Source organism: Nelumbo nucifera, chromosome 4 (genome assembly GCF_055504915.1).
Source record: "Nelumbo nucifera cultivar China Antique chromosome 4, China Antique-T2T, whole genome shotgun sequence".
Taxonomy (NCBI): Eukaryota; Viridiplantae; Streptophyta; class Magnoliopsida; order Proteales; family Nelumbonaceae; genus Nelumbo; species Nelumbo nucifera.
The window spans coordinates 17624833-17690804 of record NC_142652.1 but is presented as its reverse complement, the minus strand read 5'-3'; the positions used below and the strand labels follow the sequence as shown (position 1 = coordinate 17690804).

The 65972-nt window shown below is 37.9% G+C and overlaps 3 protein-coding genes and 1 long non-coding RNA gene across 17 annotated transcripts; 2 read left to right on the top strand and 2 right to left on the bottom strand.

Moving 5' to 3' along the window:
* The first annotated feature begins 10656 nt into the window (after nucleotides 1–10656).
* LOC104598100 (expansin-A1) lies at nucleotides 10657–13098 on the top strand. Its single transcript, XM_010260008.3, has 4 exons — nucleotides 10657–10789; nucleotides 10962–11098; nucleotides 11236–11548; nucleotides 12239–13098. Coding segments are annotated over exons 1-4 (759 nt in total). The 5' UTR covers nucleotides 10657–10787; the 3' UTR covers nucleotides 12546–13098.
* Nucleotides 13099–33985: 20887 nt separating this feature from the next.
* On the top strand, nucleotides 33986–35241 carry LHCA4 (light-harvesting chlorophyll-protein complex I subunit A4). Its single transcript, XM_010260010.3, has 3 exons — nucleotides 33986–34262; nucleotides 34374–34789; nucleotides 34933–35241. The coding sequence occupies exons 1-3, from the start codon at nucleotides 34060–34062 to the stop codon at nucleotides 35067–35069; spliced, it is 756 nt and encodes a 251-aa protein (XP_010258312.1). The 5' UTR covers nucleotides 33986–34059; the 3' UTR covers nucleotides 35070–35241.
* A 126-nt stretch (nucleotides 35242–35367) lies between these two features.
* LOC104598102 (agamous-like MADS-box protein AGL65) lies at nucleotides 35368–49515 on the bottom strand. 3 transcript variants are annotated; one of them, XM_010260013.3, is made up of 12 exons: nucleotides 49300–49515; nucleotides 48367–48704; nucleotides 47299–47358; nucleotides 47176–47194; nucleotides 46980–47044; nucleotides 46852–46867; nucleotides 46675–46736; nucleotides 39261–39357; nucleotides 38667–38711; nucleotides 38430–38557; nucleotides 36413–36773; nucleotides 35368–35855 (listed from the first exon to the last, which is right to left on the bottom strand). In XM_010260013.3, exons 2-12 carry the CDS (start codon nucleotides 48549–48551, stop codon nucleotides 35832–35834), a joined length of 1062 nt encoding a protein of 353 aa, XP_010258315.1. In that variant the 5' UTR covers nucleotides 48552–48704; nucleotides 49300–49515; the 3' UTR covers nucleotides 35368–35831. The 3 variants fall into 3 exon arrangements, with proteins under 3 accessions (XP_010258315.1, XP_010258314.1, XP_088760339.1); XM_010260012.3 differs by having other exon boundaries at nucleotides 35368–35851; XM_088904213.1 differs by lacking the exon at nucleotides 38667–38711 and having other exon boundaries at nucleotides 35368–35851.
* Nucleotides 49516–59271: 9756 nt separating this feature from the next.
* Nucleotides 59272–65497, bottom strand: LOC104598103 (uncharacterized). 12 transcript variants are annotated; one of them, XR_016068507.1, is made up of 6 exons: nucleotides 64908–65497; nucleotides 64706–64758; nucleotides 64499–64533; nucleotides 64219–64290; nucleotides 62491–64043; nucleotides 59272–59800 (listed from the first exon to the last, which is right to left on the bottom strand). It is a non-coding gene; the product is annotated as an uncharacterized LOC104598103 (long non-coding RNA). The 12 variants fall into 12 exon arrangements; XR_016068506.1 differs by having other exon boundaries at nucleotides 64491–64533; nucleotides 64908–65496; XR_016068512.1 differs by lacking the exons at nucleotides 64219–64290; nucleotides 64499–64533 and adding an exon at nucleotides 60967–61010 and having other exon boundaries at nucleotides 59272–59622; nucleotides 59701–59800; nucleotides 64908–65496.
* Nucleotides 65498–65972: the final 475 nt, after the last annotated feature.

The window sequence follows — 65972 nt, the reverse complement described above, 5'->3', positions numbered from 1 at the left end:
ACTCCCAACTCCCAACTCCCAACTCCCCAAGTCCCACCGACACCGACATGCTTCGATGAAAACTCTTTGAATAGCAATGGCTGAAAATGTGAGCAGGTTAGGTTAGGTTAAAGGTTAGTGCGCCAATCAAGCAATGCCCAACTTGGCTCAACTATTAACAAGTCTAAATTAGATTTGGTCGTCTTGTGAGTGGCTCAACGTTGTTGACCTCATTCATACATAAATGGTTGTAAGCTTAATTTTTGTGTATTTTTTTTTCTTCTTTCAAAAGTTCCTCCAAACCCCAAACCCAAGGTTGCAGTAAATGGAAGATGGAACCGATTCATACTTCCATCCGTATAGCATATATGGCTATTCCTAAGTCTAGACGAAGAGTGCAGGTGGGATTTCATCACTTTAATTACCATCTGAGACAGGACTCAGGATCTTCTACCATGTTTTTTGTTTTTGGAAGTAGCACAAAATTGAGTGTTTATACATGTAACATTTGTAGGATATATTATATATATATATATATTCTCTAACTCATCAATCTCTCCTTAATTCATGTGATCTTTTGGACTAGGCCCTTACAGTAGCAAACTGTTGCTGCAAAACGACATGATTTGGATCCTTCAGAGTAAATTACGTGCGCTTGTACTTTGTACCCGCTGACCACTTGCTCAATTGGGCCATGATGGATGGTGAAAACTGAGAACCGAGAAGAAAAAGATCCCACTCTGCACTCTGCCCTGCCCATGGGCCAGGGGCTATCCCTTCTCAAGCCCCTTGTCGTATTTGCAATAGACATGAGATGAAGTCTAATCCTACTCGCACTCGGTATATCCCTTGAAGTAACATCATCAGATTAGGGAGTGGGCTTATATACTCTAACCCAACACTCAACGCCGTACGTGGCTGGCAGCAGCATGGCAATTAGCACTGTCAATGACATCGAATCGCAATCCGTAATCATGTCTCACAGCTATAACCAACACTACTAGTTTGATAACAGATCCCAAGCAAATCCATTAATCCATGAAGGAGAAGCAAATTTGATCACCGTTTTTCAACATCAGGACTGAATCTGATCAATTTCCCATTTCTGTGTTATCTATCACTCACGGGATAAGCAGATGAGGATTTGCCTATCAGGTCATTTAGTTTCAGACCTTTAATTCTGTGGGTAATGGTGGTCTGATGACTCAAGCAAACACTACCAGAGGCAGAGATAAAATCGGGTGGTTGCTTTTAAATTTGAATATACTTTTATTATGAGGCTTAGCATGCATTATTGAGTGGTCATTCATTCATTCATTCAAGCTAGCTATTAGGGGTTTCTCCATATATATACAAGTGTTTGAAAATGAAATCTAAAATATGTTGGTTGGTCTACATTTTTAGGCAGGCAGACAGGCACTGTGGTGGAACTTTTTTGGGGTTTAGCTTCTCAGACAGCCATGTGACTACCACAAGGTTTGGGTCCCATCCCATCTATACCTCAGCTCCTTTGTAGTTTCTTGCTTGTAGTAGTAATTAACTAATTAATAATCCCCATGCAAGCAATGCTGCAATGTTTTTAGTCATAAAAAATCAAAGTAATCCCTCCTCCAAATATGACTATGAGCACCCCTTAATTGTCCTTGATCAAGAATTACAATTACTCAGAAGTCAGATCTACTATCTCACTAGTTCGTCATTAAAACCAAAGGCGTGAGTTGGATTGCTAGCTACGAATGTGGAATGTTGGTATGTCACTCTTGTGTAATCTCTGTACTGCTCTGCTATTAACAATGATACGTATAAATTATTTCATGTTTGGTGGAACGTCAATGTGCGTGCATGGTGTATGCATCGCTGGATGCAATTACCGATGAACCTATATCTACACGTGGCCATCTGTTCTGGACGAAGAGATCATGCGCCTTACCAGTAATTCTCCTAAGCTAGCTATAGCTTCATCTTGATTGGTCTTGGTTGCTTGTACGTTCAAACTTGAAACTCCATACTGCAAACTTCCAAACACCACCTTATTCTCGATTAATTGATTTAATAAATTCTATATCACAGGCTCTGTTTCCTCTCCATGTGGTTGCTTAACTATCTCTTGTCCCTTATGGTGGTTGTCATCTTTTATGAAACCACCCGTTGTCACAACCACCACCACCACCAAAGTGACAGAAAGCTAGGGAGTGATGGAATAGACCATAGGACCATTTATAGTCCTTGAACCGGAATCCTTCTTATATTGATCAATTGTACATACGTTTCACTGATCCCGATCGAGGACTAGAGATTCCAATTTGTCGTCTGAGTCAACTACTTACACTCTTACAGACCTGATTTGCCATTGCAGACGAGTTGGTCCAGATCTTCTGTTCTGCCAACAAAACATTGTTCCAAGTTCCAACCCACTACCAACTTGATCTAACACCACACATCTATCTCATCATGATCATAAAAGTGGAATCCGCCTTGTATGAGATGTACGGCGTGCCTAAGATCACGTTGGTAAAGGGTTGGAACGTGTTTTGTTTATTAATTTGGGACTCATTGCAGACTGCAGAGAGCAGTGGGAAAAACGAAACACCTTTTTAAGTTTTAACGCCTTTGGTTTGGTGAATAGCTAGGTAGATAAGGAAATAATGGGGTTGTCCTTGTCCAGTCCAGCCGATAGGCGATAGATAGATATTCATATTCCATAGCGAAGCAGGTGTACTAGAGTGATGTAGGTAGTTCCTGAAACCAGAGGCACATCACATGGGGCTTGGCCCAGGGAGTCTGGCTTTGCTGGACGAGGCTGCTACGGATCATAGTAATGTATTTGTCATTTTGTTGGCTTGTCCAAGTTACAGATCAATCCCTCCAACATATGTCATCAACAATCAACATTAAGGATCACTGACTCTCAGGGTGCTTTAGTTCTCTTTATACAAGTGAAATACGTAACCCCTTCGGCTCTAGCTAGGATCATCATCATAGGACTCAGAGATCTAGTTTTTCCTTGTTTTAACTTATCCAAATAAATAAGCTGCTTTTAGCCTGAGTTTGTTTTCATGTACAATGAACAAAAACCAATTTTTTCGCCATAAATGGGTTCAAAGTTTACAGATATGGGTTGATTTTTACAGCGTACATAACAGATGACAAGATTTTCCATCACCCAATTAAATGCAATGAAATTAGTGGATTATGATCGTGCTGTATGCATAAATATGATGAGTCGTCTTATTCAAACATGGGAGAACGAGAGTCCAGGTCTACTCGATACATGAGATGCATGTGTAATGGAAATAGGACATTAATTCACTTCTGGTTTGGTGTATTAGCAACTGTTAAAATCTTGTTTCCGGTGTATTCGGATTTTTAATATGACTAGTAAACATGTAGATGTATTTGCATGCGGTAATATCTCTAAGATAAAATTATTTATAGTTCATGGATAATTTTCTAATAGTTATAATTCATGGGTAATTTTATAAGTTGACAGTTTTTAAAATAAGAGTAAAGGATATATATATATATCTTCTTTATGCCCCACATCTAATAAAAATTTCGAAGAAAAAAACCATAGTATAGATTTATTATCTAGTCAATTAAATAATACATAGATCGAAATTGACTTTTGCTATGCCACGTGTTGTGTACATGAGAGAAGAGGCATTAAAAAAATATAAAAACAATCAATTACAAGTTGATGAGCTTAAGGAAGGCATGGGTCAAAAATGATTTAAGTATTCATAATTTAATTATGTATATACTATTATATTAAAGAGAAAGGAGGAAATAGGGTTCATATAGCCCCGACTCCATATAATTGGAATAAGGCTTGAATAAATGAAAAAGATAAGATATACATGTCAGCAGGTTACCAATTGCACAGCATGTTCTGTACACATGGAGCATGCACTGACAAGTGGTAAATTAAACGCAGCAAAGGCATCTGATTATAAAAGTGCAAATCATGGTTTGATGATGTATAAATTAATTAAAATGTTGTGCTTCAATTCAGCTCCACCGTAGACTATTCATTTGTATGGCACTTTATAGGCGAAAAGGATAAAAAGTAGCCAATCCCAATAGTCGCTGACACGATGGATGGTCTGAATTGATCACATTGTCTCTCCATGGCAGTTAATGTAGTAAAGTGGTCTAATCAATTTAATTACAAAACTCTTTTCCCATATTTGATCTTACGTAGAAAGCATTCCCGTACGTATAAAGCTCTAAGGCATGTTAAGTTATTATCACTAACGGACAAAAAGAGATAAAAGAGGCCCATATCTCCACTGCTCTATATAGGTTTATTGTCTGCTTTGGAGCCACTAGTGAAAAAAAGGGTATCTGCTTTATATAATATTGCACACATATACAAACAAGTATAAAAGGACATATTACATTAATATTCACCTATCATGGGCATTTATTATTATCTTGCTAATAAAAAGCCTAAGTAGATGCGACAAGCATATACTCCTCGCCACATAAAATGTACCATATCTCAGGCTATCAGTTTAGAAAGAACAAAATTATAAATATATGTACAATATTAAAATAATGCAAATATAAGATTTTGCATAATTTTAATCAATAACTTTTGGGAGAGGATCTCATTTGATTTTACTATCACCTTACTACCACTCTCTTCCATAATTTTTAATCAATGATAAAATGTGTCCGACACTTTTTATTGATACATGTGTCCATATATAGACATCGCATAATCACAAATGATCCATCACATATGCACGTGCCGCTCACATACAGGATGGCAAGCATGTGCAATTGTAAGTATGTATAATGGTACGCATATGTCAATGCTGTGTGCAATGTCAACATCATGCCATCCTTTTTGTTTGAGGGGTTAGATCCATTAAATCATGATACATTGCCATCATCCATTAAAGAACACAATATCAAATGCTTAATTATAGTAAGGTAATTCCTTAACTGATAAGTTTGAATTGAGGTTTTTTGCTTTATGCTTAGCCATGTGGGTGGGATAATGGATATGTTCTGGAGCACACTGCTTTACTGTAATGCAGGTCTGGAATTGCTTATTATATGGGAACTTGGAGTGCAACTCCACCCATAGCTTCTTTACAAATCTTTCCATGTATCGACTAAAAGTGTAGATGTATCAGACAATGGAGAATGATGGGGGGTCTCTCCTAGAGATAAAAGAAGCAGCAAATCAATGAACCGGGACTATTTTTAGTTACATCTACACTTGTCTATGATTCCATCTTGGGTCACAATCAAGCCCCTACTACTCCAATTTCACGACTTGTTATCATCCTACTACCAATTCAAGTATGAGTGTTTGACAAATTTCAATTCAGTTTTTTGTCGTCTATCAATGCTGAAGTAAGGCCATCAACTAAATAGAATCTATAATGCTCTTGATTATTGTGGTTGGCTATCACATCCTTGAGATTATTAATCTAGTTAAACAAAATGGGGATTCCAAACAGGGTTTCCTATTGAAATTATTGGTATTTTTAATCAAGGGTCATTACTCATTACCCAATGTTGGTCTTAAGCAATCATCAAGGGTCTTGGGAGTATTGGACTAGAAAACTAATATCTCTGCATTAAAGCAATTTGATCTATATATTACATTTAGACTAGGGTAGATCTAAAATGGGTCTGCACTCACCACGTTGTAATGGGGTTTTTATTACGAAAATGTATGGTCTCATTTGAACAATCATTCCCACTCCTCACCTATCTTTATTCTTTCCCCGTTGTAGAATCCTCCAAAGCCTACCCAAGTCTGATGAGTGGTTAAGGTGCTGCTGAGCTGAATGGTCCGTCCACCTCCACCCCAAAAGAAGCGCGTTTGGTATTGTTGTTTGATTCTTTACAAACGATTCAACATCGACCTTCGTCCCATAAGGTAGCTAGCTAGCTCTTTAGGGTAGGCAACTTTGGGCAGTCAGTCACTCAGACCCATCCTTTCAAAAAAGAAAAAACACTTCTCTCTTTTCTAGGCAAAGGCTTCTATTGATCACGGGCTTCGTTAAAATCCAAGCTTTTGGTAACGACACTACTTTTTCTCCTTTAAAGCAGTACTCCAGAGTCTCCAGAGTCCAGATTTTATTCTCCATGTCAAAACTCAGTTGTGAGAGCCAGGTATCATCATTTCATACCAATCTGGAACTTCTCTTCACATGGACTGGGTTATCCACGTGAGTCCAATCAGGAATCATTTCTCTTGTTGCTTGGAGTTGGAGCCCTCCTCTCTATGATTGATTACATGATTAAACTCTCTAATCCTACCACTTGTTATAAAACCCCAAACTAAGAGAGAGAGAGCAGGATTGTTTTGTACCCTAAACAATAAGTAGGATAAAATAAAGAAGCACAAACCCTTTGTCTTTATCGCTATAATGAGTTATTATACTCTTGTAGTTCTCTTTTCTATTATGCCCTTCAATCATGAACTTCAAAAGTAGCAAATCTAATAACTTGCACAAGGAAAAAAGGAAAAAAGAGAATAGATTTGTAGCATAGCTACCTACAATAGGGTTGCCTTTACACCAGAAGGAGAGCTACTCACGGTTAATTTGGCATTCAACACCTCAACCTCTATCTGAAGATTCCGAGAACAGAATAACACACAACACAGAAGACAAATGAAATTCCAAGGGGAGAAAGGTAAATGTCCAAAATAAAAAGTTAAGAAGAGGTCTCACAAAATTGAAAAAGTAAGAAATATATAGATCTTGTACCACAGTACTGGTACTGACTAGTGGCTACCAGAGAAATCAGAAATCAAAAGATGAATGGCTGAGAATTAATATGATCACAATGTCACAAAGCTGTGAGACTGAGAACTATTGGATGTTACGTTGTAAGTATCCCAACGACAAGTTGGTTATTTGCAGTTAAAGGAATAAATTATATAAAAGAAATCAATTTGTTTTCCCATAAATTCCCCTGCTTGGTGATAATTAACTTCACCATCTGATTATGGTCCATAGATATACATTGATCAAGATATGTGGCCAGGATGGTATAGAGCATGTAAATGTAATGACTGCCTAGAAAGGTGGTCCTACGTTGGATCTGCCATTCAAGTTCCAAGGCAACTGTAGAAAGGCTGTCCTGGTTCTAAATTAATAAAATAGACCAGTCAAAGGAGAGCTAGCCAAAGAGATAAGAGTGTGGCCTACGTAGCAGTCTGCACTGCATTCTACTCTGCTTTTCTTGGAAGTGGGTGTGGGTCTCCTAATCCTACATCACAAAGGCTCTGACTGAAGTTTCAATTAACATCCTTAGTCTCTGCAGGATGTTTCGGGTTTGGACTTTTCATTGGCCAATGGATTCCAGTTTGCATCCCGAGAACATGAATATTTTAATTTCCACTTACTAATGCATTTTTGACCCAATCGGAATCGGCATTGCCTGAGTTTGAAATGAAATTTTATGGCTAAGAATATCAGATGAGCTAGGGTGGGCTCTAGGCCTCTAGCTTCTAGTTGGGCTGAAAACATTGGATTAGAACTTCTAATCTTACCAAGTTAGGATTAAACGATTGCTTTGAAGCCCTGCAAATGATAGATTACATAGTCCTATAGCTACGAGCCTTGTGGCATGTGGGGAAGCTACTAATTTATGGCTCCCCCAACTAAAAAGGTTCTGCTGAATTGAGTGAATTCCAATCCAACAACTTTAACCTTAGAATAAACAACCTTAGCTGTTGTCCTGGAGGGAGCTACACCAGACTACCACGGCTCTATGAACTGTTACCATCGGCAAGGACCCCAGCACAGCCTGACCGACACCCATTGGCGGCATTTTCTTTTTCTGGGTATGATTTGGTAAATGGTAACGTTTAAAGCTTTACCATTTAGGGTTTTTGGCTTTTTTTTTATATATATAAATTATAGGGTTTTTCGCTGTTTTGCATATTTTTGTAGTCATTTTAAAGAGAAAGGCCATTTGCATTTTGCTAGTTTGTTCAGGTCAATTTGTTGGTAGAGAAAATTGAGAAAATTTTCTTATCCCTGTAATATTCCAAAAGAAAAACATCTCAGCCACTTGTTCGGTTACTCTGCTTGCAATTAAAAAAGTACAGCCTTTTGATTTCCTCCACTAACATCCACAGGATCAAAGAGCAAAATAGACATCTCATTTTGCACTCTGTGGACAGATCTCTGGTACAAATCTGCCATACTGCAAGTAGGAGCTTGGACTACAACTTTCAATCAGATGATTTAAAACCGGTCAGTTTTTGTAGCTTTCAAATCAGATGGTTTAGTGCAGCCATTCCATTCGGTTCCATAAGCAACTAGCTTAAATATTTCTTCAGATAAAATCATCAAATAGATTATAGCATTTGTTTCTCTACCTCCTACCTAATAATTTTTCAAAATGAAAGCAAAAAATATCAAGACCCATTTGAAATTCGAAAGGAACCGACTGACTAAAGGAGTAGAAGAGGGAAGCTGTAATCGTTGAATTGACTATAGAGTCCTGCTTCTTTCTGGTTGTTTTGTTTTATTAAATTCAATTTGGAAGAATCTCGGAGAAATCGTTCACAAAGAAAATATTGAATACAGAAAGCCAAATGTGTTTGAAGTACGAGAAAGGAACCAAACAGGTTGGAGCCTGGAGGTGGCATGTGCACTTGCTACACGCGAACCCTGTAGATGCTTGAAATCGTTTTCATCTCAAAAGCTTACAATAAAACAAAGTAAGATTTGAAAATAATCTTCCAGTCGAATTTGTTCTCTTACTTTAACAAAACAAGACAAACGGTGGTTGTAATCAGATAATCTTCTTTTTTTTTTCCTTCAAGTTTCTTTTAAATGACCAAAAAATTTACTTCAGACGTTCAATGCCACTTCTACAAGACAACCCACTTCTACATAAATCTCTTTTTCTTTCTAAAATTTAGACAGCATAGTCTCCTTGGTAATGAAATCTGGCTATTTGGTAAACAGTATCCTCAAGTGGGAATTTTCCCTTGAATTTCCTTTTCCCCTTTTTGGTTTTGACAACATTGACAACACAAATTAAAAATAAACGAACTGAAAATAACAAGAGGGCGAGCGAGCGAGAGAGAGAGAGAGAGAACTTTTTATTATTATAGTTAATTAGAACAAATAAATGCTTCTAGAACTGATATTTCATTTATGCACCCACCGAAAAAGTGGTGCAAATAAAACCAAAAGTTTTAATATTAAAATGAACAGAGGAGGACAGAGGTACCCTGTTTTGTTAAAAGTAATCAAGTCAACAAACAAACACTTCTTTGAAAAAAAACATTTTTTTTTAACTATCATATGGATGTTAAATGGGTTGACTGCGACACTAATGCCGGGATTCTCGGCCCAGTGATTTCGTTATTGAAATTAGTTACTGAGCTTCGTTGTAAAACTCAGAATAAAAAATCCTTTCTGTAATGGCTTTACCTTCTCATCATTTATTTATTCTCTATCAGTTAAACCTAAAAAGGGGTTAGTTATTAACCCATTGATGAGCAGTATGTGTAATATAATAAAAAAATCGAAGAACAGAAGAGCTGAACAAGGACCCAACCCAGTTTGGATAGCATAGAAAATGTAGAAAAGCAATTTTAGCAGAAAGTAGTTGAGAGTTGAGAGTATGGAGGATTATTGCACATGCGTTTTGTTTACTATCGCACGCCATGCTATTTGCAGGTTCAGCTATCTGCTTTTAGGTTAATAAACTGAAATGTAGTAGAACTCTTCTCTTATCTCCTTCAAATTTAAAGCCGCTCCCAGTGTCATCACCCACGTGGTGTTCCTCTCTTCAGATGATCTGTATAACATAAACTGGAATTTATTGTGGCGGGTGATGTTCTTTCTCTTTTGCTCTTTCAAAGAAATTTGGGTAAAAATCCCTCTTCAATTCTTTCACATTTTAGAGCTCCAAGTCCTAACAAGCGGCTAGACAATGAAAGCAAAGTTTCTCTTGCTTTGCTTTTTCCTGTTGTTTCTTCTGTATTTTTAAAGTTACGGTGGTTCACTGGTTTATTACCTCTTGCTATTAGAATTCATTATTCATGGTTAATTGGTTAGTGAAACTCTGGAAGAGCTTCATGAAACACAACAAAACAAATTAGTTTTGTAGTAGTTCAGATTGAAATCCGTAAATACGTACAATTATAATCCCCTCCCCATAAAGTCTCAACATGATTGGTGAGGGAGCTTGCTGGCTTCACAAGAACAAAGGAAAGCAAATATTACATTTAAAAAACAATAAGAGAACAAATTGAAAACTTCAGATATATCATTTGATTTATTCGACTGTAGAATAATTAAACATACGGCTAGAAATAAAAGGAGAGAAATTTCACAAAAAAATTAAAAATGAAACAGGGGAAATGTGCTAAAATACAAATGAGAAAAGGTCATTTGCGGCAAATGGTCGATGCTTGCATGTGGGCACGGCAGCTTAACTCTCAGAGAGAGAAGAGAAAGTAAGGCAGAATCACTATACGCCTACCCAACTTGGATAGCTGGATATATATATATATATATATATATATATTTAGGCCTTGGGGGATTTTCAGTTTTCACACAAGAGAAGTTCAAAACCACGCGGTTTTGAGCTAAAAAAACCGCTCTTCATTATTAAAAACCGCTTTCAGAAGGCGGTTTTTGGTCCAAACAGCTCCAAGTGCCAGTTAATTGTGACGTGAGCTGAGAGCCCCGCACCGCATCCAAGCATCTATTTATTCCCCCTCACCCCCTCACAACTTTTCTCACCAATCCCACCCTCTGTCCCTCCTCTATCTTTCTTTTTGCTCTCGTAATCTCTCTTCCAAAAAGTTCATGTAACCATCTCTTCCTCCTCATTTCCTCTGTGTTTTTTTTTTCCCTTTTAAATTCGTGAAACACCATAATAAAAAGAGTTCCAAAATGGGATTGTTTTTTTAGTGACAGCTTTGTATTTTCAAGTGTTAAAAGTTAGTTAGAAAAGTACTGAAGGCACACTCACCTGTGCAGGAAAATGGCTCCAGTTGGGCTTCTGTTGGTGGGTTTTCTCTCAATGTTCTTATCTGTTCATGGGTATGGCTACGGTGGAGGGTGGATTAATGCTCATGCCACCTTCTATGGAGGGGGTGATGCTTCTGGAACAATGGGTATGTTACAAATAGAATGTTCAAGATTCCTTCTCTTTTCTCTTTCTGGTTGCTATCTTGCATCTAAGTTGCATTGTAGAGAAGAACCATTTGACATTTTCTTTTTGTTTTGCTTGTTTCGCTTTTATTGTTTGCAGGCGGGGCCTGCGGCTATGGAAACCTCTACAGCCAGGGATATGGAACTAACACTGCAGCTCTGAGCACAGCCCTGTTCAACAATGGGTTAAGCTGTGGAGCTTGTTTTGAGATTAGATGCGTTAATGACCCAAAGTGGTGCCTCCCAGGCTCCATTGTAGTTACAGCCACTAACTTCTGCCCACCCAACAATGCCCTTCCAAACAATGCTGGGGGTTGGTGCAACCCTCCCCAACATCATTTTGATCTCTCTCAGCCTGTTTTCCAACACATTGCTCAATATAGAGCTGGGATTGTTCCTGTGGCTTACAGAAGGTACGTTTCTTAGTTTATTTCACTTCATTTTCTCTTTATCTTGTTTTTTTGTTCAACTATCTTGTTGCAGAGTACAAATGGATTATGGTCATTCATAGAAAAAGAAAAAGAAAAATCTATTTGATGTTTTATATATGGTTTTATCTTTTATGGGTCCAAAATCTGGTTTCTAAACCCTGGATTGTGCTTGGTGGTTGGTCTTAAACTCTTTTACGGACTCTGGATTATGGGTCCAAAATCTCTTTATTTATTTCCTTTTGTGGACATATTGCTGTATTAGATGGTTTTTAAGTACTTGTACTCTTGGCCCTGGAACTAAAGTCCTAGTTATGGAGTTGTTACCTTTATTTAGTTGATGATTCTCGGCGTTCTCCCTTCCCTTTCTAGCTTTTAGCCCTGCGGTTCTGGTGCTCTCTTCAACTTGTATGCTTTAGATCCTTTCTTTTTGAATGTTCTTGTTTGTCTCTTTGTGTCAGCGTGTGTCTTCGTCTTCATCTCTGTAACTCTTTCGGCTGTGGCTTTCTGCTCTGTTTTCACTTATTATGGGTGGGGATGGATTCCTTTCTTTTCCAATGCAAAAAGATAGGCTTGATTTTTCTTTACATTGTTGGTTCTTGAGTTTTAACTTAGTGGGGTGTGTTTCTAAAACTAAAAGCGGTGATCTTCATTCAATGGGTGTTTGGTTTGCAGGGTGCCCTGCAGGAAGAGGGGAGGCATCCGTTTCACCATCAATGGTCATTCATACTTCAACCTAGTCCTCATAACCAACGTCGGAGGTGCGGGCGATGTGCATGCTGTTTCGATCAAAGGGTCAAGGACTGGGTGGCAACCAATGTCAAGGAACTGGGGCCAGAACTGGCAGAGCAACACCTATCTCAATGGTCAGAGCTTGTCTTTCAAGGTCACCACCAGTGATGGGCGTAGCGTAGTCTCTTACAATGTTGCTCCTGCTGGCTGGTCCTTTGGCCAGACCTTTAGCGGAGCCCAGTTCCGCTAGAGAGACTCTCAGAGATCATCCCTAAACTCTACAGCCAAATTTCGAAGTATCTCTCTCCACAATATTTAGCTGCTGCAGTCTGCAGCCTGCAGCCGGGTGGTAGGATATAATATTATACTAATGAAGTATAAGTGTTAGGATGTTAGAGTATAGTATATAGATGGAATGGAAGAATTGGGTGAAATGAGGAGGGCTTATTTTAAAATGGCCCTCATCATTTTGTTTTAATTGTGGGATTTCCATTCGTGGGTCCCCTCTATTTTGGAGGTCTATTTGACTGTTTGTTTGAATGAGCCAACAAACAGAGAGGAGTGTACTTTTTCTGTTGTAAAACAGCGGTTGGCAGAGGTGATCCTTGTCACCCGCCACTAGAATAGCAATAGTTTTCTACTTTTTAGGTAGCATTCTCTTGCAAGGTCATTGTAATCAGCTTTGGCTGAATATGTCCTTGGTTTATATATTATTATATTTGAGCTATATCAGACTGTAAATGTACTTCTCCAGTTGCTCTAGTAATGGAAAACAAGAGTTTCATCTTCTCTTTTGATAAAAATTATCTTTTGTTATCATATCGCATATCACATTCACTTGTAAGCCTTAGCTTATTCTTCCAATTCGGAAGCACCTTCTTCTTCTTCTTCTACGGGCTAAAAGTAAAAGCAACAAATCACCATCCTCCTTGAATCTCTCCCTCTCTCTCTCTCTCTCTCTCAGCCACGTGATCACCTCCCTAAGGTTGTGCATTACCTCCAGGGGTTCTGTCAAACAAATGCACAACCTTAGGAAGGTAATGTGTTTTTTAGTTTCAAAACTTAAATGAAGTGTTCTAGAATTTCTGATATAGAGAATATATTTTCATCTGGTTATGTAATATCAAGTTTCATAAATCATATAATTTCTGCATTATAAATTTTGTTTTATTTTTAAAACATTAGTTTGATGATTTCATCAAAAACATGTATAATTTTTTGAAGCAAAAATTTATTTTTACTTTTCAAAACAAAAATAAACTTCAAAAACATATTTTTATATTTTTTTTGGCTGAATTGACAAATTCAAAAACACCCCCTTAAAATCTACTTGATTGAACCTCATTTTGTTTCTTCTTTCCCAAAGCCCCGGCATTAGAAATCCTCATTCCTCATATTGTTTCCAAAATTCTTATGCTAAAAGAACATATACCGCGTGTCACGTGCAACCACAAACTCTTACGCTATTTACTGATTTACATGATCATGCACAAGCTGTGAAAGAGCCAAATTTAAATTCCCTTTCCAATAACAGTGTATTCTTTTCACAGCAACTTTCCAAGAATAAGTAAAATGAAGAATCCAAACACGGTACGTATCGGTATACATACTTTCCGGTTTATATATTCCAAACCCATAACCTACGAATACTCATTTAAAACTCCCAAAACAAATCTCATAGAGAAACCAACTACATTGACAATAACCAAACATGCATAAACCTCCTACATTCTCAATCATCTCAATATGAGAATTCGAAGCATCATTCTCAATCATCAAGAAACCGTTAAACCCAAAAGCTTAAGCTCTTAGGTGAGATCACCTAAATAAGCTTTTATTCTCTAGCATGCCCGCCTATTAAACTTAAAGCATGAACAAGCATAAGATCATTTATATCTTGTGCTGAAATTTAATTAATTGGAAGATCGAACACTAGAACTACTTGGTCAAATATCATGTCAAGAATTTGATCAACGTAAGAGTTTAGTTAGGTGAGGCCACTGAATAGGTTTTATTCTCTAACACTGACATATATACATAAACTGATATACCACCAACCTGTATGCTGTAGCCGATCCTTTGGCCAGGTGTTGCTAGTTCTAGGGGTGTCAATTGGACTGGATTTGGCCCAATCCGATCCAGTCCAATGTTAGTCCATTATAAATGGACCAGATCCAATCTAATCCTATGAATGTTTTGGATCAATTTGGACCTGTCCAATTCAATGTCTGGACCATCCAGTCTGTTCAACTTCATTTTGATTTATATTGGTTTCAACCCAAACCCAGTCCATTGACACATATATTCTTATCTTATATCAATGGATCAGATATTGGTTTAATCCAACCCAATTCAATATAAATTTGTCATGGACGGACCAGGTCTAATCCAATCTAATAAATATTTTGGACCGAATTGATCCAATCCAATGTCTTGTTGGTCCATCCAATCCGTCCAAATTAATTTTAAACTGTACGGGGTCCAATCCAAAACCAGTGCATTGACACCCTTGGTTGCTACCTGCTACACCAATTCTCCAGTGTGGTTTGTGGAAGAATTAAAATTCAAGCCTGATTAAAGGCAAAACTTCCGCTGATTGTATTACCTACAAAAATTGTACTACAACGTATTTCATGCCATGTAATAGTGTGTATTATTGGTTCCACTCTTTCTGAGCCTAAATGGTTATAATCTTTTGTTTAAAATTCACTTAGCCTGTTTGATTTAGAGGAAAAGGTGCGAAAACCCATACAAGATATGTATGCAATTGGTTGGTCGGTTACCTAGCTAATTTGATCAGAGGTATTTCCTTTTAATTACATCTAACAATTATAACTATTATTCATTTTTGAGATTGTTGGGCACGTGAGATCGATCGGAAAAGAATCTGAAAACTGAGAGTTCAAATCGGAAATCATAAAAAAAAAAAGTACTTGTTAAAATATCCCTAGCTTGTTTTGTAGAAATACTAAAGAGGAGTTGAGGTATAGTTTGTCTTAATTTTACTTCAAATTAGTGGCCACAGAGAGAGATATTCAGCAGGCATGTTTGTGATAGAAGCAGTTGCAACGAATCAGAAGAAATGAAGAACCCAAGAGCCGATGAACGAGAGCTGCAAAAAGTTTTCCATTTCTTTGAGATGAAAACAGTTGTCTCCCTTTCCAGCTCTTCCATTGAATGCTTGGTTTTGTCGGTGTTTCCACACAAGGGAACATCAAAATTCCTTGCTACCTAATGACGCTATCTATACTACTACTCTCGCAATTCTATTAGTACCTTATGAAGTTGTGATTAATATTTGATATTCCTCGCCTGTGTATTTTTCCTGCATAATACTTGCCTTCCTCTCACATTAATACGATCATCATCTTCGGTTAAGGAATTAGGTGTAAAAATGTTACTGAAGTTGGGGTTCGTTTGGTTTAAAGTCGGAATTGAAATTAGAATCAGAATTAAAATTGAAATTTTTTAGAATCAGAATCGAAATTATCTATTTTCATAGTTTGTTTGGTTCAGATAAAAATAGGAATGAGAATTAGAATCAATAGGAATGAAATTTCATTTTCAAAGAAAGGATTGGGAATGGTCATTCTCTCAATTGGGGGAATGTCATTCCAACAGGAATGAAAATGGATTCCAATTCTTCCCAATCAAACAGTTAGAATCGAAATAATCCATTTTTATTCTAATTCCGATTCCACAGCCCTATTGCTGTGAACCAAACGGAGCCTTAAAGGTCCAACCCAATTCACTCTCCTGTGCTTTCATTAACTCAACTAGTCTGATTAATTTATTAAAAATTGAAAAAAAGGCAGCCGGATGCCATTCACCTAAAGTACTACAATTATTGATTCTTCTTTACTTTAATAGTGATATACTTCCGGGGGTTGCGATACTCAGCTCCCCAAATTTTCTTTTGCCACAAAGACTCACCTAAACTCTGAGGTTCTGAATACTTTGTCTCCGTTACAATCAGTTAGAGACCATATTCAGATTTCAGAATTCAACGATGGACATTTCAGAAGGTCTCATGTTTAATGAACAGTCCATGGATAAGAACATAGTAGATCTTGAAGGGAAACATATTGCTGTCATGTGGAGAATCAGATAGGGACCCATTTTAATAGTCACATGTCCAATTTCACAATAACCAAATAATATATTTTTTTCTAATTGGGGTAGCCCGTCACCCCAATCATAACTAGGGATATATATATATATATATATATATATATATATATATGCATTCATAAATGAATTTGTACATTTTATTAATCAATTTCACTCCTAAACTGGGCTATAAAGACCTAATAAAAAATAGATATAAAAAAAGATATGTTCATAAATTCTTTCAAATCCAAACAACTTGTCCAAGTCTGATTAAGCCAGATCCATCATAACCTGAGCCCAAGACTCAGATTGTACCAGGCCCAAGCCTATGGTTTGCACCTTAAGGGTTGGGCCTGGTTTAACCTTCAACCTGACCCAACCAACTAAGTTGCACCCTTACCTATAACCACCCCAACCCTAATGACAGGAGGATTTGATCCCAAATTTTCAGTACGACCCTACGTCTGAGTCAGTTGGCACCGTCTACCCAAACATGTCTTCATGTTTGGAAGTTGTCTCAAACATATAGTGGAGCTTTCCCCAGTTGTACATTCAAATCAACCCTTCAATAGCCAATATTACTTGGCATCATGCAGAATAGATCATGTGGAGAAGTTCCCCATTTGGCCTGATCAATAACTTGTCAGAAAATTCCTCTCAAGTTTATCTCTAACATTGTTTCTCTCTTATTTCCTATCAAACCAAACCGCACAAGATGACCAGACAAACAAGTTTGAAGTTATATCAAACCAAACACAACCTAAATGGTTTACGAAACTTTCACCGTCATAAGTTCGAAAGCATCAAGGCTCATAAAAGACTATCTTTCATCGGTCATCGTAAGAGCACAAATATATACAGTTAAGGAGATTATATTTCATGCTTTAAGATTAAATAGTGAATAATGGTGTGAGAGCTACATGTATTAAACTATTAATTGATTGAGATCATAAAGGAAGACTTGAGGAATTGAGGTCAATCCCCAATGAGTTCCTATGTGACTAGGAATTGTAACACAAACATGTCTTCAAATTTCTGTCTCACACAAATTTATAGAACAAAAGCAGCCTAAAATATTCTGCCACATGCAAAATAAACACTATTTTAGATAAATTCTAGGAAAAGTTAAAACTTCGCGTGGCTAGTATTACTTGTGAAAAAATATGGACTACGGATTGAACAAATATTCAACTCAGTTGGCATCCTATCTGATGGACTGTTTGAATTGGTAACAGGATTTATCCACTTGGCAAGAAAGAGGTGATCCAAGTGGAGAAGCTCTCTAGTTCCTACTTTATTTGGGGGGTAAAGACTTCGTTCCTACTTGACCCAATTAGGAAACCATTTTTTTCATATCTTAATATTAATAATATTAAAATCTTGTTGACAATTCCGTAGAAAGAATGTTCACATTTTGAAACATTAGGCCAGATTTGTTATCAGGCTGAAGTTCTGCAAACAAATCTGGAACAGTGTTGGTCTTTGGAAATTAGAGCAATGTTTACTATTCTGTTTGTGTCACTCAGATAAATTGGAGTTGTATTTGTTTAGGCTGCGTTTGGAAACGATGCAAATGGAGTGTAAATTTTGGTTCAGGGTAAATTTGCACTCTGATTCACTTTTACCTGTATTTGGTAATATTGTATTTATGTATTCACAAATGGCAGAAAATATATTTTCCAATGCATATTTACATCGATAATGAGATGTAAAAGTATAATAAAAAAAAAAGTAAATTTGCATTCAAGTGAGCTTTTGATTAAAAAAAAAAAGACATGCTTTATTGGAATTCGTGTTTGCATCCATTATAGCTAAAAATCTATTTGGTAAGAGGTTAATTTGTCGGTACAAAACTAACCCAATTTTGCAATTTATATAGACCCTTTTATACTCTATACATTTGCATTCACACTTATTTGCATTGTTTCCAAACGTAACCTTAATTTTATGCACCTTCTACATCCAAACAAATGCAACCTAAAAAAACCTATTTCCACAATCTAAGTATGCATATGTAAAATCATAGATGTAGCCTGATGGTGCGCAATCCGGCTGATCCTAGCTGTCAACGACCTTGCCTCTGAACGGAGCTATAGGGAGCCTGAAACGGAGAAGATGAGGAAGCTCCAGGGGGAACCCGGTATGAATGCTCCAAAGCTCAAGTTAGAATTCTCTCAAAGGCAAGATAAAACCAGATGGCGCAAAGTTCACATACCTTGTTCTTGGGGGGTAGGGAGCCTTTTATAACCACCTCGCGCACTCACTTCTAAGCTTCTGTCAGATCGGTTATGATTATTTCTGAGCTCCTGCCAGTTCGGATGTCATCCCCTTTGGCTGGGCAGAACCGCCACCGCTCTCTTTGTCGGAGCCGTCTCTGCGGCTGGTGACGACGGTGGCAGGTGGCCGTTGAAGTGCGGCTGTCAAGCATCAGATCCCAAGTCAATCTGGTGCGCCGCCCTTGGATACGGACATCCTCGGTGTCAAGTATGGTACGTTTGTTCAGTCTAGCGTCCTGGAGGCGAAGTGCTGGAGTGGTGGGCGAGATGAAGTCATGAGTTCGGATAGGGGAGTGTCCCGAACTGCCGTGAGGCGGGCCAGTTCGAGTCATTGCCTTGTGTGAGGCTCGGGGCCTCAAGGAGAGTTCGGGCTCCTTGTAGGGAGTTTGGGCTCCTTGTAGGGAGTTCGAGCTCCAAGTAGAGAGTTCGGGCTCCTTGTAGGGAGTTCGGACTGTTGGTAGGGAATTCGGACTGCTGGTTCCTCCCTTTGGTGCTCGCGCCCTGGGCGCGCTGTTGTGCCGAGCTGTTTGCCTTTGCCACGTGTTGAGTGATTACGAGGTCGGGCCAAATCTTCCTTCATCAATTGCCCCCCACTCCTCGTGCTAAGGGTCTTGCCTTGGCGCGGGGAGTTCGCAAGGTGGCAGGTGGATTTGTCCCGTACTTCGAATCTCGGTTGACTGATAGCGCTAGGTGCGTTGTCAGGGTTCTTTGGGTTTCTTTGAGCGCCCAAAAGGCGGGAAACACGCCGACTTGCCTACAAATGCTGACAGACGTGACAGCGTGCACTTTATTTCAAAAATTCAAAAAGCGCGCCGTTGGGAAACGTGACAGCAGGCGTCTTTTCAAATTTTGAAAACGTGCCGCTGCCGCCTTTAATGTGAGGAGATGTGCGCTGGCGTTCTGTCAGTTTCAGAAAGACGTGCGCCGGCGCTCTGTCAGTTTCAGAAAGACGTGCGCCAATCACGTCTCGGTCTCAGGGGACGTGCGGTCAGCGCGACTGCGGGTCGTCAGATTGGCTTTGATCTGTGATGTTGCTTCTCGGTCACTGTGGGTAAAAATAGTGGGGGACCCCAGTCGCTTTGTCACTTCTGTGCTTTGCCTCTTGAGTTCGCGTCCAAGTTTCAGCTCGCGTCCAGGCTTTCAGTTCGCGTTCAAGGTTTTTGCTCGTTCAAGTTCCCGTAGTCTTGTTCAAGCTTTTTTCCGGGTGAGTACCTTCCTGGAATCCACCCTCTCTCCTCGATGTCTAGCTCGGATAGCTCAGACGGTTCTTCAAGTGGGTCAGATGCAGGTTCCACGAACCGAGTTGCATCCCCTGATAGTTCTAGCGAGCCGGAGGTAGAGCTCGAGGAAGAGTTCGAACCCGTAGGTCGAGTCGCCTCGGGTAGTTTGGCGTCCACCTCTCATCGGGGTTGGACGTTAGACAAGTTTGGCCCCTCGACCATGACGCCTGAGGGGCTCCAATCCCTTATTACCTATTACAATTTGCCTGGGGAGTACGCTTATTTCATACCATCGGGTAGCTTTCCTTGGGAACACGGTCCTTATGAGATCGTGATATTCCGGGAGCAGCTCGCTGCGGAGCTGCGATTGCCTTTCCATCCCCTCCTTGTCGATGTCTTGAATCACTTCGGTGTTACGGTCGGCCAGCTTCACCCGAACTCCATTCGTAATTTGGTGGGGACAATCTCCCTATTTTGTGAATAGGGCTTTCCTTTAGACTTGGAGATCTTCTCTTCCATCTTAATACTTAAGAAGCAAGCGGGTCTCCTCCCCCCGGGCGTAGGCGGGCGTATTACCTGTCTCCTCGCCCGGGCGTAGGCGGGCGTATTACCTGTCTCCTCGCCCGGGCGTAGGCGGGCTCCCACTTACTCAGGGGCTCCCGCTTACTCTAGGTCTGCTTATACGCGAGCTGGGCCCTTAGGCTCGGGAGCCCAAGGGGAACTCAGGTGCGTGTTGTCGCCAAACCACGCTCTTCAGAAGAGTAGGGAGGCCATTTTCCCCGAGGACGTCGCGGCGTGGACAGATCTTCCTTTGAACCAGGTCGCCTGTCGTGCTATTACTCATGCCATGGTGGTAAGTTATATTTCTTGTCAGGCTCTCTGCTTTTATCCCTCTTGTTGTTGTCCTTTTGATCACTTGTTCTTCCCTTTTGGTAGGTGAATTCTTCTATCCATGCCTTGGCGGCCCAGGTGGAAAGGAGCTCGAGGCAGGCGCGAGCTGCCAAAGAGGCATTCCGTGCTGCAGAGGCGACTGCTCGCGCTGCAGAGGCCAGGCAGGCGAGGTCTCAGAGAGATATCGAGGCCATGGGAGTCGTAGTGAAGCACATGGCGAACCTGAGGCTGGATTTGCAGCATCAGGTCGAATACCTTCAGGAGGACATTAGGGAGAGGACGCAGATCTTTTCTTAAGGTATTGAAGATTCCAAGAAGAAGGCTGTCGATGAGTACATCGCCTCGCCGAGCTTTGACGACCTAATGGTGGACTCGTACCGAAGGGGTTTCAAGCAAAGCCGGTGGATGGTCCGGAATACGTACCCCGAGCTCGATATCAGTGCCATATCTACTTTGCGCATAACTCCGGATATGGCCAATGCTGCTGATGGTGAGCCGGATTCTGAGGGCGAGACAAGGCCTTCGGGTGTCGTTGAAGTGCCTTCTGATAATGAAGAAATAGCTCAGGGCCTGTGAAATGTAAAAAATTTCTTTTTTTTTTTTGAAATGTATGCTCCCTTATTTTGAAATGGAATGACTTTTCTTTTGGTTAAGTGTTGGTTGTTCTTTTCTCCCGAACTGACCGTATTTTTCGAACTGACTATATGCCCGATCTGTTTCTTGCCTGGGATACTGCACTCAAACGGCCTGTTTTGGTGTTAATATGGTCTCTGAGATGCCGATGTCCATGTTAATACTTAGTTTCTGGTAGCGATTTTGTCCACTTCGCTTGGTGGCCTATAGGTAGTATCGCCTTAAGTTGACGATGTTCCACGCTCGGGGTACTTGTTTGCCCTTTAAGGTTTCGAGCCCGTATGTCCCCCGAGCGCTCTCTTTACTTTGTAGGGCCCTTCCCAATTCGGTCCAAGTTTGCCCACGCCGGGTTCGGGTATCATGATCTTACGGAGAACTAGGTCGCCGACGCGGAAGCTCCGCTTCTTTACTCTGGCGTTGTAGTACCGAGCTACTTTTTGCTAGTAGCCGCTGTTCGGATGTGCGCGAGGTCTCTTACCTCATCCAGTAGGTCGAGGTTGGTGCGTAACTTGTCTCCGTTTGTCTGATCATTATATGCTTCTAGCCGTAGTGTAGGTATTTCGATTTCCGTCGGGATTAACGCATCGGTGCCGTAGGTGAGATTAAAGGGGGTCTCTCCCATGGTGGTTTTTTCCATAGTTCGGTGAGCCCATAGAACACTTGGTAGCTCGTCCGCCCACAACCCTTTAGCTCGGTCTAGTCGTGCTTTCAGTCCGCGGAGGATGGCTCTGTTCATTACCTCTATCTGACCGTTTGCCTGCAGGTGTGCAACCGATGTGAAGTTCTAACGAATTCCCATATTTTGGCACCATTCTTGGAACTTGATATCCTTGAACTGCATGTTGTTGTCGGAGATCAGTACCCGATGTAGCCCGAAGCGACATACTATGTTCTTCCAAAAGAAGTTCTGTATGTTTCAGGTTGTGACTGTTGCCAGAGGTTCAGCTTCTATCCACTTTGTGAAGTAATCTACTGCCACCACTAGGAACTTTCTCCCACCTGTTGCTGGCGGGAATGACCCCAGGAGGTCGATGCCCCATTGTGCAAAGGGCCATGGACTGGTGAGGTACTTGAGGTCGGCAGCAGGCTGATGGTGGATATTGGCATGCTTCTAACACTTGTCGCATTTTCTGACGAGCTCAACGGCTTCTGCCTTCATCGTTGGCCAGTAGTATCCTTGTCGAAGTGCCTTTTGGGCGAGGGCTCTGCTTCCCAGGTGTTCGCCGCACAGACCTTCATGAGTGTCGCGGAGTACGAGCTCGACTTCGGCATGTCGCAACCGTTCGTCTATTATGACGTATTTGGCTGCCTGGCGCTACACCCTCTTGGCTGCATTGCGGTCCGCAGAGAGGGTTCCATCTAGCAAGAAGCTCGCGAGTGGGTCAATCCAGCCCGGCTCTGCTTCAAGGACGGGAGCAACCTCCTCTGCCCCACCGAGAATGCTAGGCCAAGGTAAGTCCTCTATGTACACGGTTCTCATGGTGTTGTGAGTCGTGCTAGCTAACCGGGATAGGGCGTCGGCCTCAGTGTTCTCTGACCTCGGAATTTGCCTGATGAAGTGCGACTAGAAGTTGAGTAGAGTCTCCTTTACTTTTGCCAAGTATGCAATCATAGTGAGCTTGCGTGCTTCGTATTCGCCCGTAACCTGGTTGACCACGAGCTGGGATTCACTACAGATAACTACATGCTTTGCTCTTACCTTGTGTGCTAGGTTCAGCCCGGCTATCAGTGCCTCGTACTCCGCCTCGTTGTTGGAAGCCGCGAACTCAAAGCGTAGTGTGTATTCCAATTTCGTGCCACCTGGGCCGCGTAGCACTATTCCAGCCCCGTTCCCCTGCTAGTTCGAGGAGCCATCTACATGAAGGATCCAGGGCTCCTCATCCCAGTTCGCGTTTGGCCTAACCAGGAGAGATGCCACACTGGCTGCTACTTCACGGGATTCAGACTCTATTGGCTTGGGAGCTCCGGGCTCGCCCGAACTGGGGATCTCGGGCTCGACCGACCCTGGGGCTTCGAGGCTAAACGTGCATTCGGGGTTTAAAATCTGCTAAGGCTTGGGCCTTAATAGCAGTTAGTGGCTTATACTGGAGGTCGTACTCGCTGAGCTCGATGGCCCACTTCGTTAGCCGACCGGAAACCTCGGGCTTAAGTAAGACTTGCCTCAGAGGTTGGTCGGTCAAGACCACGACAGTGTGAGCCTGGAAATACGAGCAGAGTTTCCGAGCTGCAATTAATAGTGCATACGCTAGTTTTTCTATCTGCGGGTATCTCGCCTCTGCTCCCTACAGAATTTTACTAACATAGTAGACGGGTCGTTGGACCCGATCTGCTTCTTTTATTAGTATCGAACTGACCACCTCGTCACTTGCCGAGAGGTACAGTTCTAAGACCTCGCCTTCCTCGGGCCTGGCTAAGGTTGGCACGGTAGCGAGGTAGCTTTTTAGCTCGTCGAACGCGAGCTGGCAGTCTCGGGTCCATTCGAACCCTTTGCCTTTGATTGCCTTAAAGAAAGGCAGACAGCGGTCTGCCGATTTGGACATGAAGCGGCTATGCGGCCGTTTAGCCTCTGAACTTCTTTCACTTTCTGGGGTGGTCTCATATCTACGATGGCCTTTATCTTGTCCGGGTTGGCCTCAATACCACGTCGAATGACAATGTAGCCTAGGAACTTACCCGAGGTGACACCGAAGACACATTTGTTAGGGTTCAGTTTCATGCTAAATTGACGCAGGATTTGGAAGACAGAGTCTAAGTCTTGTATTAATTCCTGTGAAAACTTCGTCTTGACGACCATGTCGTCTATATAACATTCTATTTTCGTGCCAATTAAGGGCCGAAACATCTTATTTACAAGTCTTTGGAAGGTCACCCCAGCATTTTTTAATCCGAAGGGCATGACCTTGTAGCAGAACAGGCCGAACTCGGTTATGAAGCTGGTTTTTTCCTCATCGGACTGGTCCATCCTGATTTGGTTGTAGCCCGAGTAGGCGTCCTAGAAGCTTAGCAACTCATGTCCCGAGGTCGCGTCCACTAGGCGGTCAATTCTAGGGAGGGAGAAGCAATCTTTCGGGCAAGCTCGGTGTAGTCGACACACATGCGCCACTTGTCGTTTGCCTTTTTCACCAGCACTGGGTTGGCAACCCAGCTCGAGTAATGAACTTCCCTTATGAAGTCTGCTGCGAGGAGCTTTTCGACCTCCTTGTCGACCGCCCTCCAGCGCTCTGGGGCTAAGTTGCATCTCTTCTGTCTAACGGGTCTGACTACAGGGTCAGTATTAAAGTTGTGAGTTATAAGGCTGGGGTCAATACCGAGCATGTCGGCCGCGGACCAGGCAAAAATATCTAAATTTTGAAGTAAAAAACTCACCAGTTCGGTTCGTAGTGGTTCCTCGACGGAAGCACTGATCTGTAGCGTGCGAGCTGGGTCTGTAGCCGAAGTCGGGACTGTGACCGTTTCCTCTGAGGGTGAAACACGTTCCTCGCCTTGCTTCGTAGGCCGCTTCAGTTCAAGGTCGTCGGCCGCCTTGGTTTTTCCCTTCAGGGCGGCAACATAACATTTGCGGGACTCAAGCTGGCCGCCCCGCCCTACCCCCACACCGAAGTCTGTAGGGAACTTCATTTCCAAATAGTATGTGGAGACCACTGCCCGTAGGATATGCGTAATTGGCCACCCTATTATGGCATTGTATGGGGAAGGGGTCGCGACCACCAGGAAATCATGGTTGAGTCTGACCGCACAAGGCCATGTGCCGACTTCCACAAGTACTGTTATTTTCCGGAGGGGTCTGACTTCCTCTCCGCTGAAGCTCACCAGAGGAGTGTTCGCGGGCTTTAGCTCACTCTTCTGCAACTGTAGCTAGTCAAATGCTGACTTGAAGAGGATGACCGCCGAGCTGCCCGAATCCATGAGTACGCGCCTGACCTCGAAGTCGCTGATCCTCAGTTTTATGACAAGCGCGTCATCATAGGGGTAGTGGACCCCTCGCGCATCGTCTTCCGTGAAGGAGATCAGCTCTTCAGTCTTCGGTCTATTTGGATGGTCCTGTTCCTCTCAGGCTGCTTCGCGAACTGACGATCGGGCCGCTGCCGAAGTACACCCTATTACCACCGAACCTCCCACTATTACATGGATGGTTCCCCGAACTGCCCTCTCTTCCGGAGGCTGTCGTTGCGACGGTTCGGCTGGTCTGCTGCTAGATTCGGGGGCATCCTTTCCGTGCTCCCCTTACCAACCTGCCTTATTGTTATTATTATTATCATACTGTACAAAATTCCTCAAGTATCCGCGACAGATGAATCCCTCTATCTTGTCCCGGAGATTATTACACTGTTCGGTACTATGACTGTGGTCTCTATGGAAACTACAGTACAAATTTTTATTTCTCTCGTTCAGATTCCCCTTTAGGCGAGGTGGCCACTTTACGTATGGGGCGTCCTTGATCGTCATCAAGATCTTGGTCCGCCTCGCGTTTAACGGCGTGTAATCCGTCCGAACTGCTAAGGGAGCTCGGGACGGATGGCTCGGCTTCGCCTCCCGGGCCAGGTTTCTTCTGTCACCTGGGTTGGAGGGCTCACCTTCTCTTTTCCTTTTCTCAACCCCGCCTTCGGTCCTTTGGTTGATCTCTTCCTCTGTTCTCATGAACTTGTCCGCGAGCTTGAGAAATTCGGCCACGGACGCGGGTTGGCTGGCTACCATGTGCCATTTGAACTCCTTGTGCGTTACTCCTCTCTTGGCCGCCGCGAGCTGTACCACGGGGTCTAACCGCGGTATCTGCAAGCACGCTTCATTGAGCCGCTTAATGTAGCCCCAGATGGATTCTCCTTCTCTCTGGACTACTCCGAAGATGCTTTCCTCAGTTCTGGGGCACCGCTTGCTGGTAACGAAGTGTGCTGTGAAGACCTGCACGAACTAGGTCCAGCTTCTTATTGACCCTGGGGCTAGGTTCCTGTACCAGGTGCGAGCCACCCCCCAGAAGGTGGTGGTGAAGGCCACGCACATGCACGATTCACTGGACCTAGCGAGGTGCATTTGGGATTGGAAAGCATCGACGTTGTCGTTGGGGTCAAAGGACCCATCATACTTGTCCAAAGGTGGGAGTTGAAGTCTCTGGGCATGGGGACTGCCAGGAGTTCTGATGCGAGGGGGGAAGGAACTGAGAGAATCGGGGCAGCTTTTACCTCGTCCGAGCTCGTCTCTTCCTTACCTTTAAGCTCGGGCAGGACACGGGTGGCAGTTTGGCGACTTCGTTGTTGAGTGGGCCTGGTACTGGCGCTGCTGGCCTCTGTGTTGCCGAGCTCGATGGGCCCGAAATGTTGGTAGTCTGCTGCTAGGGTGCTGAATCAGTTCTCCGTGAGCAGGAACTCGGGCCTGGAGCGCCGAAGTGTTGACCTTGCGGGCGAGGTTCCTGACCCGCCTGCGAGCTGTGAGGCGGGGGTGATTTTTCTTTCCCTTTGGCCTGGGGATGAGGCCTGGCTGTTAGGGGGGTTTGGGGGCCGGGAGGCCTCTCCCTGGTGGGGGCGTCCACCCTGAGGGGAGGCCTTAACCGTTTTCGGAGCAGGGTGCCGAGGTGGAAGTAGTGGTTGGTTCAGAGGCAGTTGGGAGAACTGCTGCTGATAGTGATACTGGGAGATGTTGTGCAGTACTTGGTGCTACTAGAGCTGATGTCACTGGAATTGTTGCATTTGGGCTTGCATTGCCCGCATGCATTGCATCAAGTCGTCCAACTAGTTCTGGCTAGTTGCCAGGGGGACAGCAGTTGGTTCAGTAAAGGTTGTTTCGATAGGGAGAGGAAAGGGGATGCTCATGGCAGGAAGGTTTACGGGCGCCACTGCTTGTGGCGCATTCAAGCTGGGGATCCCATCCACCGGAAAGGGGATGGTGAACTGTCCGACGCACACCACAGGGACTTGAAGTTGTTCCCCGGTGGTGTTTGTCTCCGTGCCACGTCCGGCGTTGCTGGAAGAAGCCTTGAGTGTTGGGGTTTTTGGAGAAAATAGGTTATGAGAGTTTAGAGGGAGGCTTTTAGAAGCGTTTCCCACAGACGGCGTCAATTGATGGTGCGCAATCCGGCTGGTCCTACCTGTCAACAACCTTGCCTCTGAACGTAGCTACAGGGAGCCTGAAACGGAGAAGATGAGGAAGCTCCGGGGGAAACCGGTATGAATGCTCCGAAGCTCAAGTTAGAATTTTCTCAAAGGCAAGATAAAACCAGATGGCGCAAAGTTCACATACCTTGTTCTTAGGGGGTAGGGAGCCTTTTATAACCACCTCGCGCACTCACTTCTAAGCTTTTGTCAGATCGGGTATGATTATTTCTGAGCTCCTACCAGTTCGGATGTCATTCCCTCTGGCTGGGCAGAACCGCCACTGCTCTCTTTGTCGGAGCCGTCTTTGCGGCTGGTGACGACGGTGGCAGGTGGCGGCGACAGGTGGCCGTTGAAGTGCGGTTATCAAGCGTCAGATCCCAAGTCAGTCGAGTGCGCCGCCCTTGGATACGGACATCCTCGGTGTCAAGTATGGTACGTTTGTTCAGTCTAGCGTCCTGGAGGCAAAGTGCTGGAGTGGTGAGCGAGATGAAGTCTTGAGTTCGGATAGGGGAGTGACCCGAACTGCCGTGAGGCGGGCCAGTTCGGGTCATTGCCTTGTGCGAGGCTCGGGGCCTCAGGGAGAGTTCGGGCTCCTTGTAGGGAGTTCGAGCTCCTAATAGAGAGTTTGGGCTCCTTGTAGGGAGTTCGGACTGCTAGTAGGGAATTCGGACTGCTGGTTCCTCCCTTTGGTGCTCGCACCCTGGGCGCGCTATTGTGCCGAGCTGTTTGTCTTTGCCACATGTTGAGTGATTATGAGATCGGGCCAAATCTTCCTTCATCATAACCATTTTAGGATTAGACAGGGACTGAACTTTGAAGCAGGGCTTCGACTGAATTTCAGGATCATCCACAGGACCATGTGTTGAATGGACATAACTCAGGTTTAGATAGCAAATTATGAATACTCTAATGCATACGAACTGGACAGTGGATGGTATACAGTATATAGTTCCTACCAAGTTCTTTTTTTCCTTCTTTCTTTTGTCTTCTTCATGGTAGATGGTATACAGTATATAGTGAACAATTAATAGGGAAACCATGAACACTGGCAATAGGTGTTCCTTTCCCCATGGTGAGACATTCGAAGGAACCTGCAACTCCAAGGCCTTTTTCGCTTTTTAGGTAAGTTACTTTCCGCTTGGGGTGGTAGGACTAGATTACAGAGTACCCTTGAACCGGCCCATTGATCCCGGACCCGCAGGGGTGGCAATTTACAACCCAACCCACCCATTTATCAGCGGGTTGGGTTGTATTTATTAATCATGGGTCTTTAGCGGGTGGGTCAACCCAATAAAATTATTTTTAATGGATTGGGTGGGTTGGGTCATGGGCGTCCACTGGTTATCCAATAAGCTACTTTCTTTTTTATTTGGAAAGACCTTTACTTTTGACATTAGATTGCATCGTCGATTCTTATGGTGATGTGAACAGTATCGGTGTTGTTGCCTTAAGTCGTGGAAGACGGAGGTTCTACTAATATATCAGTGAAATTCGGATTGAGTACAAGGAGTTCGAGACTAACGTGATAGTGTTGTTTCTTGAAGTTGCCATTCATGCTGGAAATCTGATACCGGTGCGGAAACTACTGGTGGGGTGTAAAACGGGCTGTATTGCCCTCCCCTGCGATAATTTGTGGGGTCGGTCTAATACAGCCCATGGTTCAGGCCCGTATCGTGTCGCGGGCCAGGCTGGCCCGTGGGTCAAGTTTTGGACTAGGTTGGACCATGCATCGGGCCAAAGCTATTTATTTAAAAAAAATTGACAAAAAACTTCAAATTTTAATTTCATATTAATTTTGATGTATACAATTGCTTATATATACAATAATTAAATAAATTAGTATAATAAAATTTAAAAAAATATTTATTTTATTAATATATTATATAATTATAATATTATATAAATATATATATAATATAAATAATATATATGGGTCGTAACACGAGCCCACGTACCAACCCGACTCGTGGACCTAAAACCCCAGGCCTAGCACGCCCCGCACGATCATGTTGGGCTTGGCACAACCTACGGACCATCATGCCAGGCAATGGCCAGCACAACCTGATTTACACCTCTAACTACTGGTAAGCCATGCACTTCTCTCAAACTCGTTGCAACTGTTCATTTATCATTTGTATATAAGCAGAGGATTTTGGCGAGGTTGGAACATTTCATTCCTTTTCTACTTGATTTTTTTTCTCTGCATTTTATTTTGATTTTTTTTTCTGAACAAAAATTCATTCTTCACTTCTACATATTTTGTTGAAATTAGGATTTTCACATTTATCCTTTTTAGTTGAGGTTTTCCTACTTAAATTTTAAAATCTTCTTTTATTCCCAAGAGGAATTATTCCTAACTCTTAAATCTGGAGACAAGCTAGATGGATTTCGACATTGAAGTGGAGGTGAAATTTCCTCTTCATTTTCTGGACTTTTTTTTGTAATTTATGTTATTTTTCATGTATTTATTTGTTTTTTTGTAATTTATGTTATTTTTCTTCAATTTTTGGGTTTTTTCATAATTTATGTTATTTTTCCATGTATTTCTTTGTTTTTTGTAATTTATGTTATTTTTCTTAATTTTTTGGATTATTTTTGTGTAATTTTCATTATTTTATCTAAATGAGTTGGGTTGGGTTAGGTTCAGGTGGGTTTGGGTTGAACCCAACCCATTTAATTCTATCTAATTGGGTCATTAATGGGTTGACGGGTTAGATGGGTTGGGTTGAAACTCAACCCAAACCGAACCCAACCCAACCCGCCCAATTGCCACCTCTATAGACCCAAATCAAGCTATTGAGTATTGAACAAGACCACGCAGACAGCGATACACAAACAACATCCAAGGTCGGTGCACTTATCAGCTTCAACTCGGCTTGGGTCAGCCTTGAATTGATTATTGCAGTAATTCAATAAATATATAATTAGTGATTATAATTAATAATTATTATTGTTAATAAATGGATATTTACTTTAATTTTACTTTAAATTAAAATTATAAATACTATTAATAAATTTAGTAATTATTTTTATGTTAAAAATAATTTAAAATGTTATTAAAAGTATTGTTATTGATTATTTAATAAAATATTATAATTATTGACTATTACTGATATACAAATACTGTTCATTTAATTTAATTTTGGTAATTATTAATTTAATGAATATTGTTAATAAATCCTATTCATAAATTTAATAATTACTATTATATTAAAAATGACTAAATAATATTATTAAAACTATCATTACTGATTATTTAATAAAATATTATATTAAAAATGACTAAATTGTCTTTTTGCTTGTTGAATTTCTTTTGTTTAAATTTCTGGGTTTTGTGCTTTGAAGATTATTACATTGTGTTAGTTAAAAATACTATTTGCATTTAACTTAATGAATTGCTTCAAGGTTCTAAATATCGACACGGACCGATACGCCTTGTGTCGGTGTTTTTTTTTATATTTTACTTATTTTTTTCGAAATCAATTCAGAGAGGCCGGTTTAAGGCTTGGCTACCCTCTAAATCAGTGGCTGACCCGATACAAGCCGAACGTGTTAATACTTTGAACCTTGAATTTCTTTGGTTTACATTTATAGATTTTGTGCTTTGAAGATTGTTAAATATTGTAAGTTAAAAATATTGCTATTTTTTTTTTGAAATTTGATAACTGTTATACCTAAAATTGTCAAATAATGTAAGAATAACAATTGTCAAATAATTATAAAAATTATCAAATATAAATTAAAAGAATTTACCATCATTAGACATAAATTACCAATATTTATAAAAAATTACTAAAAATAAATCAAAAGAAATTATCATAAATTAGTAGACTTTAGGATGATAATTACTTGAAATTATCAAATAATATAATCCTAAATACATTCAAATAATGTGCCAAAAATTATCATAAATTAGTAGAAATGTCCAACAATAGCCACTGAATTTCATAAAATCGATAAATTACTATAACTTACCAATAAACTATCAGATTATAAATATAATACATTAGTATATATTTACCAAGAAATTAGTATATAATAGAAATTACCAAAAATTAGTTGAACTTAGCCAAAAATAACCACTAATTTCCATAAAATATTATATTTACCAAGAATTATCATAAATTATTATATAATAGAAATTACCAGAAGTTAGTAGAACTTAGGGAAAAATAATCACTAATTTCCATAAAATATGATAAAATAGATGAAATTAGTCTAACTTTGTAAAAATAACCATTAAATTCCAAAAATTAGTAGAACTTAGGATAATAATTACTTCAAATTATCAAATAATATGAACCTAAATAAATTACAGTAATTTGCCAAAAATTGCACTTCGTTTTCCATGCATCGCATGGGTCCCCGCTAGTTTTATAGGGATTTTAATTCAATGTTTATCCATGACATGATCTTTCTCTTTTTGCACATCAATTGGAATCAAATGAATCACCATCCATTTGTCACATACTAAGGACCCGTTCCTTTTTTGGACTTTAAGAGGGAAAGTTGGTGAATGGTATTTTGATGTGATCCAGATTCCAAATACTTACATTCTTTTTTCATATTTGTGTGGGGTTCATGAAAAATTTATTTTCCTTAAGACTTAGGTGGGTAAGTAACTTTTCCACTTGGGGGTAGGGGTGTAAATAGACCAAATCATGACCGGTCTACTTAAATTGCTATTTATTTTTTATAAAAAAACATGCATATGATAAAAATAGTTGAAAAGATACTTGTATTTTTTTGTTTTTCTTTATTTAAATTGTTATATTTTATTTTTCTTTTAACAATTTATTATTATTTTTAAATAAATCGGATTGGATCAAATCCAAATATCTAGCTTCCTCATTGGATTTGGATTCAAATCCTTATTTGTGAGATCCGATCGGATCCTCGAATCGGATTCAAATATAATGTTTGAATCCCTACTTGAGATGGGGGGATGGGGGAGGAAGTTGCCAACACTTGGATGGAACAAAATTACCCCTTTTAATAATGGCTTTTTATGGTTAAAATGGTCATTGTTTTATTTACCTGGAAAATAAAAGAACATGGGTAAGTGCATTTACTTGAGTAAGTATTTCATAGGAAACACTTACCCGGATAAAGTTCATTTACCCATGTAAGTAACTTCCCAAAAAGCAAATGGGGCCTACTAGTTAAATTCCCATGGGAATAGGATACCAAAAGTTGTAGTGGCAACAAAATGTTAGAACATTCTGTGAGTGAGCCTATCCTATTCATGAATTACTTGGGCTCAACTTGCTAAATATTCAAACTTGGTTGCAGTAATCAAGTTCAAGTTGAGCTCGACTCGAATCAAATACTTGATCGAGTTGAATCCAAATTTCGTAATAACCGGCTTGAGTGGCTTGCGAGCTTAATCAAGCTCATAATAAAATACTTTTTTTAATACATTTACAATTGATTTTTATAATATATTTTTATTTATAATATTTTGTAATATTAATTTATTTATATTTTACTCAAGTTAAAAGCTCGCGAGCATCAACTCTAGTAGAATTAAGTCAAATATATAAAACTTGATCGAGCTCGAATTGAATTTTAAGCTTAGTTCGGAAGGAATACAAATACAAATATATAGAGTACAAATATTTTTATTTTATATGTATTTATACTCCTTCCAAACTGAGCCTTGTCCTCGAAATCAAACAGTTTGATACTCGGCTCGACTCGATTTGATCACAGACCTTCCCAATTTTCACACTAGCATGTTGGAATTACATTTTTGCCAGAATTTTTAATGGGCTTGTATAATATGAGCAAATACTCTTTGGGCTCTGGCCATCCAAGCCCAAAACTTTGAGCCACATCAATCTCAATCAGTGGATGCAATGCAGCATGACATTAATACATTATCAGATGATACACCCACCCTTTAGTTTGTAATATTTGATTTGAAGTTGGGAAAATGTATGATGCCAAAAAGATATGATATGGAAAGAGTTTTGACCAATCAAGAGTAAACATGAATGAATTTTGATAAATAACACGGTTATATCATATTGATGATAGTGCCACCGTTAGATCAGGTGCCAAAGATGATAAGATGATGGGGAGCATCAGTAGGTAAATATGTCACATGATGAAACATTGATGTAAGCAAAACAGAGAGAGACATCATTTTCCACAGCCACAGGAAAGCTTTGAGCCAGCCACTTGTCTGGAGTTGATTGGATTTCTAAATTCCACGTGGGACAAGACTAGAATTTGCTACGCGAAGATTTGTGGGACCCGCAAGATTTTTTGCCGACCAACAGCAAGAAAGATATAGATTTGTGGATATGGCAACAAGATAAGTAAGGAATTAAGGATAAGGATCCAACGCTCTGATTGGTCGGTTTAACCCTACACCAGATCCTGACCGTTGGATTCTCGTCAGCTTCCAACTCTGAATGTGAACCACAAGAATATGGTAGAAATGAAATACAAAAGGACACACAAAATACACTCTCAATAGCCAAAGCCTACACCACTGCAACTCCCCCCCTCCGGAGATCCGCTTGTTATTTACCGGAATTTCGATGGCGACGGTCACAACTCAAGCTTCAGCTGTATTCCGGCCATGCACATCAAGATCAAGGTTCCTCACTGGATCATCCGGCAAACTCGCTAGGGAAATCTCGGTCAAAACGGCTGCTTCGTCGTCGCCCGGTTCGTTTAAGATCGAAGCCAAGAAGGGAGAGTGGTTGCCGGGTTTGGCCTCGCCTGGGTATCTTAATGGCAGGTAAATGAAAAGATCTTTCTGTTACAGTCTTCGTATGCAGGCTTTTCTATATATCTCAATGGTGGCTTTGTTATTGTTATACTAAAAAGTGAATTATTTGATTGACGACAGCCTCCCGGGCGACAACGGGTTTGATCCTTTGGGACTGGCAGAGGACCCCGAGAACTTGAAATGGTTCGTCCAGGCGGAGCTTGTGAATGGGAGATGGGCCATGTTGGGTGTCGCAGGAATGCTGTTGCCCGAAATCTTCACCAAGATAGGCATAATCAATGTACCAGCATGGTACGACGCAGGGAAGGCTGAATACTTTGCATCGTCTTCGACCCTCTTCGTGATCGAGTTCATCTTGTTCCACTACGTGGAGATCAGAAGGTGGCAAGACATAAAGAACCCAGGAAGTGTGAACCAAGATCCCATCTTCAAGAACTACAGCTTGCCTCCCAATGAAGTTGGATACCCCGGCGGCATCTTTAACCCCCTCAATTTTGCGCCAACCATGGAGGCCAAGGAGAAGGAGATCGCCAATGGTAAACCATTAATGCTCACCATCATTCATCAAGTTTATATATTTAACTTTAAGCTGCGGAAATCACCTTGGAGGTTTCCACTGAGTCCACAGTTGCTAGTTTTTTACTTGACATTTTTAGGCTTATCTGAATCTCATTTGCAGGGCGGTTGGCGATGTTGGCATTCTTGGGATTTGTCGTCCAACACAATGTGACCGGGAAAGGACCCTTCGACAACCTTCTACAGCATCTCTCTGACCCGTGGCACAACACAATTGTCCAAACGCTCAGGGGATTCTAAATCGAATGGGATACAGAGACTGTATTTTAATCTTTTGTAACCATGAGTTTATGGGATCTGAGTGAAATGAGATGAGCTTCAATGTAGAAAAATGAAACCTTCAATGTACAGGGGATCTGAGAAGACATTATTACTGTATTTCAATCTACATTTTCTTTGGCTTTATTATTCATCACTTTGATCATTTATTATTGGCTTTCCTAACACAATGAAACAAAGGATGAGATGCCCATGAATTTCTAACGATGAAAAATAAAATAAAAGCATTCCCATGGAAAACCATCAAGAATGAGTACAGGTGTTTAACTGAATTACCATTATTACTATGAATTTAATTTACAGCTCAGATTACTGAGAAATGAATAAAGGAGAATCTCCCCTTGTCACGAGTAACATTGTCAAGGGAAAACGGAAAAGATGAATTGAAAAACCTATAATCATATATGGTTAATACTATACAAACAATTAGGTATTACAGATTCGGTATTTCAAATGATCGAATAGGTGCTGCCCTTCCATTTTTGCAACCGAACAATGCAAGTCATGTACATGTATGACACTTGCACCATACCATATGGGACCGCCTGCATTAAGGATACTGGTTCAACATCCAGAACTGGTACATCCGCATCATCTTTGTGGATTTTGCATACAAAAAGATTTGGTGCAGATGCACATTATGGCCACCCAACTTGATCAGAAAGGGAACATTAACATCGCTTTGAAATTCAGTTTGGTTGCTGAAAACAATTGCCAGCTTCTTCAAAACTGGGAGGCAGTCCCTAGCTAACAGAAAAACCAAGAACAGTTGTAGCAGGAATAGGAATAAAAATCAGATGATAATCTTCAAATTAATAAATTTCTATGTTGACAGTTAATAGATCAGATGACCCCATAATTAGACTTGCTGCATTCATCTGTATGTTAGAAAGTCTTCCTGGACATTGGCCCAGAAAAATCAAAAGAGAAAAAAAAAATCCATTGAATTGATGGTCATATATCATCCCATTTGAAGATATAAATAATTTAAATAAAAGCTAGTGCACTAAAATTTTGGGGTTGAGGCTTTCTCTGAACCCAGATGTTCTTAAGATTGTAAATATCTCCAACCGGCCTTGGTGGCAAAAAAACATGGAAGATATTAACAAACAAAGAAATATGACACTGCAAGTGGAAAACTATGTCTCAATTTCCTGTTGTCTACATTGATATCCTATCCATCCAGAAAGCATTTTGCCATGAACTGTATCCAGATAAATTCTTAGCTTCTCAGCATATAGTGCCATAAAAATGAAAATCATATGGAGTTGAACAAAGCCATAACATAATATGAGAACACTTACTTGTGGGTATGAATGCTCATCAAACATGGTAATGGAACATGAGCCAGAAGAAGAAGCCCAGCTTCGATTGCTTGGGTCATACCCAGGTCTAGCTGCCTCAAAGCCACTATTAACTTGATAATCAACAGGGTTTTCATGTAAGCTCATTTCTACTTCAGTCTTGAATTTCTTCTCGCTTAGCAAATTAAATCCATATGGTGGATATGGATATTGCCCACCCAGTTGTAGCCTCAGGCATGCATTTCTGCTTAACTCATCCAGTGCTCCACCTTCTTGTCCTGAACTATCAACCTCTGGTTTGACCGCAGTAAAGTATGTAGAAAAGCTTGGAATGGAAGCATCAGTAGAGCAGTCCAGATCTCTAGGGGAACACAGTGAATTTGCTTTCAATGGCTTATGGAAAAATATCAAGTTGGCAGGGATATCCAATAATTGGTTCAGAAAAATATTCCAGACAGGAAATTGAGTAAATTAAGCAGGTTGGCTTAAAGATAATGGATGAACCTGAAAAGTAGTGTGCCATGCATGTGCTCTTACACGTGTGCGTGTGTGTGTGTGTGAGAGAGAAAGAGAGAGAGAGAGAGAGAGAGAGAGATGCCTGATTCGGTGAACCTGAAAAGTAGGATTCAGGGATTTGGCAAGTCACTTCAATTCTTATATTTGTTTCTTATAATCTACCTTATTTTATTTTATAATGGAACACACTTTTAACAGAAAGCAAATAAAACATAGAAGCATAAATCAAAATATTTTCTTTGAAGCCAACATAAATTAAACAGCACTAAATAATTAAAATTGTTTAATATTTGATCATAATCAATTATCAAGTACTTCAATTTCATGGTTAATTCCCGAATTTTATTTTAATAATCCAAAGTTTTTTATTCACATGCTACAGATTTGACCAAGAGAGAGCCTTTGCAAATGTCTGAGATGGGTCCAGTGCCCATTTTGAAGAGGCTGTAAGATAGCTGTAGTCTATCATTAGGAAAGACAACCTTCCTAATTATTATGGCCATTGAATAGTAAAACCAAAACCTCTTTAGGCACAAACTTATCTAGAGAACTTCCACTCATCTACAGAAACTAGAATGGTTATAAACTTACTATTAATGGAACAAAATCGTTTTACAAAATATAACATAGTTTTAGTAGCAATACAGAAAATGCAGTTTAGTAGTGCATATATTGATTATTTAGCACAAGATGTGTGATCTTATAGAAATTTAAAGGCAAAACACATTAAATGAATTCAGTACCTACATACATACAATAAAGAAACTAAATGAAGCGAATGCACAAACACACATGCATATTTATGAGCAAGCTAACATCATGGTCCTTGTTCATCACAGATACCTCAAATCACAAGAAGACAAGACATAAGCAGGGTTTGTGTGCAAATACAGGGGTTTATGGAGTGTTACTTCTTGGCCTTTTGTGATTTAAGGGGACTGTGACAGCCAAGCCTGTGACACTAGCATCTACCATATTATATTAACAACTAATCATTGCTCTTCAATATAAATTAAGTTGCCCCAACAAGCATTGGAGCAAAGCTGGCTGGTTTCTTTCACTTCTACATTGTAAGATCAAACTTCTTTGGAAGTCAAACATAAGTGACAGGAATCAATCCAGAGAAAACATAAAGATCAGGTCCCTTTAATAAGTGTTGAATCAGCACAGATACTTCCACAGACTGTAATTAAATCCTATAATGGGGTACAGCAGAGTGGAATAACTTCACTTTAGATAATTATCAGAAAAAACACTTCACTTTAGATGAGATGATGTTCCAATTTTGTTTGGAAAACATAATTATAGTTCATGCATGAAAGTTTCTTAGCACTTCTCAAAGCAGAAAGGCTTTGTACTTAGCTGACACCTCAGCAGTTGGCACAAGGCTTAGATGATGATGACGACACCTATGAAACCAATGCAGCTGGTTCCAACCAAGTTGGGCAATTAGAAAGTGTTGAATTAGTTATTTACAACTTAATATGGGCAGATCACTCACCTTTGAGACAGCAAGTTGGGATCCTCTGGTAACATTATATGTTGACTATCATTGCCAGGAAGCCATGAAATGGATTGTGCTTGTGGCTCACTGCTCATTCCCAAGGGTAGATGCATTTCATTCTGGAACTACAATATTGAAATACTACATTTAAGACAATTACCCAAAAGGAACTTACAAAACTTTTATCATTATGCAACAATAAGCAAATTACAACATGGGTAGAATAATTCATACTTGGCTACTGCAATCCAGTGAGATAAGCTGTTTTCCAAAATTTTCCTGCCAAATGGAAGTAAACTTTGTCAATACAATACAATCATCAAAGGAACCAAATATAGAGCCATATATCACTTGGCGGGCCTATCAAGTATTTTCCAGATCCGTTATTGACTCACATGGACAGCAGGGGCAAGGATTAAAATATCAATACACCCAATACTGATATCCATGTGTATCTGGGTGCAGCAATATGGATACGATATGCATCAATGTTTTAATCCTTGGGCAGAAATGCATCAGGACAGAGGTCAGATAAGTAGATAGCATAAGTGCCTCAATACAGTACTACCTTGCCAAGTAGTACTACCTATTTTTTTAACGAATCCAAGTAGTACTAACTAATGAGCACTACATCATATAAGGATACTGTCTGACAAAAGATTGTGGAAATTGTTAAAATTAATGAGTGTAAGACTAAATGGTCATAAAAATTATGGTATAATCTTAAATTCTTTAAGAATTGAATATAGTCTCCAAAGGGTGCTAGAAATGTGACATGAAAATACATCTTTGTAAAAAGACACCTAAAGTATAGAATAAAAGTCATACCTTATGAGTTCTAATTTGGTTAAGTGATTCTTTGAGGGAATCTTCCATTGCCCTCAGATGTTCTATGTGTTCGATTTTATCTGGATTAGTCCAATAGCTGAAGAAAATGAAAAGTTGAACAATGTTACCATGACAATGATCAATTAAAACCTGTGTTTTGTTAATATGCATGCAAAATGGCACATACAAAAAGGTATTTTAAAGTTCTAAATAATATAAAAAGAAAATGGTAAAATTTTCACAGAAAGATGAACAATAAAGCATGATGATGCATTGGAAATCGTTTACAGAATTCTCGTCAAAAAAAAGATTCCATTAAGGATCACCTACACCAACTCAGGCTAACTTTATCCACATCTACTTGAACACATTAACAGATCAATTTCAGTTTAGAAGATAATAAGGATATTTATTGAATTAATTTTAGCAAAACCAACTCTTGCTATTGATTATACTTTTGTTCTAACTACCCTTGAAAATGAGGAAACTTGAAAGTCTTACAAGAACTTTGCATGGCCAAAGGAAATGGCACAGTATAGATGGAGTTTGATCAAATGTAAAATGCAAGAAAATGGGTGGCATGCTGGGCTTAAAAATGAGACCATTTGCAAGGGAGAGAGTAATGCTACTACCCTTAAAATACAACTTTTAGATGGTTTACTTTTTAAAATTGCTCTAAGAAATGTGTTATGGGGCCAGGAATAGGATCTCGTCACGGGTCGGTCCACGGGGAAAACCTCCTGTTTTCCCTTGTTCCTCCCTGCTCTTGATGAACCTATCTTGGCGCCCTAATGGTGATTTGTTCAAGAGATCACCTAACTCTCCTTGCTCTCTTTCTTGACTGAAATTTTCGATATGTTTATTGAATAATATCAGCTCCTTAAATAGGAGATTACAAGAGGTAGAATCCTACTTTTAGGAAGACTCCTTGCTAATCTACTACTCTATCCTATTAAACTGATAAGATAAGATAAGACTTCCTTAATCTATCCTACTGAACTGATAAGATAAGATAAGAACTGTAATTAGATAAGATAAGACTCCCTTAATCTATCCTACTGAACTGATAAGATAAGATAACTGAATAGATAAGACTCCTACTAATCCCTGCTACTGAAAGCAGATAAGGTAAGAATACTGAATAGATAAGATAGGATGAGAACACTAAATTGCTGCTGCTGAGAACACTAAATTACTGTTGTTGCTGCACTAAATTACTGCTGCTACTGCCGCGTCCACATCAAAATGTGTGCTGCATAAAAAATCTACTTGAACTTTCATCCTTCACCGTTCTTTTGGATCAATAAGAATGCTGAAGATTTTATTGACATATAAGGCTTTCACCTTTTACACTTAATATTTAGAGACTTTTAATATATTAGACTTTTATGCTGTTTATTACTCCTATAAAAAATCATAAGTATTTTACTTTTTATATTAAAATTATTGGAAACTGATGTAATCTTAGTTATGTGCTGCAAGGGCACTTTTGTCTTTTCATGTTTTTTTTATATTGTTGCCCTAACATATAAATACAAAGACTGGTGCCGCCAGCCATACTTTTTTGGCCTCAATCTTCCTTCTCTTCTCTCTTCTTTCTTCTTCTTCTTCTCCTCTCTTCTCTACTTCACTCTTGATCGAAACCATGGTACCTTAGCAGGACAGCACGCTGTAAAAGGCATCTTATCTGATCGAAGGTCTTACCAATCACATACCTGGACTGAGAATGGGGAAAACAAGTTTGACCTTGCACTGATAATTGTTGGTGGACCCTATTCTATCCTTTTTTAAACAGAAACTGAAAAGAAAATCTCTCTCAGAGATTGGCAGATGATTGACTGAGCTTTTCTAGAGGTCAGTGGTTGCTTTTCTTCTTCTCTCCTATTCTTTTCTGGACTGTAACTTCTAAAAGTCAGTCGAACTGATCAGGAACCTAGACTGAAGTTTTTTTTCATTAGTTCTTGGTATTGTTACCGAGAACATCCTAAAATCTGCCCTAGCCAAATGGTGTAGGCTTGTTTAATAACCTCCTTTGAGTCGGTGATTCAAAACTGTGTGGGTGAAGAACCTGTGTAGGTCATGTGTGACCCGGTTCAGATGGAGAGATACATCAGCAGAATTGTAGATGTTATGTGTGGCTTAAACTAGCCCTTGTGAGGTCAGTTAGACCTGTAAATCTGTGACAGCAGGTGCTGTGTTACTGTGACTGCAATTTGATTTTGAACCTTACAGTGAGGGTTGTGTGTTTGTGAGTGTGTGGAATGCGGGAGAAGGGTTGTAGGTCTGAAACTTCTATAGCAGCCTTTGCTATGGCCTCTGAAGACTCTTCAACCTCTGGAATTTCTTTCAACCAAGGAGGAATGAACAGCAGTCTTGACTCTATGAGCTTTCCAACGACCATTACTCCCTTAGATAGCAGAAATTATTTGACATGATCTAAGGAGATGCGGCTGTACATCACAGCCCGGGGTAAGGCAAGGTATATCAATGGAAAAGTGAAGGAACCTAGGATTGGTACTGCTGAATATACTAAGTGGGACCAAGAAAACTGCATGATTATGTCTTGGCTTTTGACTACTATGCTACCATCAGTTAAGCAGAACTTTATGTGGGTTGAGACTGCCAAGGAAATATGGGAACAAGCAAGGTCAACTTACTCCGAGCAGAGACACTATGCTAGAATCTATCAATTGCAAGCCAAGTCTGCAACATGTAAACAAGGGGAAAGAAGCTTATCCACCTACTATTCTGCCCTCACATCTATCTAGAAAGAGTTAGATTACTATCAGAACATTGATTGGGAGAATGAAAAGGATGCCAAAGCCTACAAACAGTTAGTGTCACAGCAGCGGGTGTTTGCTTTTTTGTTAGGGCTTAATCCCATATATGAACCCATTCGAGTTCAAATTTTGGGCAGCAAGGATCTTCCTTCTGTCCAAGAGGTGTATGCACTGGTTCAATTCAAGGAAAGTAAAAAATCTGCCATGAATCCCCCCGAGGGGGAGACCATTGCTTTAGCCACAAGAGGTAATACCAATTCAGCAAGAAAGGGAGATGGTCAGAAAATGGTTGATGATAAAGATAAACTATGGTGCACTCATTGTCAGAAATCCCGACACACACGGGAGACATGCATGGTAAGCCAAAGCGAGCACAAGACCTAAATAAGAAATCAGCACAGGAACAGAACAAGAAACCAAATCAAAAGAGGTTCACCTCGACTAACTTGGCATCTCATGAGTCACAAAGTGGAGGAACTATTGTGAACTCTCAGGATTGCCCCCCTAGGTCTGATCTCAAGGAAGATATTATCATTGCCTTTCGTGACCATTTGAAGCAATATGGTAGGGCTCTCACACAAGCAAATTCTGGACCCACTCCTTCAACCTCTTTTGCTTCTTCCTCAAGTAACTTACCTTCTACATTCCATGTGTCAACTAATACCTCTGAATCTCCATGGATTATTGATTCTGGTGCTTCCAATCACATGACTGGTAAGTCAACCTTTTTCCAATCATACACCCTTCTTTCTGGCAAAGATAGAGTGAGCTTACCTGATGGATCCTTCTCCTCCATTGCTGATTGAGGATCTACATCTTTGCCATTTGGCTTACCTCTATCAAATGTTCTACACGTTCCAAAACTACCTATTAATTTGCTATCTATTAGTAGCATTACACACTCTTTGAACTACTCAATAACCTTTTTTCCTCAATCTTGTGTCTTTCATGATTTGGCCTCCGGGAGGACGATTGGTAAAGAGAACACGGTGAATGGTCTCTATGTGCTGGAGAAGAAAGTTGGCCATGCTCAGAGTCTTTGAGTCAGTCAAATAAGAGTCAGGTTACTTTGTGGCACAATCATTTGGGTCATTTGTCCTTTGAGTCTTTGAAGTACCTGTTTCTAGAATTGTTCAAGTCTATGTCAGTTAATGATTTTCAATGTCAAGTGTATCAGCTAAGCAAGCATTGTAGAACTTCATTTTCTTTACGTAATAAAAGATCAGATGTTTCTTTTTTTTTTTTTGATAGATAAGATCATATGTTTCTTTTTCCATTGTGTATTCTAATGTTTGGGGACCTATAAATATTCCAACAAAGAATGGATACAGATACTTCATATCTTTCATTGACAACTTCTCTCAATATACGTGGGTGTACCTTATGCACTCTCGAGACGAAGTTCCTAAACCTGTGAAAGCCTTCCAACGTATGGTATACATACAATTTGAAACAGAGATTCGAATTTTCCAATCAGACAATGCCCAAGAGTATTTTCATGGTGACCTCACAGAATTTTTTGAAACTTGTGGCTCTATTCATCGTAGCTCCTGTGCTAGAACCCTTCAACAGAATGGGGTTGCAGAGAGAAAGAATCGTCATCTTCTAGAAGTTGCTCGAGGTTGTTGATACACATGAATGTTCCCAAAAGGTTCTGGGTGGGTGCTGCTATTACTGTGGCTTATTTTATCAATCGGATGCCATCTCATCTCTTGGAGTACAAGTCCCCTTGTCAGCTCATCTTCCCTACAGCTCCATTGTTTCCTATCCCTATGCGTGTCTTTGGTTATATGTGTTTTGTCCATGATTTGTCTCCTACCCGTGGTAAGCTAGATCCCAAATCCATTATTTGTGTTTTCCTTGGCTACTCCCTTTCCCAAAAGGGTTATCATTGCTTTGACCTTATTTCCAAAAAGTACTTTGTATCCATGGATGTTTCTTTCTTTGAAGATGTGCCTTTCTTTCCTGCTTCTCCTCAGGGGGAGAGTCCAAGTGAGGAGAAACAAAGACAGGTTTTGTTGCCTTCTCCTCCTGACCCTCCTCCATTTCGGGTCTTTCATAGATAGAGTGGTACAAAAGTCAAAGTCGGGATCAACAAAGTTCAATAGACACAGAGCATCCTGAAGCTATGCAACCTATGCCATCGGACTCTCAGGGATTGAATCCATCACCGTGTCCAAGTACTATTGTTCCGATTAATGTCCCTGAACCCATTAATATTGATACTTCTAATTGTGATCTAGGTCTTCCTATTGCTTAGAGGAAAAGGTGTCAAATCACGCACCACACACCACCCAATGGCTCTTTCCTTATCCTATGAGAATGTTTCACCCTCTTTCTGTGCTCTCCTCCCTGCTATTGATAGTGTTTCCCTTCCTAAGAGTGTTGTAGAAGCTTTACTTGTTCCTAAGTGGGCAGATGCAATGGAGGAGATCAATGCCCTTCACAAAAATGGCACGTGGGAGTTGGTAGATCTTCATGAGGGAAAGGAACCTGTGGGGTGCAAATGGGTATTCTCTATGAAACATAAGGCAGATGGCATAGTGGAGAGGTACAAGGCCCGACTAGTTGCAAAAGGTTTTTCACAAGTGTATGGAGTTGATTATGTGGAAACCTTTGCACCTATAGCAAAAATGAACTCTATTCGAGTTCTTTTTTTAGCAACAAACCTAGATTGGGAGCTTCATCAGCTGGACATTAAAAATGCCATTTTGAATGGTGACTTGGAAGAAGAAGTGTATATGACCCAACCTCCAGGTTTTTGTGCTAAGGAAAATGAGTAGAAAGTCTGTAGACTAAAGAAATCTCTGTATGGCTTAAAACAGTCTCCAAGGGCCTGGTTCAGTACGTTCCACAAGGCAATTCAACAGATGGGCTTTAAACAGTGCCAGTATGATCACACATGCTTTTTGAAGAGAAAACAAGGAAGAATGACAGCTTTAATTTTGTATGTCGATGACATTATTATCACCGATGATTGAGACTTAGAGATACAAAGATTGAAGAGATTCTTGGCCACTTAGTTTTCAGTGAAGGATTTGGGGCCTTTACGTTATTTCCTTGGAATTGACGTTGCCCGCTCTAATCAGGGTATCTTCATCTCCCAGAGGAAATATGTTCTCAATCTCATGAAAGATATCGGGAAGCTTGGAGCAAAACTTGCTGACACTCCTATATAAACCACAGATTTGGGGATTGCAATGATGAGCCCATAGCAAACACAAAGCAGTATCAAAGATTGGTGGGCAGACTTCTCTACCTATCTATGACAAGACCTGACATTGCGTATGCAATGGGAGTCCTTAGTCGGTTTATGCATACTCCCAGGGCTACACACTTGGAGGCAGCATACAGAGTTCTTAGATATTTGAAGAAATTCCCTGGGACAGGATTCCTATTTGGAAAACATGGGCATATGAGAGTTGAGGTTTACACTGATGCAGATTGAGCTGGTTTTGTGGATGACAGAAAATCCACTAGTGGCTATTGTGCCTTTGTTGGGGGAAATCTTGTTACTTGGAGTAAGAAACAAAGTGTGGTGGTCAGATCGATGTAGAAGCTGAATACAGGGTCATATCTCATGGTGTGGTAGAACTTTTATGGATAAAGAATGGTGAATTGGGCTTTCCTCTCAATGACCCTATGTCACTCTATTGTGACAATAAGACTACCATCAACATTGCAGCCAATCCTGCTCTCCATTATAGAACTAAACACATAGAGGTTGACAAACACTTCATCAAGGAAAAATTGGAAAAAGGAGAAGTTTGCACTCCCTACATCAGCTCTGAGGAACAACTTGCAGACATCCTTACCAAAGGATTAAACTCCATGTGGCACTATAATCTTTGTGACAAGTTAGGGATGATTGATATCTACGCCCCAACTTGAGGGGGAGTGATGTAATCTTAGTTATGTGTCGCAAGGGCACGTTTGTCTTTTCATGTTTTTATTTTTTATATTGTCTCCTAACATATAAATACAAAGACTGGCGCCGCCAGCCATACTTTTTTGATCTCAATCTTCCTTCTCTTCTCTCTTCTTCTTCTTCTTCTTCTTCTCCTCTCTTCTCTACTTCACTCTTGATCGATATCAGAAACCATTGGATTCATAGAAGACATAAATTTCTTCACATTTAAATATCTTGAAAAACTGAAAACAAAACTTAAGTTTTCAGGAGGAAAAATTCCATTATTCAGTTACCTATCAGGAAAAAAGAAAAGAAAAAAGAAAAAGGAAAATCCATAATCACTTATACAACAGATAGTATAAGGTAGTCAGAATTGTATGCCTTATTATTGGACAACTCACTGATTTTTCAAGGATTTGAAGTTCATATATAACTAAGGAAGCCTCCTTGTATGTGCAAGGGTAAGGCTGCATACATCTGTCCCTCCCTAGACCCCGCATTGGCAGGAGCCTCATGCACTAGGCTGCCCTTATATAACTAAGGAAGCCCCTTACATCAAAATGAAACAACAGTTGGGAGACCAATTAATGGAATAATTTTACCAATTAGAAAGGATAACACAAACTAAACATGGTTAAATAGCTTTTAAGTTCCAAATAGAATAAATGCATAATATCTCAGAAAGAGCAAAATAAAATAAAGACAAAAGGTGTTGAAGATGCACCTCAATCTCTTGTGTAGTTCTGAAAGTTGAGCTTGCAATAGCCTTGATTGGTTGGTCAATTCCTACATAGAGAAATTTAGACAAAACATAACAAGTTATTGTTAATGGCATGAATGACAATTTGATTAATAAAAAGATCAAGAAGGTCGTTAATATTTGCTGATTTGTGTTGCATACCTCGACCGTTTGAGTACTGCAACAAAAAGAAAAGGAAAATATCATTTTCATTTTCTTAAAAAGGCAATGTCAGGTAAAGGAGAAGTTAAGATGGAAAAAACACCAAATTCACAAATATTAGCACATACCTTGCACCCAAAAAGTCTTGTATGTTCACTTCATGATCCAACTTCTTAAATGTTTTCTTTAATGCCTATACTCTCAAAGAAACCATGAGAATGTTGTATGAACATGCAGCATTAATGGTTCAAATCCCTACTTAATATAAAAAGGCAAGAAAATGAAGCCTGTAGTAGAAGAATATATCATGAAAGACTAGCTTACTTCGAGACTCTCCAACTTCCTGTTTCAATCCAATGAAAAACTATTACATAATAGTTACATTCATATCTAAACCTGAACTGAAGGAAGTAACAAGTTATAATTGAAAAATAAAACTGAGAGCACCTTTTTGCCCTTTCCTGTGGAGTTAATTGAGCAAACTTTGCGATAACCTCTTCAATATTACTGAAAATAATATGGGGAAGACAAGAATTATAAAAATAGGAAAATTTAATCCTAATCCTAATAATAATAAATGAGGACAAATATATGCATGCATTGCATAGAAATGAAACCAGTTAGTCATGAAAATGAAAAGAAAAGGATGATGGTGAAAATTTTCATGGCTATTTGAGAACATTACACTTAAACAGAGGTGTGTCTGTCTACGAACACAAATATCTATTACACATGGAAGAAAACAATCATGTAACCTTAAAATGTACAAAATATCACTATTAAAAATCTATTTGAATGTTAACCATGGCTTAGAAGGACTTGTCTTATGCACTGCCAATAATCAGAAATATATTGGTATTTCTTGGCACCAGAAATATATTCAGATCCAAAAGCAAAATACAAGGAGATATTTCTATCAACTAAATCAAACCTTCCGCTGTAAAGTCATTCTATGTTAGCCTAACTGCAGATATATCAATGGAATATATATATTTTACAAAGGGTTTATAAGCAAATTAAAGAAAATATTTTATATGGATAAACAATATAAACCACACTTAAGAATTAAGAAAAGCGCCCCCCCCCCCCCCGAAGAACAATTTACTTGCCCTTGCCACTTCCTTCAAATCATTTATGACCTAGTGCAAATTTTCTCCTCTGTTTCTTGCTCTGAGGTAAGGACATAAGGTGAACATCTGTAATGCTGTCTAAACTTGCTTCATGTTACCTCTTTGGACACTATGACAACCATCTGGCCATTACTATTATGAATTATGCATGTCAATAGTGAGTAAACACACACCAATTTTGATCAGACATGCAGTCAGTAATGAAATGATCAGGTTTTCTCTATCACATTTGTACCCTAATCTATTTGTTGTTTAAGCCATATTAGATATTACACACTTGAATAGTAAATCTAGATAATAGCCAAATTATTGATACCATGACTAAACTTATCAGAGAAATTTTTGCACATAATAATAGGTACACTAAGAAGAAAAAGCTAAGTACCTGCGCTCTCCAAGGCATAATGTAGGCTTGCCGGATGGTGAAAACATGAGAAGGGCAATGTCTATGTCACACAATATGGATAACTCCCTAGCCTTCTTCAAGATTCCAGTCCTCCGTTTCGAATAGGTTATTTGTCGGCCACTTGTATTCTCCAATCTCTTTATCTTTAGCTTAACCCTCCCCATCTTACAGATTTTCACTCAAACCCTGTAACCACTTATCTCTTTCCAATCGACCTAAACTTTCTGATCCCCTGAAATACGAATACTAGCTACGAAACATCCCTTTCCTCATGCTTCCCCCGTTAATCCATTTTAAATTTGAATCGACAGAAATCTCTGGAAAAAAATACAATGGAAGCATCTATTCTCAACATCTTGTATTCTCAGAAAATTTTGTTTAACATCAAAATTAAAACCAGATTACAAAGTCAAAAGGGAAGAAGGCAACTCAGGGCAATTTGTCCTCAGCAAAAAAGAAAAGATCAAAAGCACTTATTGACAACACTCATATGCTGCTAGAAATGTAACCGAGATCATAAAAACAATAGAGGCGCAACTATGACAAACCAAAGTTCAAATTACAAAGCCCGGGCCCCAGATGGAAAAAATAAAAAAATACAGAGGATCAAAGAAAAACAAAACCAAACGATTCCCACTTGTAGACTCCTAACCTTCTGCAAAAACTAATCTGTGTACCAAAACGGCATAAGATCGTACGAAGAAAATAAACAACACCAAACAAACAAAACCCAGATGAGGAAATCGAAAAACGAACTAAAAAGTAAAAACTACATAGTTCCGGAGCCGATAAAACGGGACGATGTCGATAAACCCATGACCCATCAAAGAGAAGAAATTATTACAGAGGTAAAAGAAAAATGAAAAAAAAAAAAAGAAATAAAAGAGAAGCAAGAAGAGATGTATAGCTTACATTGCATGACCGGCCAAGCTGCAAAATCGGTCGTTAAACGAGCGGGAGAATCGGGAAGCGTCCGAAATTCCAAAACCAACCAACTAATTGGAAGAAAGAAAAACGCGGGAATAAGAGAAAGGGCAAGTAACTAGAAATTAATTTCAAAGAACCACGAGATTCAAACGGAAGGTGAGATCGCGCCCTTCAAAGTGCAACCTCCTGAGAGAATCATTAAACCCTGTCGACCAAGGATGCTCCTCTTTATGAGGAGCCCATCGCCCGAAACGAACCAGAAATCCGATATTTGGCCGATATGGAATGCTATAAATGTATGTATACGTAATGTAAGTAGCGGATTACTTTCTGTTTTAAATAATCAACCAAAAAACATCAATATAATTGGCCGAGTCGGGATCTACTAGACTACTGCAGTTTTACTCAATCGCCCAAAACGAACTACATCTCCGATATTTGACCGACGTGAAACGTTATGGATATATGTTTACAAGTATCGGATTACTTTTTTGAATAAAAAAAAAAAAAAAGATTACTTTCTTTTTTTTTAAATAGTCAAAAGTTGGATCAATATCGTATAGTACCAAAAGAATAGCGGTATAACTGGCGGATTCGAGATCCCCTGCAGTTTTCCCGCACTCGGCACTTCCATTCTTACACGTGCTAAATATCTCATACAGAAATCGATTTTGTCCTCCCACATGACGGTGCTCACACCGTTCATACAATGAAATATCTCATACTAGCAATGAAATCCTGTGTCCAAGCTCTCTGGAGTCGCGAAATGGAATCTTTCTCTTCTTCGGGGCTCGCTAAATGGAATCTTCGCATGCGAGCTTTTTTATATCTCTTTAAATTCGAATATTCCGACTGTGCGAGAGTACCGTAGCCGATCTCTCTCATACACATAAAAGTTATATAATAAAGAGTTGGGATCTCGGAATCTCTTACTTATCAATTCTTCCCACATCCCTACCCACTTGTCACCGTTCATGGGAGTTCACATCTGCGCCCCACAATGTCCCACAGCGCATCCCCGTCGTGTATGAGGAATATCTCCTGATGATAATATCAGATCCAATGATATCATCATCGGGAAATGTTCCCAATACAAGGCGCTGATGCGCTGTTGGACGTTGTGGGACACCCCGTGGTGGGACACAAATCTGAACTCCATTCATGGGGAGGTGTTCCAACTTTTTAACACATGGCAATTATATCTAGTGGGCAGGGATGTGGGTAGGAGATCATACATCTAGAATTCGGACCTAGGGCATAGCATGTTTTAGTCATGCATCGAGAACATTTCACCATGGGTGATAATTTACGAGTATAAAGATGTTCTAGATGTATGATAATTTATGAGTATAGAGATGTTTTTAAATGAGTTCAAATCAGCCTCCCACAAGATTGCCCCCCACAATGTCCCACAGCCGTGTTGTGTATTGGGAACATCTCTTGATGATAATACCAAGAATGATGATGTCATCATCGAGAGATGTTCTCAATTCACAACGAGAATGTGTGTGGGATGTTGTGGAGGGCAATCATGTGGGGGGCTGATTCGATCTCATTCTATATGTAAAACTTCAAGTGATGTGAGGTTGGTGTGATGAAAAGTGATTTTAATCAATAGTCCAAAATTTAGATTCATTTCAGGCAAAATTCTATGCACCGTGCAGCAAATTAAAAGATGTGGATTAATGGTATTTTTAGTATATGTCTTGTTAAATATTAAAGATCACATTGTTAATTAAATGTGAAATTTTATAAAACATGAATCAATGAAAAATAACATGTCTTTAATATGATTGATTGAAATGTTGATTCAGTTAATGATCTGATGACCCAGTCAATTGAACTGAATTAAGTCGGTTAAATTTTTTGTTTTGTATATTTTATTTATGTTATAATTAATAAAAGTAATTATTTTTATTATATTTTTTTGTTTAATATGATAAATATATGTCTTTTTCTTGAATTTTATATTTTTTAAAATTTAAAATTTTTATTATTTAATTATAACACCATGAATTAATTTAGGTAACCCAAAAATTTGAACCGTTGACCTAACACCAATGGGAAAAGGTAATTCTATTTTGGTATTTTCCAGTTTGATTTTAAAAAAACATCGGCAGCAAGTGAAGAGTCTTCTTTCTCTAGCTTCTATTGATTTTATCATTTACATGCATGAAGGTGTTTGGCACGGTAGTGTTTATACCATGGTGACGTTGCTGTAAATTATTGTCATTTGATAACAAACAGTTTAGGTGGTATTTGGTTCACTAGTAGATTTATAATTTTCCCATCAAAAAGTAACGTGTTGCATAAATTGATTATCATCTTTTATAATTAGTAAGTCTTTTTTTTTTTTTTTACTTTTACTATTTTACTTATGTTTATTTATCAAATTTGCATATTAAAAATTTAAAAAAAAAAAATCAATGCTTGCAGAAAAAAAAATGAATTTATCAAAACTGTTTTTATGAATGGAAAACTAAGTATGTTATTTTACTTTTTTTCAAGTAAATCATATATAGCTACCCTATACTTGGGGGTAGTGACACTTAGTCCTGAACTTTGTCTTTGACTCTTTGCCACTTTACTTGCATCATGATACATAACAAAACCGGTTTGAAGACATGTTCATTTTGTTGGTGGTTGTAGAATCAGCAGATTCTAGAGTTAACAAAATCTCCATTTGTTTTTTATGAATACAAAACCATGTGGTTCAAAAAGAAGGTCATGGCAAAGTGATTCTATGTATGTCGAGCCATATTCATATATACTATAAGATGCAATATATCTTATATACATATAAGAATAATTGATGAGTGAAAAATCTAGAAATGGTGGTGTTATTAGGACCTAAGTAATTCAAATAAACCTAAAGAGTAACTGGAATAAATGATAAAATTAAAACTTATATATAGACTAAGATGGTTTGGTCACATGCATAGAATACCACGAACATCACTCTTAATAAAAATTGATCTATTGCATGTTGAAAGAGCTAGAAAGGCCAAGGGTAGAGCAAAAAAAAACATGGGTAATGGGTCAAAGTAGTTATAAATGATTTCAGTGCTCATAATTTAACAATGATATGACATTAAACATAATAGAATGGCCAAAACATGATTCATGTTGTCCACCCCATATATTTGGTATGAGGGTTCGATGATCATGATGATGATATTATTTTATATACATGACAAAATATATAATTATACATGCTTTTTAATATATTATATATAATAAAATTAGACAGTCCATGTCAATACATCTCTCATTTTAGATAAGCTATTTATCTATTTTCTCAATTTTTTGCATTTTTTTCTTATTTTCTTTTGTTTTAAAAATATAAACAGTAATCATTGCTTATCCTAATTAGATTAACAAAGTTGAACACTATTAGAGAGAGACCTTTGGGTTTTCTAAGGCCTCTTATTTTAATGCATATTTTTATTACATTTAAAAAATATATTTAAGAGAGAGAGAGATGGAGAGAGAGAGAGAGAGAATAGTAATAATGTAAATAGGTTGAGGTTAAACAATCAAAAAATTATTAATTTAAAAATCCACAAAATTTTCACTAAAAATAAATATTAACAAAACTTAGTAAATAATAAAAGCGTGTTTCAATTCCACTTAAAAATCAAACTTAATAAATGCTAATAAAAATAAAAAAATTAAAATACAAATATTAATTGATAGTTTTAAAAATATTATTAGATAACTTATGAGTTGAGACCTTTATTATGCATAATGAACTCATTAAAAATGATAAAAATTAATGAAATTTTAAAATGCATAACTCATTTTATTGCAAAAATTACTAAATAATAATGAAAAACACCAAAAATTAATTAAAAATCTGAAAAACCTAACTCTTAATTAAAATACTAAAAATAATTTAAAAATTAAAATAATTGTATTTTATTGCGAAAAAATACTTAATAATAATGAAAAATAATGTATTTTAATTATTAGAAATATAATTAATAATTATTATTTTTAAATTGTAATTAACAATAATTATAATTTAAGCTATAAATAGTAAAAAATTACATTTAATTAACAAAAAAAATATATATTTAATTAGTTTTAGCCAATAACTTAGCAATATTTCTGAAAATATGATAATTTCCAAAAATTACTACATTTTAAATAAATACAGTAATTTAACAATTACAATATTAAAAATTAATAATAAAAAGTAACAATTCGTTTATAATTTAACCTAACCCGATTAAATCTATAAATTTGTAGGCTCAAGCAACTATTTTCTTTTGAGTTAGGTCTAGTTGAGATATGCACCATGCCCACACCTTATCAAGGATAATCAAATTTAAAGTCTAATTGGGTATCAAACTTTTGAAGTCTAATGATGGTTGTAGCGGATAGGGCCCAAGCTAAACAACCCCTAATAAGCTCAACTTGAAAGTTATATGCATTTATGGTAAATATTATTATAATAACAAGTTTATATTAATAATTTAATATATATATATATATAAATGTTATATATTTTTTATAGTAGATATAATTAAATAAAAATTTTAATTTGTAAAAAATCATAGGTTTATAATTAACATGGGTCTCTTTATCCCTTCCACCACTCCCATTAAGCCATGTCACTATTCCCCAATCAATTCATAAAATCTCTTCCCCCAATCTATATCCACTATCTCTCATTTAAAATACACATATTAATTATAATAAATAGTTAAATACAATTAATATTTAATCCAACACATATTTAATGAGTATCAAATAGTGTTATTACCAAAAGTTAATAAATACGATTAGAAAATTACCAAAATTTAATAAATATAGTTATTAATTAACTCATCGTGACTATTTAAAGTATTTTGGTTAAACATTATTATATTCAAGTTAATTAACAACATTTTATAGAAATTGAAAACTCTTTAACTAATTTATATACAATTGATAATTTATTTAAAATTACCAAAAAATAAAAAAATTTAGGTATTGATATTATTATAGTTAATAACCGAATGCAGATGGGGAAATAATATATTATAAAGTTGGAAAATGAAATTATTAATTAATTTATATTGAAAAGTAAAAGATAAATTAGTGTAATTTTGTTAGTAAACTACTTAATAAAAATAAATACTTAATAAAAAAATAAAATAATTTTTAATCAATCTCCATAATTATACAAATCTAATAAGTTTTTCAATTTTTTTCATAAAATAACATTTTGGAAATTAAAAGATATAATATTGTACTTTTGGAAAGTTTTTGAAATTTTATTTAAATAACTATTGAAAATATTGGAATAAATTAGAAAATTTATTACATTTGATAGATTTTAGAAAACTATTGAAAATGTATGTATTTTTCATTGTAAATTAGTGAAAATTATTAAAGATAAATGAGTATGGGAAAGGGAAAACTGTAATTTAACCAATAATTACACAAGTTATTAAGATAAATTAGTATAATATTGGAAAAAATGAAATTATTGATTAGTTTATATTAGAAAATATAAGATAAATTAGTGTAATTTTGTAAGTAAACCATTTAAAAATAAAATAAATTATTTAATAACAATTTAAAAATAAATTTGATTATTTTTTCAAAATTACACAAATGTAATAAATTTTCATAAAATTACATTTTTGAAAATTAAAGACAATTTAGTGTACTTTTAGAAATTTACCATGTGGCTAATACTCAGCATATCCTTTTGATCATTTTTGTCATCAAATTGAATATTGGGTTGACAGGGAGTGGGTGCCTTGCCTTGAACCCGCCTAACACTAGGGACGGGGTAGGGAAAACTTGATGGATTCCCCATCCTTGATGAGTAGTAGGTGCCTTGCCCTAAATTTGCTTGACATTGAGGACAAGATAGGAAAATTCGAGGATTCCCTGTCCCTAACGAGGAGTGGTGCCTTGCGCTAAACCTGCCTAACACTGGGGGCAAGCGCAAGGATGGGGTAAAGTGTCTTGACTACGGGGTGGGGATAGGGATGGGGTGCCCCACCTCGTTGCCATTCCTATATAATTGTTAATTATTAATGAAATTAATAAAAATGTTAGTTTTGTAATTATTTTTATTTATTTAAAGTCAATCAAAAGTTCATTGAAAAACAAAGAAAATAATAACATTTATTAAAATTACTACAAATGATTAATAAAAATAAAGTTACTAAAAATATTTGTTCATATTAAATTAGCAATAATTATTTTCTATATATCAACATTAAATAAAAAATACAATTATTAAAATTTTAAATATTAACAATAACTTTGAATATCTTTAGTCAATTAACAGCAAATTTTGATTATTAATTTATTGATTAATTAATAGTAAATAAAATTATTCAGTCTTCCAGATTTTCCCATGCATTTCATGGGTCCCCACTAGTGAATATATGGGAAACATCGAATTCTCCTTCTTACCCTCTCTTTTATTGAAATCACGTCTATATATATAAATCTATACTACTTATAAAAGAGCGAATAACATCACTTTCCGGAATTTTCACTGAACACACATTCTACCCCCACCTGTTTATCTATATAGAGGACATATATGTCCTTTAATCCTACTGCAATAGAAACTGAAAAAAAATGGTTGTATCTCCCACAATGTCTTCCGTGTCTCCCACAAACTCTTCCCTCCAAACATCCCTTCAACTATAAAACCAGTGATTTTATCTCCCATAAAATCTTTCTTGCAAACTATTTTATCTCCTACAAACCATTTCCTTCATTTGAATTCCCATCGTAATCAAAACCTCCAATTAATGAACATAACAAAATTTACAACTTTATACTACCTAGGAGGGTGGAATTGTGGCTAAATTTGAATATATGAAGATGACTTAGGAAGGGGTCTTATTCATAGGGTGGATTCATTGGCTTTCTTCATATGCAGAAGAATCCTCTATCTAGGGATGGCAATTTCCCCTGTAAAACCGGAGCCCTGCCCCGAACGGGGCAAGCTTTCCCTGACCCTAAACGGGGACGGGGGTGGGAATGGGGTGGGGATGGGTTTTGTATATAATTCCCCAAAGCCGAAGGTAAAATTAGTAAAATATCACTAGGTTTAATATAAGTTTTCCCCAGATTCTTAAAATCCTAGAATCTCATAATTCCATTTTGAAGTACCCCAAAGTATTATAATTCAATTCCTAAAATACCCCACAATTCATATATTATATGTGTAAATTGTCCACAAAATAAATAATTTTTAAGAAATTGCCTTAAAGCGGTGAAAATTCGGAGATTACCCGTCCCCAATGGGGAGTGGATGCCCTGCCCCGCCACAGAAGACGGGGCGGGGACGGGAAGGGGGGTGCCCCGCCTGAAACCCGCCCCGTTGCCATTCCTACCTCTATCGGTAGTTCTGAATTTTGTGACTTTTCTAATGAACAATATGTTCTTGAGGATTCATTTGTGGATCCGAAGTCTGATCAGACAACTCCATGTGATTTACCCTCATCATCACAGGGCCACCATGTAAGAGAAAGCGAGAGTTAAAGTAGCAAATATGATAAGAAGGTTAACTTGTGGGAATTGGACCCAGGGTTCAACCACATATTGGAGTGATGAAAATGATGGAGAGCATTCAGACATCATTGAACCACCAGCATCTCATGAACACTCTATTGCATCAGAAAGAAGAGAACAATTGAGATTTTCGTGTGCCAGAAATCGTCTTCGGGTGAGAGGGCGCAAAGCGATTGTTGATATGCTCATGCATCTGGAGCACGAGAGGCAAAGGGAGCTTACCAGCTACATTCAGGTGAACACATAACTATTAGGGTCCGTTTGGTTTAGTTGGAATTTAAATTCTTCAGATGGAGTGATCTATTATCATAGTCCGTTTGGTTCATGTGAATCAAATGGGCCCTCACTTCTCATTTTGACAATTGTTCTTCTTCCCCTTGCACGTTATATTGACTTCTTGCATGACAATACATGTTTAGTCATTGCTCATACTCAAATGCCTACGTGAAGTTGCGGGTCAAGGTCAAAGGCATTAAAGGCATTTAGATGCTGAACGGAACCAAATTCAGTGAAGAACTTCCATCAGGTTTCTAAGATACAATTAATGTTATTTTAACTTTTGTTTCAACAGGATGTTCTTGAAGTGTTGTCAATTTACATTTGTTTGAGTTATATTTTGTGTCTGATTTGTATCTACCCAAAGAATTTTAGAGCTAAAACTAAGATAAATCGGATAAAGACGCCATCTGACATGTAACTTCCTCTTAATAATTAAGAAAAATCAACTACCAATCATGGAAAACAACTCCAACTATGGAATGGTCCCAATTAGGGTGTCTAATTGTCAGGCCAAGTCTTAAGCTCAAAGATTAGTGGGAACATGAGCAAGGTTTATTTGGGAAATATAAAAGTTTAATGGAGTCCATGGTGACTCATCATGTGTGGTTCATGAAGTCTTCCAACCTTGAACTCTAAACAACAGCAATTTCCGGTTCAATAGATGGTTCATCCTACTCTAAAATTGTAGGAACTCCTTTAAATAGATATTCATGTTTTTCTTGCCATTGAGCTTAGTGTTATTTTTTATTGGGCCAAACACTTGCACTCACTAGATTATCTCTATTGGGAACTAAAATGGAGTAAAGGAATGTATGAATTCACCCGTTAGATTGAATATCAATGGATAAATACAAGTATTTCACTGGAAACTATAGTAACAACTCATATTGTTGAATTAGGCTGCACAAGTACTCGAAAGATGAAAAAGAAGGATCCATGGAAATTGAATCAAGTAATTACCTAGATTTACATTATTTGTTATATTTCTCATGTGTTGTATTGGGATTTGGCGTTGCAGGGGCTAGTGGAATTGTGAAAGTAATTTCAATAAAATGATAAAACAATTAAATCATATAAATATCACTATATATTTATAATATAAAATTATATATAAATAACATAACGCTTGCAACATTTGGTGAAGCATTAGATTATATGTATAGATCTTTTAACAAAATGCGGGGGAGTGTACTGAACCCTATACCCCAAATCTTAAGAGAAGTAGCTAGGAGAAAGAACGAGAGCCCCCTCCCTCTTTTATGATTTTGGGTCCATAGAAAACCGTCTCTTTCCTTTTCTCTCCCCCATTCTTTATATGTCATAGAAATATGTTAAAGTAACTAATTTAATTTAAATAATCATATTAATACTAATAAATCAATTAATTAATCCAAATTTAGTTGATCAAGCGATTTAACTAACTATTTATTTTAACTGAATTGTATAAAATAATTACTTGATGAATGAATTTTAATTGAGAGGGGGAGAGAAAGTGTACCTAAGAGAAGAGAAGATAAAAGTGTGTAGAGTACCGAGGGTTGATGCTTGGACCGAGAGAGAAAGAGAGAGATGTCTATGGTTTGAAAAGTATTCAATATGAAAAAAAAATGACAAGTTGGGAATTTATTTGTAATAAAAATCTTAAACAATATATTATAATCAACATCGCATTGGATTGATTTCTACAATTTTCTAGTATTAATTTAATTAGCAAATATAATCTAATGGCCACATCTCAGAGAGCACTCCTCACAGCCACATCCCACCATGTAATTGGAACATGTTGTGACTGCCTTGACCTCCTCCCTGTAGTAGGTTGCAATATCTGAGCACCTCATTCTCATCTTCGAATACTTGAAATGATTTATAGGAAAAGTGGATGAACAAATAGGAAAAGATGGCAATAGCAAGTTCCAAGTCTTCAGCTAATTTCTATGTGAAAGATATTTTTAATCCTCAAGTGGCCTATTTAATGGATCACATTACTTATCAATCATATATAGAATGTCTAGAGTCTCACATTACAGATTTGGCACAAAGGAAGAAACAGTTGTTGCTCAAGAAGTTCATCAGTATAGGTAGCAACGACAATATTAACTCATAGCATGAATCTCAAGATGATACCAAGATTTTTAAACATGGGAATAACCTAAACAAAGTAGGGACGCCATTGACTGGTTCATGTTGAATCCTGAATTCCGGATACATAAGTCGGTTATTTAGAAACCAAAGGAAGATTAGGAATGGAAGCAGAATGATTTCAGTTACTCTCATATGTATGGGCTTTTTACACATAATGGAATGCCTATCACATTGTGATTGATTAATGTAACAAGGAATTTCAAACTCATGATTTTGATACATGATTGGTATCTGAATACAGAAGGTTTCCTGCTACTAAAGTTTTTTTTTTTAATTGCTTAGTCTTATTTCCTATTTCAGATCTCCATTTTCCTCCTCTGGAAAAAAAAGAGCCCAAGCTCTCTTTCAACTTCACTGTAGGAAATGAAAACATCAGCTGTGAATAAGATAGGATTTGTTCAGGTAAACACAACTCACAAAACCAAATGAGACCTGCGGCTTCTTCTTGTTTTCATTGTGCATAACTGGTTTTCCCTGTGGGTCGGCACATATACGGGCTTTGAAGCTTCTCTCCATGGGTTTGCCTCCAATACTAGAAATAAAGAAAACAGGTTATAGATGTTAAAGTAGAAACAAAATAAACACAAATGTTTAAAATGTTTTCAGTTCCTTTATGGATCTGCATGCTAAGAGCCTGAGACAATACTAAAATATCACCAAAGAGGAAAAGTGAACCCATACTCTTCACCAGTGGGAGAAGTTGATAAAATCAACCATTACAAGGAGTCAAATAACATATCAAGCAAATGAATTTATTTATTGTTGGAGTTGTTAACACATGCTAAAGAACTGGATTTATTTGAGTGTTGTTTTTAAATGGTCACATATTAAAATTAAATACAGCAAAGCTCATTTGCCAAAGGAAACCAACCAAATCATTAATCGAGACAAAATCATAGAATCGGAATTGTTATAATTGGTTCGGTCAGTTTGGGTCCATTAGGTCGACCCAACCCATTGATAACCCTAATCTAGTTTCCTTTTGGCTAGTAATAATAGTTTGTTAGTAAATTATTCCAAACTAAATAAATACTTTAAAAATAAAATATAAAAGGAGTAAATAAAAATAAATAATATATGTAATTTTATTAAATAAATAAATGTTTAGACAACATTTTATTAAATTGAATAAAATAAATAAATGAATAGATAAAAGTTTATTGGATTGTTGAACTGTCTCCCATCTCATGCTTTGTGGGCATAAACAATCCTAGGATCAACATCTTAATTAAAAAAATAATTTAGTATGGTATAGTATTAGCAACATATAATAAAATTAAAAAGTGAAAGAGAAGATATCTCATATACAAATTTTAATCATTGTTTAAGTATGTATGGTATAGTGCTTTTAATTTTAAAGTGAAAGGCACAAGAAAATTAAGGTGCAGGTTTTAAAAATACATAAACCTGAATTTTAAAAGAAATTATAAGTTTTGAAAGACCTATTAGCTCTAAGCAAAAAACTTAGGCTCTATTTGTTTGTAGTGCAAATCTGAACCGAATACAAATCTTGAACCCGATTAGGTTTTGCATTTGTTTATTTGTAACTATGATTTGTTACACCTACTGGTACAAAATTTGTACTTTCTCATTTGCACTCACTGCAATGTTTTTTTTTTTGATAATTCTCACTGGAAGTGAAAATTTTGCATCTCAATTCCAAATATTGATATAAAATTTGCACCATCATCGTCATACCTCTATTCTCTCCATATAAAGTGGGGATCAAATCATCTTGCTTCCTACAACACCCAAACAAAAAATTCTCATCCCATCTCCATTATCTTTCATATAAAGCAGGGACCACTTCATTTTAATTCCTATTTATTCTCACAAACAAATAATAAAAAATAAAATCTAAAGCAAAAAAGTAAACCAGAATTTACACTTAGCCTATTTGCACACCAGTGCAAATGAAATTTGCACTACAAACAAACTGAGCCTTAACCACAAAATATAAAACAAATTCAAATTCAGAGTGAAAGCAAACAGATGCAAAATATCAAAGTGCTTCAAGCACTTGATAATCAAGTAGTGTGAAACTCTCAATGTATTTGTATCTCCTACTTGCATCACCTGAAGTAACTAGTGTGATGTTAAATGTCTTGCATTTTCATTTGCACTATGCCATATTTGTGAATTAGTTTCAATCAGATTAATAGATCTCTAGATTCACAAATATGGCACAGTGTGAAATATAGTTAAGATCCAAACATGAAAAATTATTGGAACTGCCAAGTGGAATTTGTGGTACAGACTTCTTAATAGGCAAATAAAGATACATGTCGGTATTAAATTTTGAATCTAAATATCCAGTATTTAGACAACTATCAAATGCAACAAGATAATAAAATGTGCAAGCTTTGTTGTGCAAACAAAAAAAGAAAAGCAAGAAAGATAGGGGAAAAAAAAAGTGCTTCCATTGAAAGAAAGCCACAACTTAGATAAAACCACAAAGATTGCATATATGAGACCCTTTGACCCTCTGACATCCATACTGGCACTTAAAAGTATGAATATGCAGAATGTCTCCAAGGACACAATTGCTTTCGGTGGCATCTCCCCAATGATATCCCACATCTCCCAATGCCCTTGCCTTAGCATTTTTTGAATCACCTTAGACTAATAAAGGTATCACCTTGAAATATGTTTAGAACTTAGGCATTCAAGGACTCCCACATCTATCCCATAGGATCTCTTAAAATCAACTGTAGCACAGAGTCACTGCACACCACCACCATCCCAATCAAAGGAAAAAAAGGTACAAAAGAAAAGAAGGCAGCTAGGAAATTTCCAATGAGTACCATTTGGCCTTAACTTCCCTATCTCCAATCTTATCAATAACCAACATGAAACATGGGTACCAATAGCCATGCACCATTGATTCATGTTACAATTTCTGGGTCTGTAAGTTTTCAAAGTATAAAATAAAAACACAATTTATGGGTCTGCTAGGTCTCAAAGCATGAAAATAAAGGCAGATACAAAGAAATGAGGTTGAACACAGTTTGTGGGTCTGTTAGTCGTCAAAGTATGAAATAAAAACACCTAAGAACTCAGAATTCCGTAAGAAATGTATAGCTCTAATTATATTTTTCATTCTTAAGAAAATGGAAATAATGTCTGCCATGTTTACATATATAACTTTGTTGCCTAATTAGCAAGCTACTCATGTACATTGCATAAATTTATATATCAAGAAAACTGATACAACTTTCTTACCTTATGCAAGACTTCAACACACCAACCACGAACCTGCCTCTGAGCCCAAAGATGGAGATGTTCCCTCTTTCTCCTCAACTTAAATCTGAAAGATCACAAATCAGATAGATTAAAATAACAAACAAAAGCATCAAAATCCAAATTGTATCAGTTTGGATTAAAATAACAAAACCAGTAATTTGATGTTAAACTCCGAAAATACTATATTGCTGAAAACCCAAAATCCAAACTTTCACAAACAAAAGCATAAGAAAATTTAACAAAAAGGAAGAGACAGAGAGACAACAAAAGATGAAATCATGTTTCAGCCCTATATCGCTGAAGCCCCTATAAACACCCCAACCCGACTTAAACAAAAAAACCCTAAAATCATGATTTCATCTGAATACAAAACAAATGAGAACTAAAACCCTATTCAACTGAACTAAAAATAAATACTACAAAGCCCTATTTTAAACAACAAATCATCCAAAACATCGAAAAAGGAACAAAAATCAAATCCAATGGTGAAATGATTGAACTATTAAAAAGTTTATTGCTTTTGTCTTTTAATAAGCTTTTGTGGAGGGGAGCTAAAAACATTTAAAAGAAAATAGTGAAATTATTATTATTACAAACTGATATAGAAATGTACAATGCAAAATTATCACTTAAAAGAGACAAAAGCGTTCCATAAGGGGGGTAATTGAAACCTATATCTTTATATGAGAAATGCAATGGAATTAAATCACAAATAGACACCAACCTGCAATTAATTTAACATACCATCAGTCACATAATTGACAATTTGACATGGGTGGCTGGTGGATGGATTGGTTAGCCTTCAACCTCCATCTCCAACACAAACCAACCTAATGCATCCATTGGCTACCCCTAATGGCAATGCATAGATCCAACTAAATTAAATCATAAATTACAAAGGTAGTGGGAATAAAGAGAACTAGGAAATATCAAAGAAAATAAAAGCCAAATATAAATGCCAAGAAATAAAAATACCTTGCAAAAACACAAATCAAATAAGCAACAAACAATTAAATAAAATACCCTACAAAACACAAATCAAATAACCAAACAAGCAAGAAACAATTTAATAAACCGGAATCAAATAAGCAACAAATAATTAAATAGACAACAAATTAAGGGAAAACATGAATCATACAGAAAGAAGAAGCCATTTTTGAAGCATAGACCTAATCATGATCCATGGAGTTAACTTGAGGAACAGAAACCCCAACATGTTAAATATGTAGAAATTGCATAAACAAGGGTTAAAGCAATGACATGTGAAATAAATATACAATAGCAAAATTTCTTAAATTTCCAAACGTTCCAAAATACAAAAAAATAGAGGTGAACCAAACGAAAATAGTGGTCAAAAAACCTTTTCCTGTACCTGTTTAGTAATGGATCAAAACGAATAAAACCAAGGAACATAGATGTACCATGTAGGAACCCTAGGAAAAAACTAAACAACTGCCAAATCGGAGTACAAACTACAAAAGAAAAGTTGAAACACCAACCGAAACCAGCAACAACTCTACAATAAGCGTAGCCTGCAGTACAAACCAAAAGAGACACTTTAAAAAAATGGAAAACAAATTAAATCAACAAACAAAAATGCGAATGAGATTTTTTTGGTAGAACAATGGAAATTAAATCAGAAATTATAAAGATAGTGGAAATTAAATCAGAAATTATAAAGATAGTGGAAATTAAATCAGAAGTTACCAAAGACAGTTGTTAGCAAGAAGGTCATCGTCGGGCACTAGTGCTAGTACAAGAAACAAAACCCAAAACCAGCTACAAAACCAAAAAATTCAAGTCTGGAAAATTTGAAAAAAAAAACATGAAAAGGAAAATTTTCAAAAGAACGTAATCGGATTGAGAAAACAAATAGTAATACTAAGAACCCAAATGCAACAAATTTTGCGAGAAAATCCAACCAAACCCTTACAATACAAAAGCAAATAGTATTACTATCCATTACAATGGAAATCAACCTTTCCACCTCTAGAATAGAGGAAATAATGTCAGCAAAAACCCCTGCAATTGGAAAACAAAGAGAACCAGCAAGATTAAGGGAAAAGCCAAAGAAACCCCTACAATCAAAAAACAAACAGTAATACTCTTCATGGCACCATAAACCCAAATCCTCAAAACAAAAATAGAGAAAATCATGAACACAAAATAAAATAAAATAAAAAACCAGACCTACCAGATTCAAAGTAGCGACAAATCCATTCGCAGTCCTTCACTTTATCAACTGAGCTAAAATCAGGGAAAAAGAGGGTTTCATTTAGAACAAAAAAATAAGAAACCCGAACTGCTAGACTTAGGGTTTCTTCAACGGAGAAAGCTGCTCAAGCATGCAAATAAGAAACCATAGAAAAATAAAATAAAATAAAAAACAGACCTACCAGATTCAAAGTAACGACAAACCCATTCGCAGTCCTTCACTTTATCAACTGAGCTAAAATCAGGGGAAAGGAGGGTTTCATTTATAACAAAAAATAAGAAACCAGAACTGCTAGACTTAGGGTTTCTTCAACGGAGAAGGCTGCTCAAGCAGGAAAATAAGAAACCATAGAAAAAAGCTGGGAAAGATAGAGGATGAGAGTGAGGGAAGTGATGAAACAAGAAGAGAGGTAGAGTGGGAAGAGGAAGCTAAGAAAGAGAGAGAGGGGGCAGTGGGAAGATAGGCAGGGAAGAGAGCAGAGAAAAGTGGAGAACGTGAAAAAATAAGAAACCCGAACTGCTAGATTTTCTTCTTCCTAGACCTATACTTAGGGTTTCTTCAACAGAGAAGGCTGCTCAAGCATGCAAATAAGAAACCACAAAAAAAAAGCTAGGAAAGATAGAGGAGGAGAGTGAGAGAAGTGATGAAACAGGAAGAGAGGTAGAGTGGGAAGAGGAAGCGGAGAAAGAGAGAGAGGGGGTAGTGGGAAGATAGACAGGGAAGAGAGAGGAGAAAAGTGGAACACGTGTTATTCATGCAATGCGAGCTACAGTGCATGTTTACATGCGATATACTCACATGGTTGGGTTGCTCTCTCGTGCGATCATTGATCTACTCGCACGGGTATTTAGCAGCTTGCAACTACAAGATGTTAGAGGCCCCAAGCTGATTTTTCAATAAGTACCGAGTAGGGGAGTTCGAAAGGCAAGTGAACTAAGATAGCAAGAGAGCTAGAATGTTAGAGAATAGGAGTTTTACCTTATAGGGTGTGCCTTTAAATACCTATTGGGGAGTATTGTTGTGCTCTTTGCATGGGGTTGTGTCCCAAGGTCATCCTCAACCAACGTTCACTTCTGGATATTTGCATTAGATGCAGGATGAGGGGTGTGATGTCATATGATATTTTTGAAACTGTCTGCCCAATGAACTGTCCAAATCAATTAGTGATGTAAAAGATTAAACCCAAGAAGGTAGAGGTATGTTGTTTTATTTTTATAATTTTTTATTTTTCATACTTTAATCATTA

Bases quoted from the DNA above. Each gene is read 5' to 3' on its own strand.
- LOC104598100 (XM_010260008.3), top strand. The intron at 11,099-11,235 runs GTATGTTACAAA...TATTGTTTGCAG, and splicing joins TGATGCTTCTGGAACAATGG to GCGGGGCCTGCGGCTATGGA. The intron at 11,549-12,238 runs GTACGTTTCTTA...TTTGGTTTGCAG, and splicing joins GTTCCTGTGGCTTACAGAAG to GGTGCCCTGCAGGAAGAGGG.
- LHCA4 (XM_010260010.3), top strand. From the start codon at position 34,060: ATGGCGACGGTCACAACTCAAGCTTCAGCTGTATTCCGGCCATGCACA. The intron at 34,263-34,373 runs GTAAATGAAAAG...GATTGACGACAG, and splicing joins CCTGGGTATCTTAATGGCAG to CCTCCCGGGCGACAACGGGT. The intron at 34,790-34,932 runs GTAAACCATTAA...TCTCATTTGCAG, and splicing joins GGAGAAGGAGATCGCCAATG to GGCGGTTGGCGATGTTGGCA.
- LOC104598102 (XM_010260012.3), bottom strand. From the start codon at position 48,551: ATGGGGAGGGTTAAGCTAAAGATAAAGAGATTGGAGAATACAAGTGGC. The intron at 39,358-46,674 runs GTGCATCTTCAA...CATTTTCTTCAG, and splicing joins GAACTACACAAGAGATTGAG to CTATTGGACTAATCCAGATA. The intron at 38,712-39,260 runs GTATGACTTTTA...TCCATTTGGCAG, and splicing joins ACCAAATTAGAACTCATAAG to GAAAATTTTGGAAAACAGCT.